The following is a 72089-nucleotide window of genomic DNA, read 5'->3' as shown; positions in this document are numbered from 1 at the left end:
AGGATGTATTGACTGTGAGATAGACAGTTGGGATTGCATCTTTGCTTTACTTCCATTGAGGCATTGTCGCAGTCTATGCCTATAGGATAGTGACAGGACAGTCAGAGACAGTACAGGTGCAGGACAGGTTTACCCACAGCTTACAGTGTTAGAGAGACAGTGATTTTTTGAGCTGTTCTTTGGTCTGTTTTTAGTACACCAGAGCCATTTTACAAAGGAGACTCTGCCAAAATTTTTGCAGAATCTGAAGCTTTCTTGGTTCATTTGACAGGTTGATATTGGTTCAGAGGTCAGTTTACAGGGAAACTCTGCCGAATTTTTCCCAGAAAAGTAAACTACTGTGAAGCGTAGCTATGGGTGGATCACAGGACACTGCTCTTTACAATATCATAAGGCTGGATGGAACCAATTTCTCATTGTGGAAGAAGCAGATTTTGCACGTGTTGGTACAAAAGAAGCAGATAAAACCTATAAAGCTCAAGGGGATAAAACCAGAAGATATGGACGAAGATGAATGGAGCGAAATGGATGAATTGGCACTTTCTACCATTATGCTGACTTTGGCAGAAAGCGTTTACTTCAATGTAGCAGACGAGATGTTGGCTTATCAAGCATGGTTAAAGCTGAGTGATCTTTATGAGAAGCAGAGTGCAGCTTCACAGGTATACTGGCTTAAGAAGCTTGTTGACTTGAAGATGAAAGAAGGGACACCTATGCCCAATCATCTAAATGAATTCAACACAATCTATAGTCAGTTGTCAGCTCAAGGTGTCAAGTTTGATGAACTTGTTAGAGCTATGTTCCTGTTGATCACATTGCCGGAAAGTTGGGACACTTTTCGCACAGCTTTGAGTAATTATGCACCTCCAGATGGTTTGAACATAGCAGGTGTAGAAGGAAGTCTGCTTACTGAAGAAACCAATAGAAAGACAATGGACAAAGGCAAAGGAACAGCCTTAGTTGTCAGGGGAAGGACCAAAGAAAAGTACAAAGGTGGAAAGAGGAATCAGTCCCGTAGCAAGTCCCGCAGTGCTAAAGGCAAGAGTGACATAGAATGCTACCATTGTGGCAAGCAGGGTCACATGAAAAGAGAGTGCAGAGAATGGAAAGCAGAAAAAGGCAAGGAGAAAGCTGAAGACCATGGTGAGAAGAACAAGTCGTCAGTGAAGATTCAAGAAATAAATGTGACAAACACTGTTGCAGAGGATGACAGTCTAGTGTCAGGAGACATCTACTTCTTGAAGAATACAATGGACTCAGCTCTTCTTACAGCATCTGATGGAAATGCACTGAGTGATTGGATTATAGACTCAGGGGCATCACTTCATGTGTCTCCAAACAAGGAGTGGTTTACCTCTTATGTGACCACTAAAGATCATGTTCGGCTAGGCAATGGGCAGACATGTGAGATCTTAGGTGTTGGAGATGTTCAATTGAAGTTTCAGAATGGCTCTTCTTTCACGCTGAAGAATGTGAGACATGTTCCCGCAATTACAAAGAGCTTGATCAGCACAGGTTTACTTGATGATGCTGGCTACGTCACCACTTTTGGACAGAACATGTGGAAGATATCCAAGGGTTCTATGACAGTAGCACATGGAGTAAAGTCTAGAGGACTTTACATGATTTATGTATCAAATGTCTCTAAAAATGTAATCAATGTAACCGAGCAGCCGAACGTTTCTTTGTGGCATAGCCGGTTAGGACATATGTCCAAGAAGGGAATGGAAATCTTGTCTCGTTTTGGTTATTTGCCTAGCTTTTCATTTAATGATTTCGAATTCTGTGAACATTGTCTGTATGGTAAGCAAACACAGCAGCCACATAAGCATAGAAGCAGTAGAAGAGATACACAGTTGGCACTTGTTCATAGTGATTTGTGTGGACCTATGCCTAAGCTATCTCTAGGGGGAGCTTCTTACTTTATGACATTTATAGATGATTACTCGAGGAAAGTATGGGTTTACTTTCTCAAGCACAAGGATGAAGCGTTTAGTGTTTTCAAAACGTTTGTGACACTTGTGGAGAATGAGAGTGGCAAGAAGCTTAAATGCTTATGCACTGGCAATGGTGGAGAGTATGTTTCAAAGGCCTTTCAGGACTTTTGTGAGTCAAAAGGTATAAAACGTGAACTTACTGCTCCTTACAATCCTCCTCAAAATGGTGTTGCTGAGAGGATGAATAGGACCATACAAGAGAAGGTCAGAAGTATGTTGTCTAATGCACAGCTGCCAAATGGGTTTTGGGCTGAAGCTGTATCAACAGCTGTTCATCTTGTAAATAGATCTCCTAGCAAGGTTTTGCAGAAGGATTCAGTGCCAGAGATGGTATGGTCAGGCAAAATGCCCTCATACAAGCATCTCAGAGTCTTTGGCTGTGAGGCATATACTCACGTTCCAAAGGAATTTAGGAACAAACTTGAGCCAAAGAGTAGAAAGTGCATCTTTCTAGGCTATGGTAATTCTGGTGAGATGGGGTACAGACTTTGGGATCCCGAATCCAGAAAGGTTGTCTGCAGCAATGATGTTCACTTTAATGAATCCAAATATCATTCTAAACCAGAGAGGGTTGAGGAGATTAGAAGAGTTGTCTTCCAAGAAGATGGACCCGCACGTGCAAGACAAAATGTCAGGGCTCAAGAGGAGCAAGGACAGGATAGAGTGGAACCACAAGTTGTGGCTGAGCCTAAGCCACCTATTGTGCGTAGATCTGGACGTGTCACGCGACCTCCTGATAGGTTTGTTCCATCTATGAACTATGTCATGTTGACTGATTGCAATGAGCCTTCATGTTACAAGGAAGCAATGCAAATGAAGGACTCTGGGAATTGGCAATTGGCCATGCAGTCAGAGATGACAGCTCTGCATAAAAACAAGACATGGAAGCTAGTTAAATTACCACAGGGCAAAAAGGCTCTACCTTGTAAATGGGTTTACAGGTATAAGATCACCGCTCATGATAGTCAGCCAAAGTACAAAGCAAGGCTTGTTGCCAAGGGCTTTAAGCAAGAACAAGGCATTGACTTTGATGAAGTCTTCTCTCCGGTGGTCAAGATGACTACATTGAGATGCTTTCTTGCATTGGTTGCCATATTAGATTTGGTGTTGCACCAAATGGATGTCAAGACAGCGTTCTTGCATGGTGATTTAGATGTGGAAATTTACATGCAGCAGCCAGAAGGGTTTGTTGAGAAAGGCAAGGAAGATTGGGTATGCCAGTTGTTAAAGAGTCTTTATGGCTTAAACAATCACCGAGGGCATGGTACCATAAATTCCACAAGTTTATGCTTTCTCAAGGCTACAAACGTAGTGAGTGCGATCACTGTCTATATACAAAGAAGGCTAAGGATGGTAGTTGGTTGATCCTTATTTTGTATGTGGATGACATGTTGATTGCTGGCAAGCACTTGGAAGAAATTTCAGCTTTGAAGTCAAAGATGGCAAAATCGTTTGACATGAAAGACATGGGTGAGGCAAGTCATATACTTGGTATGCGCATTGAGAGAGACAGATCAAAGAAGTTGATTTGTTTATCTCAAACAGAGAATATTGACAAGGTTTTGCAACGTTTCAATATGGAGAAGGGAAAGGCACTGTGTGTTCCATTGCCACCATATGTGAAACTTAGCAAACAAGATTGTCCTGTGTCTGAGGAAGAACAGGCTGAAATGTATAAGATTCCATATGCGTCTACAATGGGTAGTTTGATGTATGCAATGATTGCTACTCGCCCAGACATTGCATTTGCAGTGGGAGTAGTAAGTCGATACATGTCAAACCCAGGCAAGAAACATTGGGAGGCAGTGAAAGGAATATTGAGATACCTGAAAGCTACAAAGAGTTTGCGTATATGCTATGGGAGTCAGGAGCTAAGTGTAAAGGGTTTTACAGATTCAGATTATGCAGGTGACTTAGACAACCGAAGGTCTACGTCAGGTTATGTCTTTACATTGGCTGGTGGAGCAGTATCATGGCGTTCTAGATTACAAGATTATGTTACTCAGTCTACTACAGAGGCTGAATATGTTGCAGCATCAGAGGCATGCAAAGAATCAATTTGGCTTAATCGACTAGTAACAGATTTGGGAATCAAAGAAGAGATGCATGTGTTATATTGTGATAGTCAAAGTGCTATACAATTGGCTCGCAATCCAGTTTATCACTCAAAGACAAAGCATGTGGATGTGAAGTATCATTTCATCAGGAAAATGCTCGAGGATAAGCAACTTCAGCTTGTCAAAGTTCACACCACAGAAAATCCTGCTGATCTACTTACAAAAGGACTTCCCTCAGAGAGCTTTGCGCATTTTCGCAAGCAGTTAGGTGTAGGGTAGTACATCACTTCTCTACATCTCTTGTATATTAGCTTGTATAGTAGCTTCTCTCACACTTAAAGTACCACATTGGACTTTAAGTGGGAGGTTGTTGGGGTATAAAGCCCAATGTGGTCGCCCAGGTAAGTGGGCGAGCCACCAGGTATGTACACATATTCTTTTATAAAAACCTAATAAGAACTCACTATGCTCTACACATTACAGTAGAGCGAGTTCACCATATCGTCGTGCTCTTCTTCTCGCACTCTCTCTCGCGTCGCACTTCCGCTCGTACTCCTTCAGAGCTATCATAAAGTTGGTTGTGAGTTCTTTTATTACTCCATTTATAAAATGAGTACCATTGTCACGCATCGGCCTTACGTGTCACCCTGGCTTCCGCCCACTTTGTCACATAGTCAGTGGCAACGATAATATATTGAGATTGAGTGCTACGAGTTGCCAGACTAATTGGGCCTACAAAGTCCAAACCCCATTTTTCAAATGGTTGAGTCACTTTAACAGAATGTAAGGGCATCTCATCCTTTCATTGTGTGATCTTCTAACGTTGGCATTCATCACATCCTTCTGCAAAACGTGATGCATCCTTGAATAAGGTAGGCCACCAATAGCCTGATTGTAACACCTTTCTAGCTGTTAGTTCCCGTGAGAAATGTCCTTCGGCTATACCCATGTGGGCTTCTTGAAGTATGTATAAATACTCATCCTCACGGGCACAACGTCTAAGAATATCATCCTTCCCTAGCCTGTAGAGAGTTCCTGCAATGATAGAGTAAGGTTCGCATTCTTTTAATAGTTTTTGAGCTATGTCCTTACAAAGCTCTTTGGGTGGAAAACCATTACCTAGAAAGTTCACAATCTTCTCACTCCATTCAGGTTTGATTTCGACTAGGAATAGAGAAGTATCGGGCAACTCATCATTGACTCCAGAAGGGGCTTCACCATTGGGTATGCGAGACAAATGATCCTCCATGACATGTCTTTTACCAGGTCTCACCACAACAGTAAAATCAAACTCAAGGAGAATTAACAATCATCATGTAATTCTTCCCATGGAACAAGGTTTATTTACTAGATACAACAAGGCTTGATGATCAACATAGAAAACAAACTTGTTGGCTAGAAGGTAGTAGCAAAATTTCTTCAGTGCATAAATCATACCTAAACCTTCTCGCTCTGTAGTGGTGTAGTTTCTCTCGACATCATTCAATTGACGACTTGCAAAGCTAATGGGGTAGTCCAGTTTATGTTCTCCTCATTGAGCTAGTACACACCCAATAACAAAGTTCGATGCATCAATATGCACATGGAAAATTACATTCCAATCAAGCACTCGTAGAGGAGCGCTAGTCAAGGTCTTCTTATGACTCATAATCATGGTCACACTCCGCGGTCCATTTGAACTCAATAAGAAGCTTGTACAAAGGACGAGCTATCTCGGCAAAGTTTAAAATAAACCGTCGGTAATAACCAACATGGCCCATGAACCTTTGAACTCCTTTATATTTTGTAGGTGGTGTCAATTCAGCAATGGCTTTAATTTTTCTCTCATCTGTGGAAATCCCATTTTTGGATACTATATGCCCTAAAATGACTCCATGTTTAACCCAAAATTGGCATTTGAAAGGGTTTAAGGAGATGCGATACAATCTACACTTCTCAAACACTTTTCGTAAGCATGATAGATGTTGTTTCCAAGAGGAATAAACGCAAAGGTCATCTAAGAAAGCTTCACAAAACTCCCTCAAATATTCTCTAAAAGCAGTGTTTATTAATCTTTGAAAGGTAGCAGGGGCATTGCTTAAGCCAAAAGCCATAACACGAAATGTGAACACTCCAAATTCGGTTATAAAGGTTGTTTTAGTTTGGTCCTCCAACACAATTGTGATTTGATTGTAGCCAGAGTACCCATCTAAAAAGCTTTAAGCTTCCTTCCCTGCAACTCTTTCAAGCCCATGTTCTGAATATGGCAAGGGGTAATGGTCCCTCCTAGTGGCGGCATTGACCTTCTTGAGATCCACGCACACTCTGAGTTTCCCATTCTTTTTTGGCACAATCACTATTGGAGACACCCATTCTATGTGCTCAATAGGGTATATAAATCCACATTTCACAAGCTTTTCAATCTCTTCTTGAACGATTTTTGCATATTTAGGATTCATTGGGTAGGGTCGTTGCTGAACCGGTTTAGCCATGCTATTCATGGGGATTGTGTGTTGCACCACGGAAGGTGTAACACCTTTCATATCATGATATGTCCAGGCAAATATATCCTTGAATTCCTTGAGAAGTTCTTTAAGTACACACTCCTCAGTCTCTGTCAGATCTTGGGCAATGAAAACAAGTTTGGACTCTTCTCCTGGGTCTGCTAACTCTATTTCCTTAACTATCGTTGGACCATCATAGACTCAATTGCTCCCATTGATAGGTTTTCTTTGAGCCTTTGTATACACAACCTTACGTTCCTCTGTGGTATAGGATTTGAAATTTTCAGGTGCAGGGTGTAAGTTTGTGAGGTCCTGTTGTTCTATGGACTGTGATTTCACTTCCAATTCCTTTTGTTGTTGAGCTAACACTCGATTTTGTCGTCTCCTTATGGTACGGCTCAACTTTGGCTTCTCTATAGCCTCTAGTTGTGCAATGTCAATGGGTTGTGGACTACACCACATAACGCTTTGAAGGTATTCACCCCAGTTATCTACCAACTTCCAATGAGCATCACATGCCCCTATATAATTAAGCCATTCTGCATTAGATTTCTTTTCATTTATTCTAGCACGCTCATTTGCTCGATATCGTCGCCTCTTATGTCTCTTACTCTTCTTGTCTAATTTTCGATTACAATCGATCTCTAGTGAAGAGTCACTAGATGAATCACTTCTTGTGTCTTCTGCTCCCTTGGATAGATTAGCATCTGGGGTACCACTGGGCCCTGAATGGTTGGTCCCCACATTTGCACTAAGATTTAACTCAGATTCTTCGTCCTCAGAGTCAATTTCAATTGATGATTCCAACCCCAAATCGTGTGGGCTATAATCTTGTGAGGCGCTACTGGTTCCAATGCCAGTCAAACCTTCATCTTTAGGTCATCAAAAGCTATATGCATTGCTTCTAGCATATTTAAGGGTACGAGTGGTGGCATTTGATCCCCCTCAGGTGATACCCAGGTCGTCCCCCTATTTCCCCAAGTGTCTATGGTTGCTGCTAGGTGGACCCAATCCACATTGTCCGACTCAGTCATCCCAGGTAGTACATCCATATAAGGAGAATCTTCCCCAACATCAGTGTCCGCTTTACATGTGTAACAATACTGCAATGGGGCCGAGTGAACTGTGGTGTCAGATCTATGGTCAATTATAAACCTATTTCCTAGGGGATGCGCTTGACTAGTTACAAGATCCACTCGAATGACAGAATCTTGGAACTGCAGGTAGACATGGTTTACCTGTCATGCACCATTTTTGCTTCCCTCATGAAAGGACATCGTAAGATCATCTCTGATGCCATAGTGTGCTTGGACAAATCCATAACAATGAAGGTAATTCTTATTTTATGTTCAAAGACCTTGATCTTGAGATCTTCTAGCATCGTAATAGGTTTAACAATAGACCCATTGGCCATTTTCACTACTATGGTTGTGGTCGCAAGGTGAGGTCTTCCCATAGTTTCCCAGCAATCTTTAGTCACAATGCTAACCCCAGCGCCACCATCAAGGATTCCCTTCACAGTTAATCCCTTAGTAGTGATTGGTATGGTTGCATTGGATTCATCACCCTCAAAGTATTGTCCCAACTTGTTAACACATATTTCTATAACAAGGTTCTCATCTAGGTTGGGTTGTGGATCTAAGTGTTCCTCCTCTATTGGCATCAACCCAGCTCCATCCATCTATGCAAATTGTGGTAGCCCAAACTTCATTTCTCCATTGAGGAAGGCTCGAAGAGCTGAGACTAGCTCAGGGTCTTCATATAGTTTGGACATGATGGTGGTTCTAAGTTCTGAAGACATGAAATCCATCAATTTGGCAATGTTTAATGGCACCTTTTGGGCTTCAGCCCCTTGACGTGGGGAAGATGGGATCTCCATTTTTTCGATAGGATCAGGTAGTTCCTCTATAAACATTCTTCCATCAAGAAGTGAGTACGCCCACTTTCCCATGACTTTAAGTCACTTCCTTCTTGGATGACACTAGGTATGGCTAAGGGTCTATGGACTTGGTGAGGTTGTTGTTGTGTAGGGAACACTGTGTCTGTAATCTGGATCTGCTTAGGTACTGGTTCTAGATCCCTTTGGGTATCTTCTACCAAACTCCTTAATTGCTTGCCTCGCTCGATCTCCTCTGTAGTGTTTGGATAAGTTCCTATCTTCTTCTTGGATCCTGGCCATTGTGGCTCATGAAGATCTTCCTTGTTGGTTTCTATCTTAGTGGTCATTTTGGTCTCCATTGTTTCACCTGAATCAAAATCCTCTTCAGCATCGTTCATATATACGGGGTCGTCACCAGTCCCTATGTTGGTCTTTGAACTAGTGTGACTTCGCAGCTTTTTGCAATCTCTTCCTTCGTGTTTTCTTCTTTTTCTGAGATTGGGCAAATGATGCCGTGTCTCTTTCCTCAAGAATATAGTTTTGTTTTTGGAGCATCGATCATGTGAGTACGTTTACTGGTACCACAAGTAACTTTGCGATGGCTCCTCGGTAACCTCAATCAAGTTTAATGGCGTGATCTTTGGTGCATTTGGATTATTTGGACATTGGGCAATCAAATGATCTATGCCACATCGATTACACATGAGTATCGGCATTGTAGACGTGCTCGCTTGATTGGTTTGCATTAGTGTGGTGTTCTTTTGTAGCCTAATAGGACACTCGGCCACACGATGTGGACCTCCACACTCATAGCATTGAAGAGGTGGTCTCTTGGCACTGTAATTGATATTTTGGCCTCTTGCAGTAAGAGCAGCGACTTCATAAACAGGTTTGACTTGTCCCCAATAGTCTTCCATGTAGTATTGTGGACTTTCTTCAAGCGCATCCATCCCATAGGCAATATTAGGGTCTATATCTTCCTCACAACCTTCCAAACAAGCAATGGATGACTCACAACCCACTTGATTCACTGAAGTGATTCTCGGATGTGGTGGTTGCGGTCCTAGCACTGGAGGTGGTAAAGGTGTTGTTTGAACAACATTCAGGGCCCTAGGGACCATGTGTTGTGACATTTGTTCAAGAGGTGGGTCCGGCATCAATGCAGGCACTCGAGGTGTGTCTGTCCATGCTAAGGTCGGTCTATTGGCCATCGCGCACTTAAATACTATGCAATCCTTAGCTTGATGACCATACCTTCCACAAGCATTGCAGTTCCCATTGAATTTTACTCTAAAAGTAGGGCATTCACTGGTACTATGCGGTCCATAGCATACTGAGCACCATTGTTGCTCCCTTCTTGGATACATATGATTGTTTTGCGGAGCACGATTGTCTTTAAGACTCTCTTGAATGGCCTTGGTGAGATCTGCTAAAGTCATCTCAGATTTCTTTGGCTCCTTAGCAATAGGCTTTAGGGTCATTGGGTGATGCCGCGATGCTTGCGAGCTAATAGATTGCATTGGTGGTGACTGCTTCCCAAGTGGTGATCCTCTAATGACTAGGCCATTGTAGATATCCTCATGTCGTAATCCCCTGATGAATCTATCAAGCAATTGATTATTATTAAGGTGCTCATTTGGATTACAACAAGAATTCAAATGCTTCAAGCGACTAATAAAGTCTCTCACCAACTCTCCTTCCTCTCGTTGGGCTTTCTGGAGCTCAGAGGCAACACCCCAAAGCACTCCCTCTCGTATGTATTCTTTCAAGAACAGTCTCCTAAGAGTAGGGTAAATCGTTATTTATTCCAGCCTTAGGGTTCTATACCAATCCCCAGCCTTCCCACTTAAGGTTAGGCTTAAAGCATTACTCTTATGCAGGTCATTGTGTTCTCCTAGAGAATCGCATATTTGTTCAAACACTTCGATATGCTTTCTCACATCCCTGTCTCCACTAAATTTTTGTGTGAGCTTGGCTATTTGTACTGTCTTACTTCTAGATTCTCTATCAGGCGTGTTACGCATATTCTCAGCAATAGATCAACCGATAGCTTGAGCAAATGTTGCAAAGTCACCTAAGTGAGTAGGAACCATGGGTGGAGGTGCTCCAGAGACTACATGTGGAGTTGGTATTGGCATTGTACTTGGCACATAGGAAGACCTTGGATTCCATGTTTGGTACGGTGTTGTGCCATGTGGCGGTCCAAAGTTCATATGTGCGGCCCTAGGCATAGCAGAAGTCGAATGTGACATGTTAATGCTAGCCGGTATGGTCCCATGGAAATAAGAACTTGGGTGTTGTGGTTGTGGAGCATAGGTAGTTGAAACAATGGGAGGGGTAGGGACTACATGAGTACGAGGACCTATAGGTATATACGATTGGTACACACTTGTAGGTACTATTGCAGGCATTGAGCTACCATGTAGTGGTGCTTTACTAACAAATGAGGTCCATAGCGTGTTTCTTGGCATACCCATCATTGGGGTAGGCATGGTAGCCATGGTGTCATCAAGAGAAAGATGAGCTAGACTTGGAAAAGTAAAGCTATCACTTGTAGGCTTAGATTGCACTGAGACCCTTGGCGAAACAACATATGGGGGATCCATCGGACTTACCGAGGGAGTCTCCATTTGTGATAAGGTTGGTTGTTTAGCCTTCCCTGTATCCAAGAATCTCATGAAACCCATTGAAGGCATGTGGATCCCCTTGTTCTGTCTCTCTAGCTCAATGACTCTATGGATGACCACACAAACTCTTTGTTGTTGATCCTCCACACTAGTAGCACCCGTTGTGGATTGTAGGACATCTAACCAACCCACATGATAGGTGTGACCTATGTATAGGTCGGTTAGAGTTTCCATTTGTAGTTCGTACTCCCAGTTCTCATTTAAGAACGCTCCATTTAGGCTTGAGGTGCTAGGGGTGTCCTTTGAACTAGATGCAATGTTGCTCTCTATGGGTTGGCCCTTGGTGGTTGCTAAGTCAAGCGCACTCGATTACTCTCCTAGCAAGGATATTGACATAGGGGCTTTCTCTTTAACTCCCTTCGTTGCTCCGCCTTGTGTAAGCTCTCAATTTCCTTTTCCCTAGCCGCGATGATATATCGCTCAATCTCTTGCACTTCGGCAAGGCTTCTACCATCAGGTTATATGACCTCAGAGTGGAATAGCTCTGAATAGTCAAGGGGTGCAACGAATGAAGTATTCACGTGCACACTCTCTAAGGGCATAGGGTCTACGTTGGTCATGAATGGTGAATTTACTTCCCCACCCCCCTCATTTACATCATTAGCTCCATGTTCGGAGTGAGTGGCTCTACTAAAGGTTTCCTTCAAGCAGCTAAGCATGCTCGACCCAGACTGTGGGCCCATGGCATGCATGTCTTGGCTTGAGCTATCGGGATTAGGCAATGGGAAACCATCCATGACATTGTAGTCAGAGGAAAAGTCACTAACCGGTATGTTTGGGTCTTGGTTTGTACTACCTTGGGTCTCCGCCGAGGGCCCGAAACCTAAGGTAGGTGGATAATGAGAACTCGCGTAAGTCGAAACTCTCCCTACTTGCTCCGTCTCTAGCACACGACCAAAGTGCAGATGCATGTGCCTTTGGCACCCTACAAGCGTTGGCGAATAACCTCGAAGGTTAACCGCTTACTTTTTTAGGCATCCACTTTCACTCGTTTTTTGATATTTTTTAATGTTTTTTAATGATCGGTTTTTTTATTAAAGTGTGTGATAGCTCGAAACAAGCGTATCTCTCAGAGGGTCGCGGTGTGTTTTACAACACAACGTTTGGTCACCTGAAGCTCCGTTGGTCCTCAAAAAGGTCGATTTTTAGCTACATGTGAGGCTAAAATACATAGTTTTAAAGGGCGACTGAGGCCTGAGCCTGAGCGTGAGCTTGGGCTTGGGTCTAGGGGATATTCCCTATCCGGTCCTACCTTTAAAATTTAAAAAAGAAAATAAAAATAATATCTTTTTTTTTTTGGGGACTAGATGCAATGTTGACATTGAACTAGATGCAATGTGGCTCTCTATGGTTTGACCCTTAATGGTTGCTAATTCAGGAGCACTCAATTGCTTGACTAGCATGGATGTTGACATAAGGGCCTTCACCTTTAGCTCTCTTCGTTTCTCTGCCTTGCGTAAGCTTACGATTTCCTTTCGCCTAGCTGCAAGGATATATCGCTCAACCTCTTGCACTTCGGCAAGGCTTCTACCATCATGTAATATAACCTCGGAGGGGAATAGCTCTGAAGAGTCAGGGAGTGTAGTGAATGGAGTATTCACATGCACACTCTCCAGGAGCATGGGGTCTACATTGGTCATGAATGGTAAATTTACTTATCCACCCTCTCATTTACATCGCTAGCTCCATGTTCGGAGCGAGTGGCTCTATTAAAAGTCTCTTTAAAGCAACTAAACACGCTTGTCCCGGGCCGTGGACCCATGGCATGCATATCTTGGCTTGAACTATCGGGATTGGGTGTCAGGTAACCTTCCATGACGTCGTGGTCGAGGAAGAGTCACTAGATGCAATATGTGGATCTCGAGTGATACTACCTTGGGTTTTCGCTGAGGGCCTAGAGCCTAATGTGGGTGCTCGTGTAAACGAAGACACTCTCTATATGATCGTCCTCTAGCACACAACAAGAGCGTAGGTGCATGTGACCTCAACACCCTAGAAGTGTTGGTGAGTGCCCTTGAAGGCCGCTCACCTAGTTTTTTGGGTGTTTTGCAACCCAAATTTACTCTCAATTTTTTTGGTTTTTTTTTTTTACCAAGCCACTTAATATGATGTGTGATAGCTCAAAACGAGCGTCTTGGTTAGAGGGATGTGCAACGCTTCACAGTCCCTGATTCGGCTACTTAAGGCCCTCAAAATCCTAAAAACGGTCTTTTTCTAGTCAAGAAGAAGGCTAAAATTAGTAAGTCCAAGGGTATAAGTGTGAAGGGAAGGGTGGAGGACTTGAAGGACTTGTCCCACATGCCATCCCTTCCTCTTGAGGGGGTAGTCTATATATATAGTAGTGCCTATACTATATCATAAGACTGAGAAGTGAGGCCTAGGCTTGGGCTTGGGGAATGATCTCGATTCCTTCTTTTAATATAAGCTTTTTCTTTTTTCCTTTTCTTTTCGATTTCAAATTGGGCGTTTTTTCCTTTTTTGATTTTTTTCTTTAAAAAATTTAAAGATTTTTTTAAATTGTTATTTTTTTCAAAAAAACGTTTTGTAGATAAGATTGTGCTGCATGGCATCAAGCTCACGCACACAGAGCCTGCCTAACACGCAAAGTTGCACCTTGCAGCTATGTCAGCACTAGCTACACTGCACACTGCAACACTAATTAACACGCCTAGCAGGACTAATTAACATTGCACACTACAACACTAACAGAACTAACAACCTGCTCACTACCCACTGCTAAAAAACTTGTACATTATAAAGCTACTAACACTAACATACATGTTTAAACCTGCACATTATATAGCTTAAACAGATCTAATAAAACTTGCACAAAGCTACACCTTGTAGCACTAACAAATCTAATCAAAACTCAAAAAAACCAAAAAGGACAGAAATGAATGGCTTCACGAGGTAGCATTGAGTGCTCCTCAAGCTTGGTGCAGGGCAATCCCTGGCAGCGGTGCCAAAAATGTGCGCCTCTATCGCACATGTCGAAGGCTGGGGACTTGTTGAAACACTTTGTGCGAGCCACAAATGGCTGCAAGCACACAACCAGACTATCCTAGTAAGCTCAAAGGGGGCAATGGTGTGTCACTCACCGCTTTATGCTTACCATCGTGAATAATTCCGTGCCGCAAAGAAGAGGAAGCCGTCGATGCCGCCACAATGCTCGATCACACACATACTCTCTCTCTCTCTCTCTCTCTCTCTCTCTCTCTCTCTCTCTCTCTCTCTCAAGCGCACACACACACACACACACACACGTGAGCACACAATGGAGAAGAAGGTAGAGGTAGACCAAGAGCACTTCTTTAGCATGCACCTCAAGAATGAGGATTTTAGGTCAAAATGGACCTTTTATATGAATCTGACCCTTTCACACATGAGCGCCCACAGTGGCCGATCATAGCAAAAATATTGTAAAACTGAGATAAGTGGTGCACCTCTCATTGATGATCACCTACGCACCTATAGGACTGACAAGCCCGGTCCATGACTCAAATAAAGTGATAAGGCGTCCGTCAAAGGTGATAGGGTGTCTATAAGTGGTTAACTCTTGCAGGCAATAGGGATACAAGCATCTCGAGCAGATTTGAATAATCAAGGTCGAAGATTCTTGAAGCAGGAAATTTTCAATAGCGCTGAGCATTGCAAAGGGGGGGGAATATCAAAGGCCTATAATAGGGCAATAGTGTAATCAAATCGACTTGTACGGGCATGAAGTGTAGAGCATGATCGAGCAAATTTGAAGGGTTGTAAGAAAGCTTGAGCGCAAGCTTGTGGAATTTGGGGGAAAATTGAAGGCAACGCTATTAAAAGGAAAACAATGAGCACCAATGCTGGAAAGTAAGCAAGGAAATCGAGCTTGAAGCGGGCAGTCACAGCAGGAGTGTTGTGTATGATGCGCGCGCACACACACACACACACACTCTGAGAGCCCACAGAGTGGAAGATAGAGAAGAAGAAGAATTTTTTCTCTAAGAGTGTGTTTGCGCTTGACACACTCGCTATCAAGAAAGGAAGTGAAGATTTAGCATTGGAAGCGCAAAGATAGAGATTGAGAGAGCTCGGGAAGAGAAGAAAAGAGTGTGGCGCATCCTCGGCCTCGAGCGAGATTAGAGAGAAGGTGTGTACATTCTCGACGCACGCACACACACGCACCCACAGACAAGGGAGTAAGCCCGAGACTTCCTCGGAATCGACCCTACATTTCTAGTATTGACGGTTCTCTTTTTGGCATTCTTCTATGGCTCGGTATCGACTCAGTTTTTGGTGTTCTTCAACAGCTCCGCATCAGCTTTGAGCATCGGTGGCTATGACATCGGTGATCACTTTCGTTCGACGGAGGAAGGTGGCATCGACTAGGTTTTCTTTACTTCAACATAGGGAGAGTGAGAGAGAGTAGTTGGGCTCTCCTCCGCTATAGCTTCACCATCGATTACACTCTCACATGCTCATCTAAAGCGGTTTTGGCTCAGACAATTCCCCCCGGAATCCTCGGCATTTTGGCTTCAATGATACTCCCCATTTTCTAGCTTTGGTGGCACACACCGACGCATAGAGACTCTGACTAACCATTCCGAAGAAATTTTTCTCGTGAGCGTGGATTTTGGACGGCAATTTCGACCACAACAGCTGGTTGATTGTGCTTTTTGTTTTGGTTTCCGGTCGACGTGTTTTTTGGCTGATATGGTAGTGTGCCAGATTCTCGATCATTTTGCTTGCAGTTTGCAATTTCTTGAAGTACAGACTATGTATGATTGTGTGGGGCATTCCAGAGTGTAGTTTTTAGCATGTTTTTTGTGCAGTCTTATGCAATGTATGCATTTGCTGATACAACTTAGCTAGGTACAGATTGCAGATAGCAGGTTCAAAGGTTTACAACTTTTTTGGAGAGGTACAGGTCCATAGAGCCACTCGTTCAGGAATGAGCCAGTTTGCCAGGGTTTTGGCAGTGCATGTATACCATTTGTGGATCAGCTTACTGAGACAGGGAGTGTCTATCAATGCTTTATGCGGTATTGATGAGATTTTTTGAGTTTTCACTTAGTTTTTAGGGGAAACTCTGTCGAATTTTTCCCGGATTCTTGCCATGTTTCATGCATATCTATAGCTATACTCTAATGGTTTAGTGGTCAAGTTTGACTCTCACTTTGATAGGTTTTGTCAACTTAGACACATTTTAGTGTTCTTGTACCCACTCTCGCAGGAGTGAGGGTTGCATATGCTTGCATGGCTATAGACTTTGCCAATCACAAGTTTCACAGGTTTTTTGCAAATTTTTGCAAGCAGTTTCTCTTGTGGGATGCATTTTGAGCTAGTTTGCTCACTACTTACATATGTAAATATGCACTTTATGCTCAGTTGAGCTGTTTGTCCCAGATTCTATGCTTGTAGATATAGCAAATTGTGGAGCTATTTTATGCATGTGTGAGCATCAATTTTGATGCATATGATCATGGGTTTCATGATTGTGTAGTGGTTGAGTTACCTCCCATTTTGTTGCCAGTTATGGCATGGTTTACGGTAGAGATTGTACTTGGGGTTTTTCTCAATTTATAGGGGAGACTCTATTAGATTTCTCCCAGGTTTTTTCGCCATAGTTTCTTGACATTCACTTATGGTTGCACACATGTGTGACAATTTAGAGTCTATAGTGATTGCTCATGAGAGACGGCGGTCTCATAGTTGCCGATACATGCGATGTTGGCATTGTGGTCACACATGGCACATTAGACGCCATTGTTTCAGATGTATGAGACAACATCAGAGATCTATGCGTGGTGCAGATGAGGTTTTCACACATGCTAGAGTGGTGGCTTCATATGCCAGTGGCGGTGATGTCACGTTTCCCTTTAGCGTTCCTTCCACTTACATGTCTTTGAGAGGTGACACTCTTCCACATTGGTTTCTAGATGAGGATACAATTTTCCTCGTCACACCACATCGTGACTGGTTTAGCACCTTCTCTAGTGGGAGCTTTGGTTGTGTGCACTTAGCCGATCGTTTGGAATTTGATATTGCAGGTGCAGGAGATGCTTGCTTCTCATTGCCCAATGGTGCATCATATACGCTACAAAATGTGAGCTATGTTCCTAAACTGAGATAGAGCTTGATCTCAGTGAGACGGTTAGCGGATTGTGGGTGTTAGATATTGCTTAGAGAGCAGTCTTTCCAAATGCATTACGGTTCATTAATGATTTCCAGAGGAGCCCGCAGCGGCTTGGTATATCCTATGCATGTGTCTAAGGTTCGAGATGGCATGGTCTTAGTTTTGTTGCTGGCATGCTTTGAGCGAGAGACGAGATGTGCCTCCTTCATGGGTGAGCTCCACCATGCTCATGAGATAGAGCATTTAGCTATGCAAGACATGCCAGTAGACTCTGTGCCATGTGGGTCTACTCCCTAGAGACACATGCAATTAGGTGTTGTTAGAGTATGTGCAGTCATAGGTAGAGTGGGTCTACTCCCTAGAGACACATGCAGAGATGACAGACATGGAGTTCTTTGATATGCTCATGCTAGAGGTTGATGAGTGGGTGCCAAGACGCACAGTTCCACCTATGGGTGAGAGGGATGTAGCCATCCCAGTGTCGGCGTTGACACATCCATATGCAATGGGTAGTCCTCAAATGATGTAGTACATGCAGATAGCGCAGGGGAGGCTAGGACGGCCAAGTTTGTGCAAATTTTGTCAGCGTTTGAGTGTCTCATGTATGCCCTACTAGTGTCAAGGCCTTACCTAGTAGCTGCAATGGAAGAATTTTCAATAGGGATTGTCAGTCGTTCAGTGAGACTGACACTAGCACGATGCATAGTGGAGTTTTGCAGACCATACAAAGTTGTTTGCGGGATTTACATGTAGGCTCTAGCATGGGTACGCATGCTCGCCTATCCCTAGAGCCGATACGTCTACATGCAGATCAACTGAGCGAGCCAGTGGGTGTAGGTTGAGAGAGTCTCTCACCCGTTTTCTTACACATACTAGTAGTTTTGCTAGCAGGACCCACTTATCGACACATTCGCCTTTAAGTGGGAGATGTTGGGGTAAAGATGTTTGTGCCTTGCCCAACCACCGAGGCTTATCACCTTATTCTTGTGCATATACCAAGAATAAGGATCTCCTCACTTTGAATTTTGCTCCACCCACACAATGGTATACTCTCTCCCTCACCCTCTCCCCTTCTCGCACACACACAACGCACCGCATCCACACCATGCACGCACGCATCTGCACACACACACTCTTCAAAATCATCCCAAAACATTCTCTTTTGGTTACCATGTAATTCTTCTCTATAGGTGTCAAGAACCCACTGACGTAACAAATTGGTTTAAGCCAACCTTTTTTTGCTTCCTCCATGAGTACTGCTCCCATTTCTTTATGTGATGCATCTACAAACAAACGGAATGGTAAATCCCAATTTGAGGGAATTAGTATTGGTGTAGTTACTTCTTTAGTAGGTTAGATGTAGTTTCCCATTTCTCTCTCCACGCAAATTCCACATCTTTTCTTGTCAGTTGTGTCAATGGAAAAGACACATGGGCTAGGTACCTCAAAAACCTACTATGCCACTTCACTTGACCAATGAATCTCATCAATTTCTTCACTATTTTTGGGGATAGGGCTTTTAGGATGGCCTCCACCTTCCTTGGGTCAATGACAATTTCTTGGAATTATTGAGAAGTCTTTTGAAGAATTGCTAACTGAATCAGGAACAAGTTCCAACAATTGACCCACTTTGATTAAAATTGGTGCCCCTATCAAGGTTTCAAAAAACTCATATGAATATCCAACCCAAATTTTGTTTCCTGCTTGTCTTCCCTTTCAACGAACTGCAAACTTGGGCTCCACGACATGTGTTTCCCCAAATTCAAGAACATCACCTTCATCTGTTTGGATATCCATGGACTTGTGGTCTTAGCATGACTTTGGCTTACTTGAATCTCCTTCAATACTCCCATCTTCACTATATCTTGGACTTCCCAATCAAGAGGCCCTTCAAATGTATCATGCTATAGTACCTACTTGTCTTTAACTTTCGCTTTGTCTCTAGTTACTACTAATGTCTCCACTTCTTATGGTTTTTTAGGGACCCTCTCTACTTCAATGCACTCGACAAAATAGCATTGAAACGTGTAAGTTATCCTTACTTAGTACTTGGTTTAAATTTCCTGGTCCAATGTCAAGGTAACGCTTCAAGTGTTCACCCTTGACTTGCATCTCTTGATCATCAGTATCAGAGGGTAATTCCTCCCAAAGCAATGCATTTAATTGGGCAGGTGGCTTCATCCTTCCCTCATTGGAGGAACTAACTCCTACATTGTTAGATATAATTTTATTTTATTTATTTTGTTTGGCCTCCAAGACTTATCCGAGTTATGGTCTCTTGGATTGACATTTTTATTGGTATAGGGTTGTGCCGTTGCCTATGACTCTATCCCCTCAACTCTTGTGGAAAGCATGTGACAGCTACTACTTTGAGAATCTCATCCTCTGATTCCCTACTTGATCTCTTATGCAATGATTCAAGCTAAGAATCCCACCTCCTTTTCTAAAATATGGTGTCATAAGTGATTATTAGTGGTTCCTCACGTGAATTACTCATACACCTTTTCTTCTCCTATGGAACCTCAAGTATTGGATGACTTATCTTCTATAGTAAAATGATAACGACAATTGGGCATTGCACATTACAAATGGTGTAGAACCAACCCTTTACTGATGTATCTCGAAAGCAATCTTTAACCTTAAATCACCAGGCACCAGGTCAAAATAGGTATCTAAGATCCTATTGTATTCTTCCCTCTCTTCTTCTACAATCACCCAATTAACAAACTCCTGCAAGAATTCATGTAGGAAAGGCTCCATCATTCCCAATTCTATCCATTGCCCAATACTACTGAACCAGTTCCAAAATCAGCAAGATTCCCATGTGTTATGGGAACCATAACAAGAGGATTATAATGAATAAAAGAAATCACTTCTTCCATTACAAACGGAAATAGGAAACTTTCAGGTGACTACATTGCTGAATTATAACTAAAAATTGATTATTGAGAAATAGAGTCTACAGACTCCACACGAGATACAACCTTCTTCTTCTACTTCATTCAGACGTTTTCAAAACATTACAAGCATCAAAGATCATACCCCATTTTTTGATATGAAGAGGTGTGTCCTTTTCAAATTACAGATTCTGACCATGTACTAAGAGGCTAAAAACACTAAGTTGAAAATAAGAACCTATTATATTTTAGGTTTAACAGAGTAGGAACAATAAGTTTTGCTCAGTTACAACATCTCGTTTGAGGCACACTCTTCTATTAGTCTGAAATCTAGGTAGAGGTTCCTTTTAGCCAAAGGGACACTAACTTCAAAGGCTATTTTGATTACAATTGTCCAATTTTGTGATGTTCCATCTTTGCTACGAGCAGATAATTCTATATAAAAATACAAGATTTGGTATTTGCCAAGTAGACCAATATAACTAACATAGGTTTGGATTAGGAAAACGCTAGTGCTCATAGGAAGAGATATTTCAGTAATGTTTTCAAGGATGAAAACTCTCCTTCAAGCGGTGAGCAATCGCAGGACAAGGGTAGGGACACAGCTGCTAAGCAAGGCTGGGGTGTGCTAGCTTAGGGGTCTCCTAAAAAGAGAGGCTAGATGGCTCTATAAAAGGGGGTGGTTGGGAGGAGAGTAGACACGTCAATCTCCCTTGTCCCTTTCAATCATGAACATTGGTTAAAGACAAAAGCACAAATCTCATCTTTACTCTATTCCAAGAACGACTTACCTATACTTACTTTGCATAGGTCTTTGATTTGCACTCCTTCATGGAGCTTACTCCTGGGAGGAGATCTATTTGTTGTACTAGTGGAAATGTGTGACTAAGAGAGGAGGCTGAAAAGAAAAGAGCAGGTTGATGAAAGCTGCTCAGTAGCTAAGGAGGATACTGGAGATGGACCAAGTGCAAAAGTCAAGAGACATTGAATGAAAAGCTCCTAAATGAAAAAGTCAAATTTTTTGCTCCTTTGAGATCGTTCTTAAAAAGTGGTCCAAAATAGAATTTATTTCAGCATGCATGACCATCAACAATGGGCATTTCTTTTTGTAACTACCAAAGATCTCAACTGATTAAAAAGCTTCTTTTTTTAATTAACCAAGTTGGACGTAAACAAGTTAACTATATAGAGGAGCCAACAATGTCACATTTGTGTACTTCCATTTGCTTATTTCCTTGGCAAAAGATCAACAAAAAGTCCTTTTTAAATCGTTTTTGGCAGTGATGATCTAGACTACAACTAGCATGCTCAACATTACAACAAGAATTAACTTCATGTGATGGTGTTACCATTCTACTATATATACTTATTACTTTCTTTACCCTAAACTTCATTGCAAAAGATTCACATAATATGTACATACATTTACGATAACAACACACGAAACTCCATTTCTTATTACTCAAACTTTCCAAAACCCCGACATCTCTTCTACCACACCCTTAATGTCATTTGCAGGCCGTCATTGCAAGCCGTCGTGATTGTTCACCTTGCTGAACATGACCAAGATTATTTGCTAGTTGGCTTTTGCTCAACACACTAAACATAGTGTGTGGAGAGTGTGTGGGAGGTCATGGGGTCAAATTACCAACCTGCTTTTATATGGAGAGCGGACTTGTGAAAGGTAGTATGTAATGGAAATGTCCTATGAACTTTGAGAATAGGGAATTAAGAGAATTAGAGTGAGCATTTTTGTGAGACTACTTTGAGAACATAGAGGGTGAACTTAATTAGCGGTAGCAACATAACCACAGTACTTTATTAGCTTGGCAAGAACCATAATTTTTCAAGAGAGAGAATTTAGAGAACTTGAAAACATTTGAGGACCGGAGTTATGTGGACCCGGTCCCCCTTCCAATAGGCTTTTGTATCATAGATTCTCCCATCAAGAGAGACTTGGTACAATACAATCTTTGTGTTCCTTGTGACCTAGGTGATGCAATGAAGATGGGAAGCTTCATGCATCACGAGCATAACATAGACTTTGTAGAAGCATTAACCATCCCCGACCTCAGTCCCAAGGTCTCAAACACCTTCAAAGGTGGAGAGAGCTAGCGGGGAATGAGGGTACGGAAGAGGAAGAAGAAACATTCATAGGAGAAATAAATAGTTCCTCACTTATTGTCATAAATTCTAATATCTAACCAACCCAAATGATTTTCTCATATTAAATTGATCGTTTAATGTGGGAGAATAAACGGGAACAAGGGTTAGGATATAGGCATGTGCTTACAGATCTATCTCAACATGGGGCCAATGGTAAAGGGGCCCAAATGAGAGATGGTCTATCAAAGGGCAAGGCTAACCAATGGAGCTTAAAGACCTTAGGGTTAACTTCATCGAAAACCTCCAAAGGTTAGTTAAAAGTCCTTTGACCTTAGGTAAGCTAGGGCTATGCTTGAGGTGGGAGCCCGGCCCAAGCTTGAGGTGCTATCGTGCCTGATGTGACTGAGATGCTTGAGATGCTTAAAGTGCTTGATGATTGAGATGCTTGAGGTGCTTGTCATGCTTGAGATGCTAGGGTTGTACTTGAGGTGGGAACCCAACCCAAGCTTGAGGGGCTTAAGGCCGAGCTTGTGGTCAGAACTGGGCCCAAGGTTGAGGGGCTTGAGGTGTCACAAAAGTCAACACAACCCTAAAAAGAGGGGGCGATCCATGCAAGTAGGGGGGTGGTTGCTTGACCACTCTCTCTCCCAAAGGGCACCCCTTGCTCAAGAGGAAAGTAGGACACATGTTAAGCCCCTAGCTAGGTTACCCTCAAGGAGTATCCAAAGCCTATTGGTTGGCCTCCCAAGGGGTCCAATGATAATTAAGTAGATATAATTAATTGTTTTTGCATTTATCAAGTCCTCTCTCTCAAAGGGGAAAGGCGGACACTCGTCCCAAGATTACCCTTGTTGCTTGTAATGCATCCTGCATGTGATTAGCCAGGCTTGCAGGGGTCCAATGAGCTTCAAGCAGCATGAGCTACAAGGGGGGGGGGGGGGGGGGGGGGGGGGGGGGGTCGACCAAAACAAGAAGGGGGCTAGCTTGGGGGGTATACTCTCCCACACACACACTCATTGTGTGAAGTGCAAAGTGCAAGAGCTCCATCTCCTTCTCCAAGCTAGTAGAGAAGTTGAGAGCCTACACCAACACTCTTGGCTATGGAATAGAAATCCAACCAAGAGCCATGATTCAATGCTTAAGATTGCCATCTTCTCGATCTTCATTACTATGGTATTATGTATGCTAGCAAGAAGAGTGATGATAAGTGAGGAATCAATTCTTTCTCCTATGAAATGTTTCTTCTTCCTCTTCCCTACCCTCATTCCCCGCTAGCTCTCTCCACCTTCGAAGGTGTTTGAGGCCTTGGGACTGAGGCTTGGGATAGTTAATGCTTTTTGCAAAGTTTATGTTATTCTCATGATGCATGAAACTTTCCATCTTCATTGCATCACCTAGGTCACAAGGAACACAAAGATTGTCTCATATCAAGTCTCTCTGATGGGAGAATCTATAATACAAATGCCTATTGGAGGGGGGACCGACTCCACATAAATCCAGTCCTCAACTGTTGTCGTGTTCTCTAAACTCTCTCTCTTGCAAAAGTATTGTTCATGCCAAGTTAACTAAATACTATGTTTATGTTGCTACCATCAATTAAGTTCACCCTCTAGGCTCGCAAAGTATTCTCACAAAAGTTCTTTCTTTTATTTCTAATTCCACTATTCTCAAAGTATATAGGCCATTTCCATTACATTGGTATCAGAGCATTTGGTTTCTGTTTTCTTGCTTAAGAAGAGAAGTCCTTAAGTAGCCTATTAATGGTTGATTTTGTTAACTATATTAGGGTAAGTGGGACTAGGATCTATTATCGGTTTTGTTGAGCCCACTATGTGGGATATGGTGCACACCTAGTGAGCTTTGGTTTTAATAATGGAGTCTTTTTAGACTTGTCTACGGCTTTACCACTATTGAGCCATAAGAAGTCTGAAAGGAGCTCTACCTCGACAACTCTACAATATTAGACCCAATCCACTACTCTCTATAATTAACCAATTCGAGCCGTGGGTGTAGATACTTAAGAGCTGATTTTCAAAGGCTAAGAGGAGTAGCAACTAAGGTTTGAATTGCCAAAGAATACACTAAGTGAGCACCCAAATTTTGTTAACATCTCTGACAATAACCAAGAGAGTAGAATGAACATTGGTAACTTTGATTTTGCACATGAAGGTGCTAATGATGATGCCCCCATGTTTGTTAATTATCTTGTTACTAGGTTGCGGCAAGCTATGGGCAACCCTGCTTTGCAAGATAAAGTTAACAACTTCGTGCTTATGGGATTTCCCTTCCTCTCTCTCTCCAAAAGGAGAGAGAGCTTAGGAGGCCTCTTGATGAGACCCCCAAAAGAAGACTCTCTCCCATACGAGAGGAGGAATCCAAAGAACGGGAAAGTGATAAATCTTTAAGTTCCTCTGAAGATGTGGCTCCACGAAGACGTCGGTCTAAACGATCGCCAACTCCTATGGCTAGTCTCCTAGAGAATACAAGAGGGGAGGACATCGCAGATCATACCCTGCATGGCAAAGGTCACAAAAGCTCAAGAAGTTCAAAGAGGGAGGAAAGAGTATCTCTTTTCTCACCTACAATGGCATCTTTGGTGCTACTAGCAAAGTGTTGGCCTTCATCCTGCAATTTGATGCGGCCTTTGGAGACGAGGGCTTCACGAAGTCCTCCAAGCTACATCATGTAGCTATGCACTTTCAGAAATCGTCTCATCAATGATGGGCTAGCCTTCGTACCAACAGCAAATCCCCAAAGACATGAAGAACTCTATGAGTTTCCATCATGAAGCAATTCCTTACAAGCGATGCAAAGGACAAAGTTCTTACCGAATGGAACAGTTTGAAGCTTCTCTCTCATGACTCTATCCACAAATATGTAGACAAGTTTTGGAATTTACATCTCAAGGCTTTTGTCTTCCAAAAGATAGACTTCGCCGAGCAAAAGCAACAATTTTGTGTAGTATTACCTGAAGAGATGGTCGAGTACGTCAACTCTCAACGGACTAGTTCTATCACCGAAGTAACGCACCACACCATGGTTGCTTCGCACATCAATTTCCAAAAAGGGGCTAGACGGAATATCAAGCCCATGGAAAATAAAGACCAAATTGATGCCAAGGGGAAAACCAATGCCAAAAATTCTTCCCAAGGCAATTTCAACAACAACAACAATCGGTCCAAGGAGAAGGGATTTTACAAAGGTAAAAACAAACTCTCTCCTGAAGAGCTTGAATCTTTTCGCAAGGACCATGAGTGTTTTAAGTGTGGGGAGCAAGGACATAGCTATTGTTCTTGCCCCAAGAGAAATGCTCGCAATGAGACTCCTAAAGCTTCCACCATCGAAGCTCCAAAAGAGGATGCTCATTGCAAAGTATATCACCTCTCTCCTATGCTTGGGGAAAGGTAAGGCAACATGATTCCTTCATCTTGTTTGACCCTAGCTTTACTCACAACTTCATATCAATGGAGTTTGCCACCAAATTGGGCATTCAAGCTTTTGAGATGGGAGATATTCTAACGGCCGACACTGCTTTCAAGGGACGTCATGTAATGGTCCTGCTATTTGAGAAAAAATTTCTATGAAGCATCTATAGTATGCACACATACCAATAAAGCTTCTTAGCTCATGTAGATCCTTTGGATTAGGCTATACTTTTATTACCTCTAACTTCGATGGATCGATACGGATACCATCTTGAGAGATAATATGGCTTAAGTATTGAATCTCTTGAAGGAAAAATTCGTTGTTCTTTTGGTTAAGAAAAAGCTTGTTCTCCCTTAGTGCTTGAAAAATCACTTGGAGATGTTGCTTGTGTTCCTCCAAGGACTTGGAGTAGATGATGATATCATCAAAGAACACTCCAGTGAATTTGCGGCAGGGTCTAAAAATTTTCTCCATTAGACGATTGAATGTGGTTGGTGCATTAGTCAAGCCAAAAGGCATGACTAGATATTCATAAAGACCAAACGTTGTACAAAACGCGGTCTTTAGGATATCTTCATCCACTATTCTTATTTGATGATAGGCACTTTTAAGATCAATCCCACTGAAGTAGGTAGAGCCTTGTAGCTTATCAACAAATAGATCTTCTACCCAAGGCACAAGAAATCTATTTTTGATAGTGATACGGTTTAGTGCTCGATATTCCACACACATACGGTATGTACCATCTTTCTTTTGCACTAAAAGAACTGGAGAACAAAAGGGAGAGAAGATAGGCCTCACCATCCCTTTGTCAACCAATTCTTGTACTTTCCTCATGATCTCCTCTTGTTGATTTTGAGAAACTCGATAAGGAGGCTTGTTAGGCGGTGAGCTTCCTTGTAGGAGCTCTATGCGATGGTCATCATCCCCTCTTTTTGGAGGTAATTCCATAGGGATATCATCGATGAACACATCTTGAAATTCTTTTAGAAAATTAGACAAGTCTAACTCTTCTTGATTCCTACCATTTACATTTGATGAAACATTAGGACCTTTTAGGGGTTCTTTGACAAAAATCATGTACACAAAAACTAAACTCTTTTGGCCATCCGTTTGTGGATGATAGGCCAAAGATAAATTCAATCTTGTACCTAGATTTTCAAAGAGACCTTTCCAAAAATTAGTGGTCATTCTAGGATCTCTATCTTATACGATGGATGTCGGAGCAATCCATGATGTTTGAAAATCTTAGATATGAAGAGAGTTTCCATTTGGTGTGCCTTAATAGGCTTTTTGACAAGAACAAAGTGTGCTTGCTTGCTAAACCTGTTGACTATTTTCCATATTTCCGTATTCCCATGGATAGACTTGGGTAATCTAAAGATAAAATCCATAATCTCCCATGGTGAATTAGGGATTGGCAATGACTGGAGTAATCTAGATTGCTTCCCTCTTTCATACTTAGTCTTTTGGCATACCACACATATTGAAACATACTCTTGTGTGTCTACTTTTATTGAAGGCCAATAGAAGTACGTCTCTACTCCTTGAAGAGTAGGTTGAATGCCTCTATGCTCCGCATAGGGAGGAGCATGGGACTCATACATAGCTTTCTCACGAAGGGGAGTGGGTAACACATACTTTATTGCCATGGAGAAGATAACCACCCTGCAAGGTGAATGGTTCCTCTTTCTTCTCCAAAGCAAGGGCTGACATTATGTCTCTAAAGTCAGGGTCACTAGCATACTCATCTATCATGGAAGATAGATCATTGTGAGTTGTTATAGACACCGCATTAACTTTTGGTCGTCGTGAGTGCATCGGCCACTTGATTGTGCTTACCAACAATGTGAGCAATATGAAAATAAAATTGCGAAAGAAAATTTTTCCACCTCATTTGTTTGTTGGAAAGCTTGGTTTGTGTCATGAAGTACTTGAGACTTTGATGGTGTGTTCGCAAAATAAATGGAGTCCCCAATAGATAGTGCTTCCATGTGTTTAGGGCATGTAGAACTGCTAAAAGCTCTTTTTTGTATATGCACAAGACTCGTTCATTTGGTATTGAGCCTTCAGCTCTCATATGCTATGGCATGCCCTTCTTGAAGCAACACTGCTCCAAGGCAATCACCACAAGCATCACATTGGACCTCAAATGGCTTTGAGAGATCTAGAAGAATAAGGACTGGTTGGGAGATAAGCTTCTCTTTGATCTTGTCAAAAGAATTTTGTTCCTTAGCAGTCCATGAGTACTTAACGTTCTTCTTTGTTAAGTCATTAATGGTCTCGAGAATTTGGCTATGAAGCATCTAGTATGCACACATACCAATAAAGCTTCTTAGCTCATGTAGATTCCTTGGATTAGGCCATGCTTTTATTACCTCCAACTTTGATGGATCCATACGGATACCATCTTGAGAGATAATATGACCTAAGTATTGAATCTCTTGAAGGAAAAATTCGCTCTTCTTTTAATTGATAAAAAGTTTGCTCTCCCTCAAAGCTTAAGAAATTACCTGGAGATGTTGCTTGTGTTCCTCGAAGGACTTGGAGTAGATGATGATATCATCAAAGAACACTCTAGGGAATTTGCGGTAGGGTCTAAAGATTTTGTCCATTAAACAATTGAACGTGGATGGTGCATAAGTTAAGACAAAAGACATGACTAGATATTCATAAAGACCAGATGTTGTACAAAACGCGGTCTTTAGGATATCTTCATTCACTATCCTTATTTCATGATAGGCATTTTTAAGGTCAATCCTACTTAAGTAGGTACAGTCTTGTAGCTTATCAAATTAGACCTTCTACCCGCGGTATGAGAAATCTGTTTTTGATAGTGATATGGTTTAGTGCTCGATAGTTCACACACATGCAATATGTACCATCTTTATTTTGCACAAAAAAGACTGGAGAGAAAAAGGGAGAAGAGCTAGGCCTCACCATCCCTTTGTCTACCTATTCTTGTACTTGCCTCATGATCTCCTCTTGTTGAGTTTGGGAAACTCGATAAGGAGGCTTGTTAGGTGGTGAGCTGCCTTGTAGGAGCTCAATTTGATGGTCATTATCCCCTCATTTTGGAGGTAAGTCCATAGGGATGTCATCGATGAACACATCTTGGAATCATTTTAGAAATTAGATAATTCTAACTCTTCTTGATTCCTACCATTTACATTTGATGAAACATTAGGACGTTTTAGGGACTCTTTGACAATTCTAAAATGATTCCAAGATGTGTTCATCGATGATATCCCTATGGACTTACCTCCAAAATGAGGGGATAATTCTAACTCTTCTTGATTCCTACCATTTACATTTGATGAAACATTAGGACGTTTTAGGGACTCTTTGACAAGAAATCATGTAGGCAGAAACTGAGCTTTTCATTGATTTGTCAAAGCAGGAGAATTTACAAGTGGTATAGTACGACCAAACTCACTAGCATCTATATACATGCTCGTTTCCCTGTAGGTGAAGTAGATTCTCCTTTCAGGGAACTTCATGTTGGCAGCCATGCGGTTGAACCATGGTGACCCTAGGATAACATCCTCATGTTGGAGAGGAGAGATAATAAATTCTTCTTTGTCGACGTAGCTTTGGACATGAAGCCTCAACTTCCCAATCAAGGGAGTAACGGAGGCTTGCTGTCCCTTGAAAGTTGTATCGGATGTTATAGTATCTCCCATTTTGAAAGCTTGAATGCCCAACTTGGTGGCCAACTTTGTTGATGTGAAGTTGTGAGTAGATCCAGGGTCAAACAAGATGAAGGCATCATGCTCCCTTACCTTTCCCCAAGCATAGGAGAGAGGTGTTAACCCTCACGCACATTCCTATCACCTACGACGGACATTGTATTATTTATTTGGTAGAGTCAGGTACGAAGTTTGTCGGTCCAATAGAAAAAGGGTAAGAGTGATCGATGATGAGAGGCGCACTCTAACTGGAACATTCAAGGGATTAGTTGGCTAAGCATGGGCACCCAAGTGTGAATGGGGCAAGCTCATATAAAAGTCAACTAAACCTAAAATTCACTCATTCTCTCATTTGTGCAATTGAAGAGTGCTCTCGCTCCATCTCCATCTTCTTCTTCTTCATCTCCTTGTGTGTGTGTGTGTGTGTGTATGCGTGAGAGACAGAGAGAGAGAGTGTGTGCGATCGAGCATTGCGGCGGCACGACGGCGGCGAGGCGGTTGAGCACGGCGTAGCGGCGTCTCCCTCTTCTTCGCGGCGAGGAATCCTCCACGATAGGAAGTGTAGAGCGGTGAGTGACGCCATCTTTGAGCTTACTAGTTTAGGCTTGTTGTGTAATTGGAGCCATTTGTGGCTCGCACATAGTGTATCGGCAAGTTCCTTGTATTGACACATGCGACATACGCGCACATTTTTGGCACTGTTGCAGGGAAATGCCATACACTAAGCTTGAATGGCACTATGTGCTTCTTTTGTGGTGCAATTTCAATTGTAGGAAAGGTAAGGAAGGAGGGTGTGTGTGTTGAGAAGAAAGATTTTGTGTTATACTGTGTATTTTTTTTTGTTAATGGAGTTTTCAAAGGTACTGTGTTTTTTCTCTGTGTAAGGTGTTAGTATTAAGGTTGTTAGTTCTGTGTAATGTAATGTACAGTAAGTAGGAAGTAGATCTGTGAGAGCTAATAGAGTGTGTTAGTGTATAACAGTAGGTGTATTAGTTAGAAGTAGGTAGGTAGAGTGTGTGTGTGTGTGTTCTCGCGGAGGCCGCAACGACCTTATACTTTTAAAAAAATAAAAAAAAATTAAAAAGGTAGGACTGGGATTGAGGATATCTCCCAGATCCCAGCCCAAGCTCACGCTCAAGCTTAGACATCTATTGCTCTTTAAAATTACGAATTTTAGCTTCACACGTAGCTAAAAATCGACTTTTTTGAGGACCAACGGAGCTTCAGGTGACCGAATGTTGTGTTGTAAAGCACACCGCGACCCTCTGAGTGATACGCTCATTTTGAGCTATCACACACTTTAATAAGAAAAAAAAATCAAACATTAAAAAACATTAAAAAAACATTAAAAACATAAAAAACACGAGTGAAAACGGACGCTTAAAAAAGTAAGCGGTTAACCTTCGAGGTTATTAGCCGACGCTTGTAGGGTGTCAAAGGCACATGCATCTGCGCTCTGGTCGTGTGCTAGAGACGGAGCAACTAGAGAGGATTTCGACTTATGCGAGTTCTCAATATCCACCTACTTTAGGTTCTCAAGACCCGAACATAGCGGCTAGTGACTCTTCCTCTGACTACGACGTCATGGAGGGTTTCCCAATGCCTAATCCCGATAGCTCAATCCAAGACATGCATGCCATGGGCCCGCGGTCCGGGCCGAGCGTGCTTAGCCGCTTGAAGGAAACCTTTAGTAGAGCCACTCGCTCCCAACATGGAGCTAATGATGTAAATGAGGGAGGTGAGGAAGTAAATTCTCCATTCGTGACCAACGTACACCCTATGTCCTTAGAAAATGTGCATGTGAATACTTTATTCATTGCACCTCCTAACTCTTCAGAGTTATTTCCCTCCGAGGTCATATTACCCGATGGTAGAAGCCTTGCTGAAGTGCAAGAGGTTGAGCGATATATCATTGCGGCTAGGGAAAAGGAAGTCGAGAGCTTACGCAAGGCGGAGCAACGAAGAGAGTTAAAAGCGAAAGCCCCTATGTCAATATCCTTGATAAGAGAGCAATCGACTGCTCCTGACTTAGCAACCGCTAAGGGCCAACCCCTAGAAAGCAACATTGCATCTAGCTTAAAGGACACCCCTAGCACCTTAATCCTAGATGGAGTGTTCTTAAATGAGAACTAGGAGTACGAACTACAAATAGAAACTCTAACCGACCTATACACAGGTCACACCTATCACGTGGGTTGGTTAGATGTCCTACAATCCACAATGGGTGCTACTAGTGTGGAGGATCAACAACAAAGAGTTTGTGAGGTCATCCATAGGGTTATCGAGTTAGAGAGACAGAACAAGGGGATCAACATGCCTTCAACGGGTCTCATGAGATTCTTGGATACAAGAAAGGCTAACCGACCTTATCACAAATGGAGACTCCCTCGGTAAGTCCGATGGATCTTCCATATGTTGTTTCTCCAGGGGTCTCAGTGCAATCTGAGCCCACAAGTGATAGCTTCACCTTTCCAAGTCTAGCTCATCTTTCCCTTGATGACACCACGGATACCATGCCTACCCCAATGATGGGCATGACGAGAAACACGCCATGGACCTCATTTGTTAGTAAAGCACTGCTACATGGTAGCTCAATGCGTGCAACAGTACCTACAAGTGTGTACCAATTGTATGCACCTAGGGGTCATCGCACTCATGTAGTCCCTACCCCTCCCATTGTTTCAACTACCTATGCTCCCCAACCACAACACCCAAGTTCTTATTTCCATGGGACTATACCGGCTAGCATTAGCATGTCACATCCGACGTCTGCTATGCCTAGGTCCACACATATGAACTATGGACCACCACATGGCACAACATCGTGCCCAACGTGGAACCCAAGGGCTTCCTATGCGCCAAGCCCAATGCCAATACCTACTCCACATGTAGTCTCTGGAGCACCTCCACCCATGGTGCCTGCTCACTTAGGTGACTTGGCAACATTTGCTCAAGCTATTGGTCGATCTATTGCTAAGAATATGCATAACACGCCTGATAGAGAGACTAGAAGTAAGGCAGTACAAATAGCCAAGCTCACACAAAAATTTAGTGGAGACAGGGATGTGAGAAAGCATATCGAAGTGTTTGAACAAATATGCGATTCTCTAGGAGAACACAATGACCTGCATAAGAGTAATGCTTTAAGCCTAACCTTAAGTGGAAAGGTTGGGGATTGGTATAGAACCCTAAGGGTGGAAGAAAAAACGATTTACCATACTTTGAGGAGACTGTTCTTGACAGAATACACATGAGAGGGAGTGCTTTGGGGTGTAGCCTCTCAGCTCCAGAAAGCCCAACGAGAGGAAGGAGAGTCGGTGAGAGACTTTATAAGTCGCTTGAAGCATTTGAATTCTCATTGTAATCCAAATGAGCGCTTCAACAATAATCAATTGCTTGATAGATTCATTAGGGGGTTACGACATGAGGATATCTACAATGGCCTAGTCATTAGAGGTATCGCCACTTGGGAAGCAGTCACCACCAATGAGATCCAATTGGAAGATAATTTAATGATTCAAGGAGAAAGAGTGTCTGTCGAGCCTAAATCTATTAGCTCGCAAGCATTAGGGCATCAGTCAATGACCCTAAACCCTATTGCTAAGGAGCCAAAGATATCTTAGATGACTTTAGTAGATCTCACCAAGGCTATTCAAGAGAGTCTTAGAGACAATCGTGCTCCGCAAAACAATCATATGTATCCAAGAAGGGAGAAACAATAGTGCTCAGTATGCTATGGACCGCATAGTACCAATGAATGTCCTACTGAAAATTCAATGGGAACTGCAATGCTTGTGGGAGGTATGGTCATCAAGCTAAGGATTGCATAGTATTTAAGCGCGCGATGGCCAATAGACCAACCTTAGCATGGACAGACACACCTCGAGTGCCTGCATTGATGTCGGCCCCACCTCTTGAACAAACAGCACAACACATGGTCCCTAGGACCCAAAATGCTATTCAAACAACACCCTTACCACCTCCAATGCTAGGACCGCAACCACCACATCCGAGAATCACTTTAGTGAATCAAGTGGGTTGTGAGTCATCTATTTCTTGTTTGGAAGGCTGTGAGGAAGATATGGATCCTAATATTGCCTATGGGATGGATGTGCTTGAAGAAATTCCACAATACTACATGGAGGACTATTGGCGACAAGTCAAACATGTATATCAAGTAGCTGCTCTTGCGGCAAGAGGCCAAAATATCAATTACACTGCTAAGAGACCACCTCTTCAATGCTATGAGTGTGGAGGTCCACATCGTGTAGCCGAGTGTCCTATTAGGCAACAAAATAACGCCACACTAATGCAAACCAATCAAGCGAGCACGTCTACAATGCCAATACTCATGTGTAATCAATGTGGCATAGATCATTTGATTGCACAATGTCCAAATAATCCAAATGCACCGAAGATCACGCCATTAAACTTGATTGAAGTTACCGAGGAGCCATCACAAAGTACACCTGTGGTACCAGTAAACGTACTCACATGATCGATGCTCCAAAAACAAAACTATATTCTTGAGGAAAGAGACACGGCATCAATTGCCCAATCTCAGAAAACACGAAGGAAGAGATCACAAAAAGGAGCGAAGTCAGACCACAGTTCAAAGACCAACATAGGGACTGGTGACGACCCCGTATATATGAATGACGATGAAGAGGATTCTGATTCAGGTGAAACCATGGAGACCAAAACAACCACTAAGATAGAAACCAACAAAGAAGATCTTCATGAACCACAATGGCAGGGATCTACGCAACATCAACCTCACCAAGTCCATAGACCCTTAGCCATACCTAGTGTCATCCAAGAAGAAAGTGACTTAAAGTCATGGGAAAGTGGGCATACTCACTTCTTGATGGAAAGAATGTTTACAGATGGACTACTTGATCCTATCGAAGAAATGGAGATCCCATCTTCCCCACGTCAAGGGACTCAAGGCCAAAAGGTGCCGTTAAACATTGCCAAATTGATGGATTTCATGTCTTCAGAAGTTAGAACCACCGTCATGTCCAAACTATATAAAGACCCTAAGCTAGTCTCAGCTCTTCGAGCCTTCCTCAATGGAGAACTGAAGTTTGGGCTACCACAATTTGCACAGATGGATGGAGCTGGGGAGATGCCAACAGAGGAGGAACACTTAGATCCACAACCCAACCTAGATGAGAACCTTGTTATAGAAAAACCTGTTAACAAGTTGGGACAATGGTGATGAATCCAATGCGACCATACCAATCACTACTAAGGGATTAACTATGAAGGGAATCCTTGATGGTGGCGTTGGGGTTAGCATTGTGACTAAAAATTGTTGGGAAATTATGGGAAGACCTCACCTTGCAACCACAACCATAGTAGTGAAGATGGCCAATGGGTCTATTGTTAAACCTATTGGGATGCTAGAAGATCTCAAGATCAAGGTCTTTGGACATAAAAATAAGGATTACCTTCATTGTTATGGGTTTCTCCAAAAACACTATGGCATCGGAGATGATCTTAGGACGTCCTTTCATGAGGGAAGCAAAAATGGTGCATGACTGGTCTAAAAACCATGTCTACTTGCAGTTCCAAGATTCTGTCATTTGAGTGGATCTTGTTACTGGTCGAGCACATCCTCTAGGAAACAGGTTTATAATTGATCATAGATCTGACACCACAGTTCACTCGGCCCCCTTGCAGTATTGTTACACGTGTAAAGCGGACACCGATGTTGGGGAAGATTCTCCTTATTTGGATGTACTACCTGGGATGACTGAGTCGGACAATGTGGATTGGGTCCACCTAGCAGCAACCATAGACACTTGGGGAAATAGGGGGACGACCTGGGTAACACCTGAGGGGGATGAAATGTCCGTACCCTTAAATATGCTACAAGAAATGCATATAGCTTCGGACAAGATCATCCTAATGTAACGAAGAAACCATACAAGTGGGTCCCTAAAGCTTCTTTAGCGACCATAGCTAGTGCTAAAAAACAGAAGCCTTGTAAGAAACATCCCACTCGCTCCAAGAAATGTAAGGAAATGTGGCGATGGATTCCTAAACGACTATTGGAAGCCCCAGGCTAATATGAAACAAAAATAATAAAGAGCAAGAGCAATTAGCAAACGAGTATGCACAATAAAAGTCAAAACATTGACCCATACCTACACATTCACATCCGGTACACTGAAACAGAAACCTATGTCATCAAACACCTTTGATCCTCATCACTCGAGTGATGGAGGGTAGGTAGGATTATTACAATAGGAGTGTTTCTGTTTTAAAGTTGAGTGATTAGCAAAGTTCCTTCTTCCCACTGATGTGCCTCCTAAAGGTATTCTTTGTGTGTTTCCTCATGTGTACAAGAACGTGTTGCTGTGGTTAGGATTTGGACCTTCATGGAATCTTTCTCTCGTTCACACTTCAAATCAAGCGCGACCATCAACACAAACAGGTGTTTCTTGTCCATTAGCATTGCCCCTTATCTTTTTGCATCCATGTTTGTCTACTTTGATTGTGATTGGTAGCATAATATTCAGCGCATTTGCTTAGTACCAAACATTTAATTCAATGTAATTTTTTATCATAATCACTTGTCTAGATTTAAAAATCAAGCAGTCCGACTAAGCTAGTTTGACCAAGCTAGGTGTTAGAGATCTTCTCTTAATACCATGGGGAATGCCTTCCTAATAATTAATGGTTACTTAGGTTCTTAATCCGATGTAAGCAGCATTGTGTGAAATGTACTAGGGCTTTCTAGTGGGCTTAGTCCCTCTTGACCTTTAGCTTAAGTATTATAAAGGGAGTTTACTAGTGTGATGAGCCTGGGGAGGGTAACGGTGTTATATGACCCCCCAAAGTGACAAAATTAAAATGTTGAAAACGAAAAAAAAAATCAAAGTGCCACAATGTAAAATCTTAAGTTGGAAGAGAAACCTCAGCTTGATTTGGTACTTCACTCACATGCATCGCCTATGGTACTAGAGCCCTAGAGGTTCCCAGTGTGGGCGCTTTTCCTTGAAAAGCAAAAAACCCAAGGCATACAAAATAAGCACACACATCAAAATTGAATCACTATGAAAAGACTTTGGGGGGTGAAAGAAAAGGAAATAAGTCAGGCGATGATTTCATGAGCAATTCCTTTTATCGTAGCTTAACTACAAGGTCTTCTAGGTATAGCCTCTAGTCAGCCCTCGAACATGAAATACTTGGCTCTCGCAATTAAACAACTTAATTGACCAGAGAAAATTAAGAAGCTTACCCATGGTATTAATAGTCAATCTTTAGTGCCTTTCGACCGTTAAATTAGCGACCCCGGACTTGTTTAATTTTTTATCTTTACAATTGTTTATGCGTTTGATTATATTGCAATTTAATGTTTATTGCTGACAAATGGTTTAAAATTCTGTTACCGGTCAAATTGTCTGCCTACAACTGCATATGCTTTTTAATTGCTTATGAGAATGCAATTACTGTGCCAATGTTGTTTGATTTTGTAGTGACTGAAGGAGGCTAAGGACATTCATCTCAAAAGCTCTTCCACCTTGCCGAACGAGCTTCAACTCAATAGCTTCCGAGGATGGAATCTACATCAGGAAGGGGGGCATGTTAACCCTCACGCACATTCCTATCACCTACGACGGACATTGTATTATTTATTTGGTAGAGTAAGGTACCGGGCTTGTCGGTCCAATAGGAAAAGGGTAAGAGTGATCGCCAATGGGAGGCACACTCTAACTGGAACATTCAAGGGATTAGTTGGCTAAGCATGGGCGCCCAAGTGTGAATGGGGCAAGCTCATATAAAAGTCAACTAAACCTAAAATTCACTCATTCTCTCATTTGTGCAATTGAAGAGTGCTCTTGTTCCATCTCCATCTTCTTCTTCATCATCTCCTTGTGTGTGTGTGTGTATGGGTGAGAGAGAGAGAGAGTGTGTGTGTGCATCGAGCATTGCAGCGGCACGACGGCGGTGAGGCGGTTGAGTGTGGCATAGCGGCGTCTCCCTCTTCTTCGCCCGAGGAATCCTCCACGACAGGAAGCGTAGAGCGGTGAGTGACACATCTTCAGAGGAACTTAGGGATTTGTTTCTTTCTCATTCTTTGGATTCCTCCTCTCTTATGGGAGAGAGTTCTCTTTTAGGAGTCTCATCAAGAGGCCTCCTAAGATCTCTCTCCTCTTGGAGAGGAAGGGAAGTCCCATAAGCACAAAGTTGTTGTGAGTAATTTTGGCTTGCAAAGCAAGTTTGCCCATAGCTTGCTGCAACCTAGTAACAAGATAATTGACAAACATGGGGGCATTATCATTAGCACCTTCATGTGCAAAATCAAAGTTATCAACGTTCACTCTACTCTCTTGGTTATGTTATCCATGCTAATTAAACTTATGTATAGATTACTTTGTGCTTTGGTACCCTCAAAAACCTTAGTCGCCACTCCTCTTTACCTTTGAAAATTAGCTCTCAAGTAGTTTAGACACTATTGATTGCAAAGACTAGTGGAGAGGGTCTAACATTGCTCAATTGATTATGGTTCTTGTTGAGCTTGCTCGTAGCTCAATAATGGTTAAAGCCAAAGGAAAACCCCAAGAGGCTCCATTATTATGACTATAGTTCCCAAAACGATGTACCTCGAACTAAGTCCTTCTCAACCAAGATAATAGATCCCTGTCCCACTTACCCTATTGCAATAAATAGACCCAACCTTTCATGGACAACTTAAGGACCTCTCTTCTTAAGCAAGAAAAGAGAAACCAATAGCTCTGATACCAATGTAATGGAAATGGCCTGTGAATTTAATGAATAGCGGAAGTAAGAGAATTAGAGTGAGCATTTTTGTGAGAGTACTTTGAGAACGTAGAGGGTGATCTTAATTAGCGGTAGCAACATAACCATAGTACTTAATTAACTTGGCATGAACAATACTTTTGCAAGAGAGAGAGTTTAGAGAACTTGACAACAGTTGAGGAACAGATTTATGTGGACCCGGTCCCCCCTCCAATAGGCTTTTGTATTATAGATTCTCTCATCAAGGAGACTTGGTACAATACAATCTTTGTGTTCCTTGTGACCTAGGTGATGCAATGAAGATGGGAAGCTTCATGCATCCATGAACATAACATAGACTTTGTAGAAAGCATTAACCATCCCCGGCCTCAGTCCCAATGCCTCAAACACCTTCAAAGGTGGAGAGAGCTAGCGGGGAATGAGGGTAGGGAAGAGGAAGAAGAAATGTTTATAGGAAAAGGAAATAGTTCCTCACTTATCATCACTCTTCTTGCTTAGCATACATAATAGTATAGTAATGAAGATGGAGAAGATGGCAAGCTTAAGCATTGGAGCATGGCTCTTGGTTGGATTTGCATTCCATAGCCAAGAGTGTTGATGTAGGCTCTTAACTTCTCAACAAAGCTTCGAGAAGGAGATGGAGCTCTTGCACTTTGCACTTCACACAATTGTGAGTGCGCAAAAGTGGTGCGTGTGCGGAGAGTGAGAAGGGGAGAGAGAGAGAGAGAGAGAGAGAGAGAGAGAGTACACAGTGTGTGGAGTGGAGCTCCCAAATCTCACTGTATGAGCACAATGTGAGAATGAGTAAGAGCTCCTTATTCTTTGTATGTATAAAGAATAAGGAGATAAATGTGGACGGTCGGACACTGGCCGACGGACACATGCAAAGCACGATGAGGCACACCGTCTTTACCTAACATTCTCCCACTAAAGGCTGTGTGCCGATAAGTGGCGAGAAGACTAGTCAACAACTAGTATATACAAGAGGTGAGAGAAGACGGCTCTCAACCTATGCCCACTGGCTCACTCTGTAACTGCTCTAGTGTAGATGCAACATGCATACCACTAGGGCTAGAGCTACGATGACACTCCTGATGCAGGGATCGAGTGACGACCTACATGGCTCCACAATTCCATCGCACGACTGACAACTCCCACTACAAATGCACCAACCGCATAAGCAATATCAGGTCATCTCGAGACCAAAAGGTCAGACATGAGAGACCCAAAAGCCGACAAAACATGCACTATGTGTGCCAACCTATCCCTGTCGGCAACCTCAGTGCCATATGCATCCTCATCATGAACCACCTGACTATGCATCACCATGTCAGCATCGTCTGGCAAAGGCATATCTGTTGAGAATGACTGCAAATCCAAAATATCAGCACCATTGTAATCACACACAGCTGTCTGAAGGACACTGTTGCCCTCAAACGTATCAGATGCATCATAGAACAATGCATCGATCTCTGGATCAACTAATGTCACCTCAATTGATGACTGACCAATTGTGCATCCCCAGAGATTTCACTGTCTGCGTGAACGTCACCGCAAGACAAACGCACAACCTGCTCTCCATGCAGCACATCCGTAAAAGAGACACGCCTCGTCTCTCAATCCAAACATGGCTACAAATACACAGAGACTACACCGCCTCGTGTGTCAAAAATATGCAAAGGGTATACCAAACCGCTTCTAGCACCTCTGGCTATCACCAGTATCCCCTATGCATATGAAATGACAACTCTCCAAGCAGTACACAATGTCCACTACTCTACAACTGACGCACTGAAATGAGACTTTGGCTAAGTCCTAGTACATACCATACATCTCGTCACGTAAGTGATGCACTGCTAGGTAAAGACATGCATACATCTCGAGCACCCTCTATGTCATATGTTGAGCCATCAGTAAACTACACACAACTAAGTCTCCCACTAGAGAAAGAGCAAAAGAAATCACGACGTGGTGTACATGAAAAACTGCATGCTCGTCTAGTAGAAAAAACATAGACAATGTGCTATCCCAAGACACAAAGTAGTCTGAAGGCAAGATAGACTCAAAAGTGACATGCCTGTCACATGCATACTCTCTAGCATCTGTCCTCATAGTAGCACCATGCATCTGCATCTTCTGCTGCCTCATACGCATGAAGCAACGATGCCTAATATGCCCATTGTGACCGCAGTGCCAACATATCAATCGGTGATCGTGAGCGAGAACCGCCTCTAACCTGAAGCGTCTCCATATCCATGCCAAAACTATGGCAAACAATGCTCGAGATAAAAAAACTCTCCCACCCGAGAGCAAACCTCTATCTCAAGCAAAGAAGGTGAACAAACTGTCAAGCTCACTAGCCTCTGCAATAGCCTCTCCTCACTCCTACGAGAGTGGGTACAAGAACACCAAAATCGTGTCCAAATTGACAAAACTTATCAATGTGAGAGCTAAGCTTGATCACAAACTATGGCGAGTAAACTCCATCTACTATCCCACAACTGTAAAAATATGAGGATGCAAGAGAGCTACACAAGACAAGCACAAAGCACACAGAGATGGAAAGCTTCTTCTTCTTCTTCACAGAAAAGAGAGTACAAAATGACTAAGTGCTAAAGCTGAAAAGTAGCACATATGTACATGCGTTCACTAAGTGTGAACTCGCTAGAAGCGTACTAGGCTGGCACTATAAGTGTAGTCCAGCTGTAGAATCAATGGCAGAGATCCTCCGTGTCGGTCACCTAACGCGCCAGTGAGTAAATGCCATAAGCGGCCAAGACCCGTAGTGGATGCCAGCTCAAGGTGTAGAGCTCGACATCTCAACACTCCCCCTCGAGCTCTGCATGTCACAGAGTCCAAGCATAGTCCGGAAACGTCGAAGCTTCTCATCTCCGAGGGCCTTGGTAAAGATATCCGCTATCTGCTCCTCTATGCTGACGTAGACCAAGTCGATGTCGCCCGCCAACACTCGCTCTCGAACGTAGTGGTAATGGACCTCTATGTGTTTGGTCCTGGCATGGAACACTGGGTTCCTAGCCAACTGCATGCTGCTGAGGTTGTCACAATGAATGACAATTTGCTGGTCCACCTGCACTCCCAAGTCCTCAAGTAATGTGCGTAGCCAAGCTACCTCGCACGCCGCAACTGCTGCACCTCTGTACTTGGCCTCTATGCTCGATAAAGCAACCGTAGGCTGCTTTTTTGCTGCTCCAAGTAACAACAGCACTCCCAAAAGAGAACATGAAGCCACTCGTAGATCTCCTATCAACAATGCTACCTGCCCAATCTGCATCTGTATACCCATACAATGCTAATGGTGCATCTGCTGTATAGAACAATGCGTAGTCAAGAGTACCTTGCACATACCTAAGTGTGCGTCGTACTCCATCCAAATGTGGCTTCCTCGGAAGCTGCATGAATTGACTCTCCAAGCCTACTGTGTAGCTCAAGTCTGGCCTCGTGATAGTCAAGTAGATTAGACTACCCACCATCTTCCTGTACATGTTGACATCCTCAACAACATCACCCTTCTCTGCACTCAACTTTGCATTCACATCCAAGGGAATAGAAATTGGCTTACAATCAACCATACCATACTTTGACAACATGTCCAAAGCATACTGTCTCTGTGATAGCCATACACCCTCTGGAGTCTTGATCACCTCAATGCCAAGAAAGTAGCGCAACTCGCCTAAATCTTTCATTTCAAACTCCTGTTTGAGAAGACCCTTCACATGGTCAATCTCCATAGCATTGTCACCAACAATACTAAGGTCATCTACATATATGGTAATGACCACAATCCCCACATCACTCTCACGTACATAGAGTGAATGATCAACATGAGCTCTCCTAAAACCAATACTAACAAGATACTTGGCAATCCTGTCATACCATGCTCTAGAGCCCTGCTTCAAACCATACAAAGCTTTGAGAAGTCTGCATACATAATCTGGGTAACCTGGATCGACATAACCAGGTGGCTGATCCATATACACTTCCTCTTGCAACTCACCATTCAAGAAGGCATTCTTTACATCCATTTGATGCATAATCCATCCTCTAGATGCAGCCACTGCTATGACAGCTCTCACAGTCGTCATCTTTGCCACTGGAGCAAAGGTCTCCTCATAGTCTATGCCATACGTCTGTGCATAACCCTTTGCGACCAGCCTTGCCTTGTGACGCTCAATGTTACCATCAGCCTTATGCTTGGTTTTATACACCCATTTACAGCCAATAGCTTTCTTGCCACTTGGCAATGGCACCAACTCCCATGTGTCGTTTGCTTCCAATGCAGCCATCTCTTCATTCATTGCATCATCCCAATGCACATTTCCAACTGCATCCTCAAAACATGTGGGCTCCACATCCTGTATCACCTTAGCCATGTAGGCTTGGTGATGCGCTAGATACCCATCATAAGTCAATTTCTGAAATGGATTTCTGACTCTATTAGATCTGCGCGGTCCTGGGTCACTCCTTTGCCCTCTAGCATCTTCTTGTACTTTCCTTACACCAGGTGTCCTGGCAACCGGAATTCCAAATTCCTCATCAAGACTTTGTTCAGAACCATCTGAATCCATGTCTACATGTAAAAAACCTGATGATGCATCAGCCATAAAGGGAGGTTCATCAACCTTTTCCTTTCCTTTTCGTGATACATTCCCTGTACCTGTTGGTGGAGTAACCTGCGTACGTAGTCTACCATTCCATGGTTTCTCAACAGAGCCACGAGAAGAGGACTCTTGTGGTCCACTCAAAACCTGTGACTGTGGCCTCACATTTTGTACAACCACATCATCTTTTACATCAGCCCCAATAGTGCCATGTGCATTAATGTACCAGCTGCTCATCTCATCAAAGACTACATCTCTGTTCACTCGTAATTCTCATGTAGTAGGATTGTAGCACCTGTACCCCTTTTGTTCAAGGGAATATCCCACAAGAATACATTTCTCTGCTTTAGAATCCAATTTCCTACGCAACTCATCTGGTACATGCACGTAAGCTATGCAGCCAAACACTTTCAAGTGTGCCAAATCAGGCTTTGTACCTGTAAACTTTTCCTCAGGTGTTACATCATGCACCGCAGCTGTAGGTGTCCTGTTCATAATGTACACAGCTGTATTTACGGCTTCAGCCCAGAAATGATGAGGCATGTTCTTCTCATTCATCAATGCACGTGCAACCTCTGCAATGTGCCTGTTTTTCCTTTCCGCGACCCCATTCTGTTGTGGAGTATATCTGCATGTAAACTACCTGCGTATACCATGCATTCGCAGAAAATCTGAAAAATCATTGGAGAAGTACTCTCCCCCTCCATCTGACCTCAATGTCTTGATTTGCATATCTGTCTCCTTCTCAATCATGACTTTGAAGTCTTGAAAGTGACCAAACACTTCACTTTTGTTACGCATGAAGTAGACCCATACTTTCCTTGTATGGTCATCAATGAAAGAGACATAATACCTGCAACCATGTATACTTGCAGTATCGGTTGGACCCCAAACATCTGTGTACACCACCTCAAGTGGCTTTTTACATACATTGCGCTCATGTGGAAATGAGCCCTTTGACTATTTTCCAAACTGGCATGCTGCACACACTTTATGCATACCATCCACCTTGAATTTGGGCAAACCTTTTACAATCTGTTTTGATTGCATGCTGCGCAATCTTTGCTCATTGACATGGCCAATGCGTTTGTGCCAAATGTCAACATCAGCCACAACACCTGTGCCCTGTGCAAATAATGCAGCTTTTACCTCAGGCATGTCTACATTCAGCGTAAACATTCTGCCCACACATTTGCCCTCTGTGATCAGCTTACAGCCATTCTGGAAATCTTCTACATAACAGCCATTTGGATTGAAGCGAACCTGCAAACCCTGCTCAACCATTTGTCCAACAGAAACAAGATTCTTTGTAATGTTTGGGACATGAAGTACATCTGCTAAGTACTTTGATTTCCCACTCTTCGTATTTAGAGGTATGTCCCCTACATGAGCATTGGGGTGAGCTGTGTCATCTCCTGTCTACACATAGCCTGACACATCTGGTTTGCGCATATCTCTAAACCACTCTCCACGAGACGTCATGTGATTAGAGGCATCTGAATCCACATACCAAACATCATCTTGGGTGGAATTCTCTGTAGTCATTGTATTCATTACATACTGCATAACAAACATGCGCTCATTTTTGCTGTCATCTGCATCTCTGCTAGTAGATGCATAGTTGCCCTGTTCTCTCTTTCCACTTGCTTTTCCCTTTGGATAGTCACGTGACATGTGACCTCTTTCACCACAAGTCCAACATTCTCTGCTATCTGGAGTATGTTGCTGCCTGCTTGATCCTGCACCACGACCTCTTTGACTCCCCCTGCCTTGAGACTGGTTTCCCCTGCCACCTGTATTGTTTTGATTTGATTGATCTTCCAGAAATTGACCCCTGCAACCCCTTGGGCCTCGACCACGACCTCTATCTCTACCTCTGTTGGAGTTAGAATAGAAGGCCTGTTCAGAATTATTTCTGCCATGAGAAGAAGATGTGTCAAGGTTCTTCTCCTCAAGAATAAGCATAGAAATCAAATCTTGGAACACGGGGATGTCGTCTCTTGTATTCATGGAAAACCTAAAATGTACATACTCATCTCCTAAACCATCCAAGCATGCACGGACAATGTCATCGTCTTCCACTGAGACTTTAATAGATCCAAGAGCCTCAATGATACTCTTGATCTTCAAGGAATACTCATTGATTGAGAGGTTGTTCCTCTTAACCTGATTTAGCTCCGACTTTAGTTGAAGCTTCCTGGCCTTGGTGTTCACCTCGAACACTCTGCCTAAGTTTCTCCATGCAATGGCGGGGGTTTCAGCATCCTGTAGATAGCCCATCATGCCATCTGTGATGCTCATAGAAAGCCAATACATCACTTTGCTCTGGCCTTGTTGCCAGTCCCTCAAAGCTTTCCTTTGTTCTGCTGTAGCATTTGCCTCGGGAATCTCTGGTTCCTTTTCATTGTCTCCTTCTACATAGTCCCAATAACCTTTTCCTTTTAGGAAATTTGTTGTTCTGAACTTCCATGCAGGGTAGTTATTTTTCTCAAGCTTCTCAGTAACAATCTGACTGAAACTGTCAGACATCTTGAAGCACTAAGACAAAATAGCTGCAATCTCAAAAACCTGCTATCGTGGTACCTGTAACGCTTTCTACACTCAACGAGTGTCCACAATCAAGCGTACATACAACCACTGTACTTGTACAATAGATCTCTCTTAGCCTCTCTTGCCTGCACCAGGCTTTGATACCATGTAAAGAATGAGGATGCAAGAGAGCTACACAAGACAAGCACAAAGCACACAGAGATGGAAAGCTTCTTCTTCTTCTTCATAGAAAAGAGAGTACAAAATGAATAAGTGCCAAAGGTGAAAAGTAGCACATATGTACATGCGGTCACTAAGTGTGAACTCGCTAGAAGCGTACTAGGCTGGCACTATAAGTGTAGTCCAGCTGTAGAATCACTGGCAGAGATCCTCCGTGTCGGTCACCTAACGCGCCAGTGAGTAAATGTCGTAAGCGGCCAAGACCCATAGTGGATGCCAGCTCGGTAGCCAAGTTCAAAAGCGGACTTGCCTTCTCAAGGGCAGCCACACATGGGCAGATTGGAGGGTCCGATTTAGACTTATCTACACAAGGGCGGCTACACATGGCTGCCTCTCATGAGATTAAGTAATCTACTCAATTATCTACTTAGCTACGTCATATTTCCTAACAACTGGTATCAGAGCAAGGTTTGCTCGTAGTTAAATTATCTCAAGGAAAGGATTCCTTGAATTGAGTGGGAGTAATGGCGGAGGAAGGGAAGCTCAAGATCGAGAAGTTCAATGGCAAAAACTACCAACATTGGAAGATGTAAATTGAAGACTATCTCTACCAGAAGGACCTCTATTTGCCACTAGGTCTGTAAATCGACGCCCTTCCAAGCGGGTATGGCATTTCCTAGGGGCAAATCGTCGGGTTTCAAAGGCAGTTTAGTGAGGTGAGCGATAAGTTACCTAGAGGAGGCAACTCCAAAGGGAAGACCGAAGCAAGTCCTGCAGTACCTGGGCCTCTGAACGGAGGTACTTGGTCTGTGTCACGCCCAAATCCAAGTGGTGAGTGGGTCTCTCAAGGGATTAGTCATGGCCCTAAGAATGTAGATAATTCTGGACTCTTGTAGTCCAGAGGAAACTAGTGACAAAAGCGTCTGCCTTTGGTTTCTGGGTGCATAGTCCTGGTCGTTCTTCTTGTATACTTTTTTGGTGTATGAGGGGAGCGGCCGAGCGTGCCCTACCCGACTCCGAAAACAAAACAAAAAATTTGCCACTAGGTGGTCTTGCAATGAAGCCCACAACGATGGCAGATGAAGCATGGATTGTCCTTGATCAAAAGGCACTCGGAACAATCCGGTTAAGCTTGGCGTCAACGGTGGCCTTCAACATTTCGGAGATGAAGACCACGGAGGACTTGATGAAGTCACTTGATGACTTCTTCGAGAAACCATCGGCATCCAATAAGGTATTTCTCATAAAGCGCTTGTTCAATCTAAAGATGGTAGAGAATGGTTCAGTTTCAGAACACCTAAATGACTTTAACACCAACATAAGTCAACTTCGATCGGTGAAAATAAATTTTGATGATGAAGTGCGAGCTCTCCTTATACTATCGTCTCTATCGGATAGTTGGGACAGCCTTGTGATGGCTGTAAGTAATTCTATTTCTAGCACAAATACTCTTAAGTTTGATGATGTTGTGGGTGTTCTCCTAAGCGAGGAAATGCGAAGGAGAAGCACATGAGAATCATCAAGTGCTGCACTATCAGGGGAAACAAGAGGAAGGCCTAAGGAGAGGTTCAAAAACCAAAAGGGTCGTGATCGCTCAAGACGGAGCAAGTCACGCACAAAGTCAGTTCTTGAATGTTGGAATTGTGGCAAGAAGGGCCACGTCAAGAAAGATTGTTGGTCCAAGAAGAAGAAGGAGTCGGAGTCTCAAGACAACAAGCCAACATCGGAGGCCAATGTGGCAGGTAAAGTAGAGCAAGATGCTCTAATTCTCTCATTAGACAATGTGTCTAATTCCTGAATAGTAGATTCCGGGGCTTCATTCCATGCGACACCACACAAACAACATTTCCAAGATTACACCAAAGGTAATTTTGGGTATGTATACTTGGGAGATGATGAAGCTTGTGAAATTGTCGGCAAAGGTACAGTTTGTGCCAAAACTGCTAACGGAAATGAATGGAAGCTTAAAGATGTTAGGCATGTTCCTCTTCGCAAAAATTTGATCTCTACAGGACAATTGGACGATGAAGATCACAACATTGCATTCGGAAGCAAACGGTGGAAGATCTCAAAGGGACCTTTGGTGGTTGCCAAGGGAGAAAAGGTTGGTACACTTTACTTGTGTACTGTTAGGACACAACCTTCAACTTATGCAACAACTGCAGAAGTCAACAGTGTGGTGTGACACTACCGGCTTGGGCATATGAGTGCCAAAGGAATGCAAATCCTTCAAACAAAGAAGCTTCTACCAGGTTTGAAAGAAGTGGACTTAGAGTTCTATGAAGATTGTGTTTATGGTAAACCAAAGAGGGTAAAATTTCAAAAATCTGGAAATGAAAGAAAAATTAAAAAACTTGAGTTGGTTCGTTCTGACGTTTGGGGTCCTACAAGTACACCATCACTTGGTGGCTCATTGTACTATGTAACATTCATAGACGATGCGACTAGAAAAACATGGGTTTATGTAATGAAGAATAAATTCGATATGTTTTCCATATTTCAAAGGTGGAAAGCCTTTGTGGAAAATGAAACAGGTACTAAGGTTAAATGCCTCAGATCCGACAATGGAGGCAAATATTGCAGCCAAGCTTTTAAAAGCTTTTGTGCTAGCAATGGCATTCGGAGGCAAAGAACAACCCCAAGGACACCTCAACAAAATAGCATTTCCGAAAGGATGAACATAACAATCATGGACCAAGCACGAAGCATGCGGCTACATGCAGGCTTACTGCTTGAGCTTTGGGCGGAAGCTGTAAGTACGTCTGTGTACTTAATCAATCGGTCACCCTCAACGACATTGGATGGGGAAGTTCCAGAAGAGGCATGGACAAGTAAACCAGTGAATTATGCATTTCTCAAAGTGTTTGGGTGTGAGGCTTTCATGCACATAGATAGAAGCCTAAGATCAAAGCTAGATCCAAAGTCCAAAAAGTGTTTCTTGATTGGCTATGGAGAAGGTGACTTTGGATATCGCCTATGGAATCGTGAAGATGGTAAAATCTTTAGGAGTAGGGATGTAATTTTTAACGAACAAATATGTACAAAGATTACTTGGAAGGAAAACAAACAAAAGAAACAGGTGACGAGTACATGGAGCTTGAGGATGATGAAGACTCAAGGACAACAAACGGTAACAATGTGTAACAACGTCAACCAAATGAGGAACCTCAAACTATTCTCCGAAGATCTACAAGAGCAAGTAGACCTCCAGAAAGGCTCGTTCCATCCTTCAACCATCTCTTGATCTCAGATTCTGGAGAGCCAGAATCATACGAAGAAGCTATGCGTCACGAATCCAAAGAAGAATGGATGAAGAGCATGCAAGTGGAGATGGACTCACTACATCACAACCAAACATGGGAGTTGGTTGAGTTGCCTAAAGGTAAGCGGGCACTTTAAATTAAATGGGTGTACAAGCTGAAGGAAGAAGAAGGTGGGAAGAAAAGGTACAAGTTTAGGCTTGTGGTAAAAGGGTTTTCTCAAAAGAAAGGTTAGGCTTGTCTTAAGCCTTGTAGCTGCTCATGATCTATATCTTGAGCAAATGGATGTAAATACGGCATTCCCTCACGGTGACTTAGAGGAGGAAATTTACATGCTTCAACCAAAGGGGTATGAAGTAAAAGGTAAGGAGAAAATGGTTTGCAGATTAAAGAAGAGCTTGTATAGTTTAAAGCAAGCATCAAGACAATGGTACTTGAAGTTCGATCGATGGATGTTGGATCATAGATTCACAAGATGCAACTCGGATCACTGTGTCTACATGAAGAATTTGGGAGATGGGAAGTTCATCATCCTAATGTTGTATGTTGATGACATGCTGATTGTAAGTGCTAACATGCAAGACATCAAAGACCTAAAAGAAGAACTGCCTAAATCTTTTTCAATGAAAGATTTAGGTGTTGCAAAGAGGATACTTGGTATGAAGATATCAAGCGACAGGATGAAGAAGACAATAAAGCTATCTCAAGAGGATTACATCAAGAAGGTACTAGAAAGGTTTGCAATGCAAAATGCAAAAACGGTTTCTACAACTTTGGCTGGTCACTTTAAACTAACCAAGGATATGTGTCCAAAGACACAAGAGGAGATAGCCTATATGTCTAAAGTTCCATATGCTGCAGCGGTAGGTTCTCTTATGTATGCTATGGTTTGGACAAGGCCAGACATCGCAGATGCAGTGGGAGTTGTAAGTAGGTTCATGGACAACCCAGGTAAAGAGCAGTGACAAGCTGTGAAGTGGGTACTTAGGTATCTAAAAGGGACAACAACAAATGCTTTGTATTTTGGAGGAACTTATATTTTTCTTCAAGGTTATGCTGATGCAGATATGGTAGGTGACAAAGATACTCGAAGGAGCACTACTGGCTATGTCTTCACAGTTGGAGGCATAACAGTAAGTTGGGTTTCAAAGCTGCAGAAAGGGGTCTCACTTTCTACCACGGAAGCAGAGTATGTAGCAATGACGGAGGCAAGCAAAGAAATTCTGTGGCTTCACAGATTCTTAGAAGAGCTTGGATTTAAACAAGACAATTGTGTCTTGTACAGTGATAGCCAAAGCGCTATCCATCTTGCGAAGAACTCAGTCTTTCATTCAAGGACAAAGCACATTGAGGTGAGATATCACTTCATACGCACTCTTTTGGAAGAGGGACAACTAAAGCTAGGAAAGGTGCATACAAGTGAAAATCTTGCAAACATGTTTATAAAGGTGGTCAACAAGGAGAAGTTGAGTTTTTGTTCATCTTCAATCGGTAATCAAGGATAAGAAGCTAGGATGGAAAGCAGTCACAGGTTTGGTTTGGAGATCAGTCTCCAAGTGAGAGATTGTTAAGTATGGAGCCTGATTTACCCCTTGTAATTTTCTGTGTTAAAAACGCACATTTGTAAGGCCCCCATTATGAGGAGAAGCCGTCGTGTGTGAAGAAAAATCACTCACCGGAAACCAAAATTTTCACGCCCAGTCTCGAGCGGAATATTATGGCCATAATATTATAACCGGACGGCGATCGAAAAGTGGTCGAAAAACGACCGGTCGGTTGGCCGGTGGCCGGTGGTCGGAGGTCAATGGCCGGTGGTGGCCGAATTCAAAAGCGGACTTGTCTTCTCAAGGGCGGCCACACATGGGCGGATTGGAGGGTGCGATTTGGATTTATCTACACAAGGGTGGCTACACATGGCTGCCTCTCATGAGAGAAGGCAGCCCTTTTGGCCTATAAAAGGAGGCCATTTCTACACACATTTCACAAGTGTGAAGTTGATGTAACAAGGTGGGTGTGAGGTGGTGAGAGTGAAGCAAGGCGGGAGCTCCAAAAGGGTATAATCCCTTTGTAACCTAATTCTTGTTTTGAAGTACTAAAGCCATTGAGTGGTTGCTTTCCCGTGGACGTAGCCCACATTGGGTGAACCACGTATATCGTGTGTACTCTCTCTCTCTCTCTCTCTCTCTCTCTCTCTCTCTCTCTCTCTCTCTCTACTCTATGATCTCTTGTGTGTGAAAATTATCTCTCTCTCCATTAAGTAATCTACTCAATTATCTACTTAGCTACGTCATATTTCCTAACATGTGGGAGTACTAGACTCAACCTGTAGGTAGTCGGAGTCAAAACTAGAAGCTCCAAATGGTTGAGCACTCACAGCTCAAGACTAAAAATGTATAGCGAAACATGCTCGCGATGCACCGCCCAAAAGGGAAAACACTGCACGCAAATCTTGAGTACTACAAGCAATTGCAATTTCGATCGCACCAACGATAAACATAAAACTACTGGAAAAATTTCGCCAGAGTTTTGTCAGCAAAATAGCTACAAAACCAGTAACCAAAGTGACTGCACGCTCAAAACCATGAGCAACCAAAGCGCATCAAACCGCACTCCAAATGCATGCACCAATCTCCACACTTTGCATACATTATTGCAAACACTTGCAAAACTAGTACACAAATACTTGCTCCACCTGTGACTGCCAAAAAACATGCTCGAAACATACATTGCCGAGCTCAAACTGCAATCACATGACTCTCCATAAGCATCAAAACCACATAAGGCATATTTCGTATCCTCAACTTTTCGAACACCCTACAGCTGGTCAGTCCATATCTCCCAAACCTTTCAGAATTTGCAGAAACTTCCTTCTGTAAAGTTGTAGACCACATGAAAGTAGTTGAGAGCAACTGGAATGGACCTGAAATGTGTAGTTTTTACAGGTCAAAACAGATCTGTAAAAATCTGCAGCTATGTACCCTAGATGTGCAGGCAGTCTGAGTGACGTATCTCAAAACTGGTAAAGATTTTGAGAAAGCTTTCTTCTTCAAAGTTGAAGAGGATGAAAAACCGATCAGGGGGGGGGGGGGGGGGGGGGGATCCGCTTGAATGAAGACGTTTTGATAGGCCAAAACAAATCTGCAAAAACGTGCTACAGTTTTTGATGCTTCTCCGCCTGCTTGCCCGCTGAGCTCCAATGGTGCTCCCAATCTTTGAACTCTGATACCAATTGTGAGTGTGCGTGTGCGGAGAGTGAGAAGGGGGGAGAGAGAGAGAGTACACAGTGTGTGGGGTGGAGCTCCCAAATCTCACTGTATGAGCACAATGTGAAAATGAGTGAGAGCTCCTTATTCTTTGTATATTGTATAAAGAATAAGGAGATAAATGTGGGTAGTCGGACATTGGCCGACGGACAGGGGCAAAGCACGGTAAGGCACATCGCCTTTACACACACACACACACACACACACACACACACACACACACACACACACACACACACACACACACACACACACACACACACACACACACAGAGTATATGGACAAGCACACCCCCTACTTGCTTGGGTCGACCCCCTCGTCTAGCACTAGCCTGCATTTGATTGGGCCTCCTCAAGCCTGACCAATCACATGCTTAGTGCATATCAAGCAACAAGGGTAGCATTAGGACAAGTGTTCTTCTTACCCCTTTGAGAGAGAGGGCTTGAATAATGCTTTAAAAATTAACTAAATAAACTGATTTCTCATTGGACCCCTTGAGAGGCCAACCAATAGGCTTTATGCACCTTGTGAGGGTTACATGGAGAGGAGCTTGACATGTGTCCTTGTTGCCTCCTTGGTCTAGGCTTGCCTTGTGTGTGTGTGTGTGTGTGTGTGTGTGTGTGTGTGTGTGTGTGTGTGTTCTCTCTCATGTCCCCACCTTGTAGGGCTCGCCCCCTCCTTGTCAACCTTGGGCCCGGTTCCCACCATAAGCTCGGCCCTTAAGCCCTTCAAGCTTGGGTCGGGTTCCTACCTCAAGCAACCCTAACATCTCAAGCACAGCAAGCACCTCCAGCATCTCAATCATCGAGCACCTCAAGCATCTCAATCATCAAGCACCTCACTCATCAAGCACGACAAGCACCTCAAGCTTGGGCTAGGTTCCAACCCCAAGCACAATCTGTGAGGTCCCCACCCCGTCGTATCAAACAACAGATCTGATGGTAAACCTGGTGGCCACTAGATCTATAGCGGAAGCAAACAAAATGGTTCAGGGTTCAACTAGCGGACGATCTCTCATCACAAAGTGAGTTGAGTTCGAGCCTACTAACAACGAGATCTAGCTCCACCTCGCAGGGAAAGCGTACTTAACTATCTAGCGATTCTAAGACCCACCTTGCAAGAGGAGAGAAACCCCGAGTGCCTTTTTCCCCATGTTTCAGAGGCACGTACTCTCGAGATTTCACCGCTCTAGGGGCAATGAGTATTACTAATATCGAATTAAACACTATGGGGACAGAGAGTTCCCGACCAATCGGGACCACCCATCTCATAGGCATTGGCAACCTGAGCCAAGCCCCCACTTTCCACCCTCACACTCACACTTCCTTGTGTGTCCTAATTACTACCACATTGGTTGTTCAACATAAAGATTCCTTGATTATATTCCGAATCACAGTGTTTGTTAAGACAACCCTTCAAACAGTATTGCAAATCGGCACCAAGACAGTATTCTAGTAAAAATTCTACTCAAACTTATTCATTAAAATTCCAATGTTCTAGAGGTACAACATCCCCCCTCCAGCGAGAGTTACTCCTCCCGTTGTCGCCTAGCTGCCCATACAACTAGGTATGTCCACCGCATAGAAAGCACGACATGGACATTCCCACCGCTTAACCAGCAGACGTGGGTTCCCACCGCTTAACCAACAGACGTGGGTATCCACCGCTTAACCAGAAGATGTGGATTCAAGAGCCCTTAACCAGGAACTCTGCCCCCTGTGATCAGTAGGGGGGTCAGGACTGATTCAACATTGGAAATAAAATGAACATGTCGAGCTAAATTTTCCCTAGCAAACATTCTTTCCTCTTGCAAACAGCATACCCATCAATCATTTCTTTCCTACTTTATACTTAAATGTACTATGCATTCAATGCCGAGGTTTTTGTCGGATTTCTCCAACATGTTCGGGGATATGTTCATTCCTAACTAATCGTATGCAATGTTAATTAAACAACTTGAATAGAAATTGGGACCTACCTCTTCCATTTCTTTGTCAATAGCCCGTGAGATGGCCGGTATTTGCTCGTCCATGGGAGCCTTTCCTTTTCCGTTGACATTGCTTGTTCCCGCCTCGCGGTCGTGGGCTCCACCGAAGCGAGTTCTCTTAACCGGGGCCATTTTTCTCACTACCTAAATGATAGACTTGAACAAAAGAGCTAAGGTCCGAGAGTAACATGACAAACCAATCGGCAGATTAGATTTATTAAAGACTCCTCCTTATGCACGAGGTTAGATTCCTCCCTTTTTGCCCTAGCAATTTTAAGGGTAATTCTGTATCCACCCTATGGGAAACGACTCTAAGGTTAATTATTTGGCTTAGATGATTAAGAAATTCAGAGTTTTTTTAATTGATTCACGAAAGATATGAAGTAAGCAAGCTCATTCATTTTCCTAGAGCAATATGAAGGTGCAGAGTGACCGCATGCATGTGTGATGGAAAAACCTTCTTCTTATTGGACTAATGACGGATTAATTTTCAGCCTTAATCGCATCTAAATGTGGGAGAAGATTAAGTATAATTTAATTACAACTCTATTGAGTAGTGAAAGATTGAATTCTGACAAATCTACACTATTACTAGCTGACAATTTATTGACTATATCGCCTAGAGAGAGAATCTTTCCTAATCATGCATTAATCCTTGATTAAGGATGATGAATGGCTGAATAAATTAACTAAATGAATGATAATTATGTAATGAAGTATAGCTATGAAAACTTAGAGAGCAGCTATAGAGAATTATAACTAAAAGTAGGCATAGTAGACAAGAATTATGTAATGATGAGATTAAGAAGAGCAGTAATTAAACCATAATTACCGTGATTAGGGGCTGAGAATCCTCTTAAATTTTTGATGCAATGAATCCTCGAGATTGGAATTTCGACAGCACCTCCCTCCTTGCTTCTCCTTCAAAAGCTGTGTGTGTGCCGGCAGCACCTTTCCAGAGTGTGTGTGTGCACTGTGTGTGTGAGCATATGTGTGTGTGTGTGTGTGTGTGTGTGTGTGTGTGTGTGTGTGTGTGTGTGCAGGTTTTTAAATAGGCCTCCTCAAGCTGAAAATTGATCTGAGTTGCTAATTGCATTTGGGAGCTTCTCCAGTTAAGCATGGCAAGTCCAGTTTCCTGCCCACCAAGTGTCAGGTTGGCTTGGTTAACTGGTTCTGAGACTGAGTTGCAGGCTTGGCAGCTTCCCCAAGACTCCCACAAAGCAAGAGGGCGCCCCCTAGCTGCTAAAGCAGATCTGGAGTGGGCTGGGACCTGTTCCCACACAGTCCCGGGCCCCCGGTGCCTCCCCGGACAATTTTTAGGAAATTTGGTTCTAAGCTAAAACGGGTCATACGAATCGGATTTTGATGCCGTAAATTGCCATACGAAGCTCTAACTAAGGCGTACTGGCCCGAGTACCTCCCATATTTAATAGCCCCCGGGGTCCGAAAATGCATTTTTTTTCAAATTCGGGGTACAGGTGTAGATTTTCGAGACGGTCAAAACTAAACGGGTCGGGTGACCAAAAACTTACTATATTTGGAAAATTTTCACAAAAATTATTTTAATTCACATTTCGAAGCTTTATGACATTTTAAACATCATGGCACTGACGGAATTCGAAAAACTGCTAAAAATAGTAACTTTTTTCCATTATGATCATTTCATGGTACAAGGGTGCTCTTTTTGGTTGGGGTCAGAGACCTTACACAATCCTAGCTTACCTAAGGCTTTTCACACTAACTATTGGATGAAGCTAACCCCAAGGTATTTTAAGCTCCATTAGCATTGCTCTTTGATATACCATCTCCCGTTTGGGCCCATTACCTTTGGCCCCGTGCTGAGATGCATCTTAATCACATATCTATATTCTAACTCTTGTTCCTGTTTATTCTCTCACGTTAAGTGATCAATTTAATATGAGAAAATCATTTGGGTATAGTTAGATATTATATTTTATGACACAGTAAGTGCCACTATGGTAAAATGTTGCGTCCATTGGGTCACAAGCCAGGTTTGTTCAACAGAGATGCCAACCATAGCTAAGGGTGCAGTCCCATAGGGAACAAGAGACTCATCCTAAGAAGGAGTTATTCATACCTAAAGTGTAGCCAAGGTCCAAACTTTCAAGGAGCTTTGCTTCAACAAAATGTTTCTACCACCTTACTCTCTCCGATCTTTATCTTTATGCAAAATCATAAGCACTTTTTCTTTTGCTTCTATTATCATCACTAGTGTGCAATGGTAGGCAAACAATTATGTCACGGAGGTGAGAAGAGTCATAGGCCCATAACACAATGGTAATGGTGGACAGCTACTTATATTCTTTGCTTTTGTAGTTTATTATCTATTATGCTCTAATACAAAGGTCCTCTCCTCTCACACACACGCACACATTCTCTCTCTCTCTCTCTCCTCCCTCTCTCTCTATCGAGCACACACACGCCCTTGATGCCAGATGGTGAGTAGACAAATTATGATGCGCATATACCACCTCCGTGAGTGTCTAGGAAGCCTTGTGGGTATAAATTAGGAGGGCTGAAATGTCGTCCACAACAAAGCTGGGACACCGGGCTATGGCAAACTGCTGCTCACGCACTCAAGAAACTCTCTTCTTTTATCTGTGTATTGTGCTTTATCCCTCTACCGCCTTCAAGACGGCAAAGCCTTCGCCCCCTTGCCCGCAAGATCTTTTTGATCTGGCCTGTGCTGCGACCTCTCGCAGTAGTAATTGTCGAGTTCACTAACCTTTCAGGTGAGCCAACTTTGCTTTGCTGTGTGTGTGTGTGTGTGTGTTCCCGCTTGCAAACCATATGTATTTCTGTGTGCGTGAAAAGTCGAGGGTTTTACGAACTGGTCAGGGCGGAGTGCTCTAGAAAGATTGCTTTGCAGAGAATTCTGTGTGTAGAATCCTGGCTTGCTGCTGAAGGACTATGTGTGTTTGTCTGTACGTCTTGGCTGTGCTTATCCATCCTCAGCTACCTTCTTGCTTTCGACAATGTTTTCACGCTGTTTGATTTGTATGAACACCCTTATTGATTCTATGGGAGTTTTGGAAAGTGTGAAGGATCGTTGTATGCTGGCTATCATGAATCTTTGCAGGGGTGCTAATATGGAAGAGCTGGATTTATCTGGTGATGGAGGGGTGATGAAGAAAGTGCTGAAGATGGCAAAACCTGATGCCCTTGCCCCATCTGATGAACTGCCCCTCGTTGATTGTATGTCTTTGAACCTCTAGGTATATTTTTTCCTTGTTGTACCAGCCGCTGCTATCACAAATTTGTTTAATTTACAGTGCAGTATGAGGGGATTCTTGCGGACACCAAAGAGGTGTTTGATTCTACTCGGGAAGATAACACATTGTTTAGCTTTGAGCTGGGTCAAGGAAGTGTGATCAAGGCTTGGGAAATTGCAGTAAAAACTATGAAGGTAATTTGAACAAAGTGCTTGGAGTGTCTTGATAATGATGTTGGGAGCATTTCTTTCACATAAAATGTGCTGTTTTAAGGTTGGGGAAGTTGCAAGAATCACCTGCCAACCTGACTATGCATATGGACCTTCTGGATCGCCTCCGGAAATTCCTGAAAAGTATGCTTTTTTAGCTCGTGGTTTTCACTGCAGATGCTCCTTTTTAGAACTACATTCAAAGATTTGGATCTTCCCTCTTATTTGCAGTGCCATACTGATATTTGAGGTCGAACTTTTGGCGTGCAAACCTAGAAAGGGCTCTACATTGGACAGTGTAGCTGCTGAGAAAGCAAAGCTAGAGTAAGTATCTTTGGAGCACTTTCTTAGGAGCATAGTTATGAAGGCATTCATGAATATTTGCTTGCAGGCAATTGAGAAAGCAAAGAGAAGAAGCTGGAGCTAAAAAGGAGGAGGAAAAGAAAAAAAGAGAGGAGGCCAAAGCCGCTGCAGCGGCTCGTATGCAGGCCAAACTAGAGTCTAAGAAGGGTGGAGGAAAAGGGAAGGGGAAGGGCAACAAATGATGTATGAGGAGGTTTTTGTGTTTTAAGTAGCTATAGACTAATGACATTTATGTATGCTAGCCCTATCTGTCTTGTGGGTGACGAACATGTACTTGCATTAGCAAGTAACTTTTTGTGTATGGAGTTTGTGGTTGGTTTTTACTGTTTGCGCGGTACTTGCATTAGCAAGTAACTTCTTGTGTATGGAGCTTGTGGTTGATCTTTACTGTGTGCGAGCTCGTTTAGTATGTATAGGGGCTTTTGACTTTTGGCTTTGCTTATTCTAGTCCTATTTGTTGAGAATTTATATGAAAGGTAAAAGATTAGGTCTACGGAAGAATGGGTAGAGGAGAGAGACATGGTGCTCACTAGCAGAGAGAGAGAGAGAGAGAGAGAGAGAGAGAGAGAGAGATTTGTGTAGGTTTCCTTCAGCAGCTAGAGCTTCTTTACCACTTATAACTTATCCTTTGATGTATCCTGTGGTTGTATGGGTATTTTAATTTTTTCCCCATCGTCTTAGGCTGGGTACACACAAGGCAGAGGCAGAGGAAGTGGCAGGGGTGTGCATCCCTGATGGACTGCAGCCAATGGGCAAAAGAAAACCCAGCCTCTGCTGCACCCGCACCCACCATAATGTGTGGCAATACTTCCACCTCGGACATTGCAGAGTGCTCCCTTCCTTTGTCATTGGAATTTGTGGGCTGTGCAGGGGGAGAGCACCAGCACTCTTCATTGGCCAAATTCCGTCATCTTCAAACTCGGTGAGCATTACCGCTTCTTGTTTTGATCAGAGGAGACAGAGGAGGAGAAGAAGGTTGCCTTTGCTGTCACCTCGTCTGAACCCAGCTGTATTGTATATCTTCAGGGTTTTTTTTCCAAATGGACCTTTGGTCGAGTTAATGTAATGCAAAGGGTCACAAGACCCACCTTTTGCTCTGTGTGTGTGTGTGTGTGTGTGTGTGTATGTGAGGGAGAGCTTAACTGCCTTTGAGACGCATAGCTCAGGGCGCATACAGACTGCGCAAAGCAGCTACCGAAAATTCTGTAGTTCCCTGCACAGTCCATTACTGCACATAAATTGAAAATGTATGGATCCTGAGCACAAGATCGTCTTCGTCCTGCTGGTTAAGGGTATTACTTCCCAACGACATGGTAGTGAGATCAACACCTGTCATTTTGTGCTGAAAAGGCTGTGGACGTCCCCCTGTTCCAAGGGTTGAGGCCGCCCATGGAGATGGTGGGTCCGGATGTTACTCCTGCTTTTCGCTGGCAATTATCTTTTGCCTCGCCTGCACATGCCCCTGTACTTTTCCGTAGGTGTATGCAGTCTGAACCTGCCCTTAGGCCTCGCATGGCAGGCCAAAAACAGGCTTTTGACAAGGATGGCTGTAAGGTGGTAATGCCCAATATTGTGGTTTATAATTTCTCCCGTCTTCTCAGGAAGTGAGGTCTTTTTAGAGGTAAATGGTTTGTGCCTGAAGGCTTTACTTTTCTTCTTGTTGGTTTGAAACATTTATGGTGTAGAGAAAGGTCTTTTATAGACCTTTTCCTGTAATCACTGCGACTGCATGACAACTGATGGGCGTATAGGAGCAGTGATTATAGAGGGAAAGGGGTCAGTAAAGGACCTTTCCAACTCGTGAAGGTCTGGGGGAGGGGGGACCGATAACTGGTCTCTGACCAGTTACACAAAGCTCCTTCTGGAGAAAACAGTCCTTTCTGCAGCCCAAGTACAGTCAGGCACAGCTGCGTGTGCAGTATAAATTCCTCATGTCGAAATGTCATACAACTATTGGGAATGATTGCCGGGTATTGATCTGTCATTCATCTGACGGTTATGGGCAGAAATTACGGGATTCAATGTACACTAGATGCAGGATCTTGTGCCCCCCTGACCCTCGAGTCTGGACCTCGAGGGAAGAAGAGTGTACTGCAATGTTTGTCTTTCCCTTTGTGGAATTTATTTGAGAAAAAAAAAAAAACCGGTTTAAGCCAACAGAACATTACTATATATTGGCTTTTATTAGAGACAGGTTAGAAGTTAGGGTGTTCACTCTTTCTGTTCCTCTTATGTAGGCAATCGTGGCTTTTCACCTCGTCCAACTTGTTTTATATGCCCTACAGGTGGTGAGTGAACATACCTTGTCACAATGGGGAGCATGCAAGAAATACAAGAGATTGGAAGACTACCATTAAAGCCCTAAATCCTAGGATCTTCTGGTCTTTTCTTTGCTGTAGAAAGTTGTATTTTGTGTATCTGTATCTAGTGCTCTTCACATCTCTACATCAAGCCTGTTAGACTATGGGTGATGTTGAAACTACAATGGGCAGTAGGCCAAAAGATTGTGGACACTAGTATCTTAGTGGATCTCGGGTTAATGGATAAACCAAATGGAGATTTCAAACACGAGAAGTGCTATGGGGTGGAGATGTTCTAAAAATGCTGAAGAAGTGATCTTTTCAGAAAATTTATTGAATTTTAGACTTTTGAAAAACTCACAAAGCTGGGTGATTGTGGTGCTATGGGATAAGGTATTTATTACTAATATAAATAAATAAATAAAGAAATATATTTAGATGGATGCTGCTGCGGACGATCACAGCCTTCTAAGAAAGCATCGAATCACTCAAGCATCAAGGGGGAGTTTATCACCTGTCGCCTGCCTGTCTTCATGTGCTGCATCTCTGCCGGTGTGTTCATCTATGTAGCCTGGTTGGCAGCATCGTCTCAGTTTGCCTCGGCTGTTACTGCCCCTCGTCCGGCCTGTCTTCAAGCGTAGTATACCTGCCAGCGAGTTCATCTATATACAGCATCGTCTCAATTTACCTCGGCTGTTGCTGCTCCACATGCAGGCTTAGCCGCCTGCCTGTCTTCAAGCATCACATCCCTGCCAGCCCGTTCATCTATGTAGCCTGGTTGACTGCATTGTCTCAATGTGCCTCTGTTACTGTCTCAGGTGCAGCCTTTTAACCCTATTGCTGAAGCCTAGTGCAGTGTTTGCATTCTATCAAAGGATTATTTTTAGAGCGGTCTTTGGCAGTCCATCATCCCCCTTCAGCCTTTTCGCTTGGCTGCCTTCTCCCCTGCTATGGTATCCGCACTGGTTCTTGCCACCCAATTGAGGCTGCTATGCCCACGGCCTGTTGTGGCTGTCGTCAGTATTCAGACCGGTGTTCTTGCTAGTGCTTGGCCAAGCCAAGTGCCTTGTGCCATTGTATTGTGGTATGTTCCGTTTCTGCTGCTTTTTTGAACACTTCAGCTAGAGATAGTGAGGAGGTGCGCGCAGTTTTCATGTAACTGTGCTCAATTACAACTGGCACTATCAATTCCGTCGGTGCCGTGGGTGAGGCTGTGGTCGAGGTTCGACTATGCTGCCCCCATCGCCGAAGCTCTCTTGTCATCCTTGGCATGGTGATCATTGTGCCCTTCCCTTTCCTATTTTCCCTTTTTCTTTTGTTGTTGGTTTTGTTTTATATGTAGTTGTATTTTTTATGTGCTTTCAAAGTTGTTCTCTGGTGTGTGTGGTGTGGTGTCTCAGTTGTGTAGCTTATTTTTTCGCGGCATTTGTTTTTACTTTTAATTCCATGCTTCGAATGTTGCTTTTGGTGTGGGCACTGGGGGTGGGTGAGTGAGTGAAGTTTGGCTTGGATTGTTTTCTTTTTGGTCTCTATTTTTGGTTTCTCGTGTTTTATTTTCGTCTTTTCTTTTCAGTGGTTTTTTTGTTTTAATCTTGGTTGGTGGTTCTCTCTTCATCTTTTACCTTTTTTTGGTGGTGCGTGCTATAGTTGGAGCTCTATTCTCTCTGTGGGTCTTTTGTGCATGGACATCTTCTGGCTGGCCTTGGAGGTACGCGTAATATGCGTCCTTGGTGTTAGCCTCCATAGCTCTGGATTACAGGGGCCACCTTCAGCAAGTGGAATGTCGATTTTAGTTCATTGAGATGTACTTAGCAGCTCCTTTTTGGTGTCCCTGATGGTCTGTCCTTTGTGTTTCCCTCATCAACTTTCTTGGTATTGCCTGTTGTTTCTTCTCTATCATCTTTGGCATTGACTGCTATCCTTCTTTGTCAGCTACATAGCTGTAGATGGCAGGACCGTTTGCATAAGCAGCATGTTCCTTTCTCGTTGATATCATGTTCCTTATATGTTGATACTGCTAGTGCTCTTTTTGTATTTTCTTAGGAGGCATAGATCACTAGTGGTCTACCTAAAAAGTGTTCGAGTTAACCATGATTCCCAAAAAGCTACGTACCCCTTGAATGAGTACTTGGTAAGCCTAAGGTGCTTATCTCAAATGAGGCCAACAGATTGAGCCGTGTGGCTCAATCCCGACCATCGAATATTAATTGATCCAACCGTAGAGAACTCTTTCTTACGATGACTGTGGACGGGATAAAAAGCTGTTCGCCCTTCTTTTCTCATGGCTTGCATTCGCTTCTAGTAACATAAAAAGCTCTCTTGCATCACTTTTTTGGCATGCGTAAGGGTGGTGATAATGATAGCTTTAGGGGACTTTTGTCCCATAATATGAAGGTTTGCATAGAGCTGGAAGCCAACTTGGGTATTGGGAAGCGAAAGTGGTACGTTCATTGCAGACATCTTAAATTTCATTCTACGGGAAGCTCTCCTTGCACACTGGTTTCTTAAACCCTCCGTCGTTACAGCTTGCTATTCTTGGGCATGGAGGCTATTGTTATGTGTCAACTTTCCATGTAAACCTACTTCTACAGTGTCCATGAAAAATCAATTTCACAAACACACAAAATTCCCTTTAGGGTAGATCCAAAGAGGAAGTTTTTCAATTTTGCAAAGTTACTCTTTTAATAAATTTCCAAACCAATTTTTCCCTTCTCCACTGATTTTCCAATTGGCTCAAGACTAAGTTGAGGCACACTTCTCGCTTTTGCAGGTAACAAAGTTGCATAAAAAACGAGCATAAAAGTTTTCCAAGATGCATTGATTGTGGCCAAGAAATTTGAGGAAAACCCCTCTCAAAAGCAAGAAGGGTGATGTTTGCCATTGTTGATCTAATAGCCTCATGCTCCTGAAAGGCGGGTATGGCAAAGAAATTACCAAGATCTAGAGGTCAGAAGGTGTTGAAGTTGCTGAAGTTGATGGAGGTATTCCAAGGTGGGAGTTTCCCGTCGAGATCACTTGTAGCGCATAGGTTGCAAGGTTCCCATACTTAAGGTCAATGCGGACATGTATAAGGGTAGTTGTATTCCAAGCTGAACAAGCTTCAACACTAGTTGCAAAAGGCAACATGGAGATCGTGGTAGACATGATGATGGAGATCGTAGTAGACATGATTGACATTGGAGAAAGTGTGAAAGAGGAACAGACCATGACAGACGGGATGAACATAGAGGGGATCATAGCCATAGAGATCGAAGGACCCTTAAGAGAGCATGATGATCATTCGAATCGATCAATGGATATGCTGGAGGTGACAACAATGATGGACACAAGAGACCTGAGCAAGAGGAATCGAGATGATAGGAACCCTAGCTCTTCAAAACGGCATGAACATTGGGACCAACATATGGTTTCACGTGTCATGGATCATGGCAGTTTTAGCAGCTTGCGGGGTGTAATTGAAATGTCGCAAATATGCATGTCGCAAATTACCACACGCAGGATTGCTTATACAAAATATGTTGTGAAGAGATCATCTCAAGAGGGATGGGTTAAGATTGTGTCACGATACACATTATGTACACTCAGGTAATGTTTCTAGCTCGTAACTCCTTTCGTAATTGTTTGCTAACCTTGACCTCTTGAATTGTGTGCCACAACAAACTTTATCTACATTCATCACAAGGTGTACAAATTGAGAGCAAGAGCATTTACACAAACTCTAATTTGTCAACAAGTCATCCAGGTTCATCATCTACATCCAAATCTCCATGTGCGGTTGTTTGGGCACCACAACTAAGCTATGAGACAGGGCACAACTTCGTTCCTTAAAATTTTTGGGGAGACAATGCCGATTCTCCACCATACTTTTATATGGTACTTTTTATGATGTGTATTGTATGATTTGCAGATTGTGTCATCTCCTCAAAAAGCATGGTACTTTTGTATGACTTGTATTGTATGGTTTGCAGATCATCTCCTCATTGCATGACAAAAAGTTTAATTAATCCCATGTTTGTTTTGTAGCTTGACAAAACAACGTTCATTGCCTTGCACACTCAGACGAGAAACTACTTGCTTACCATGTCAATAGTCTTATACTTGGACTATATTCTCGTTAATTTGTATGTCTTCTCAATTGTTTCTCTTCATAGAAATGATTGATTTCATATATGTTAAATCATTTCATGCTTCATCAATGGCCACTTGAGGAGAATTTCTATACACTACGCTCTACTATATGTAGACATACTTTTTTTGATACACGACTTGATAAATATCATGACTAACAACATCAACTATTTTCTATAACAATGCCAACCAAGCAAGAATAGTTTCTCCTATGAGAAGGAGAACGACCCCTATAAAAACAAATCCAAAACCCCTAGCTGGTTTGCTATCTTGCTCACTCTTCCAGCTTTTGAGCAAAGTGGTATACGTGATTTCTCCTTCTCATACTCCAAGGATGAGGAAGCCAACTCTTCTAAGCTCAAGCAATATGTTAATTATTAACTTGATGAGCAAGTGTTGATTGATCTTAATCAATCCTTTCCTCCCCTTAACGAACTCTTTCCTATTATAAACAAATGCATGTTGGAAGTTACCTTCCATTTTTGGTCAATTATTCTTTTTCTGATTCTTACTCACTCCTTACGTATGTAATGCTAACTTATAAAAAAACTTAAACTATTTAAAGGCTTAATTGAATAATAGAAAATCCACCTGGGATTGATCGGCCATCTGCTATTACGCTGGCGTCTGAAGACTCCTCTGTAAGCCTACTACTAGGCCCCACTTCATCGTCGTGCAACGCTCTAGTTCTTTTAGAGCTCTGCCCTCATCATCATATGTAGGGTTGGCTCGGGTCCTTTTAGGTACCATAACTTCTTATCCTTATAAAAAAGGACGTCTAATCATTAAATAAATTATTCAAAATCTGTCTCCCATGTACTGTGGCAAAGTTCTTAACGATACAGGTCTACTGTCTTCGGAGGCTATCGATCCTACGTCACCATAATATGACCTCGCATCAACACTCATTTGTGGTCTATCTAATGTGATTTCAGGAAATGGTGCTGGTCCAGCATCCTCTTCTCTTTTTAGGGCATCTCGGACAGCCTTCCATAACTCCTCTGGCCACTGCTCCTCAACTATAGGAACATAAGGTGAGAAATCCCTCATTGATTCATCTGCTGTATTTTGGACTACCCTCGAGTCTTGCGACCTTGGCAGTGGTTCTTCCCTATGATGTACCTCTTCTCTAGGCAATTCGTCTAATTTAATGCTCTCATCTTTGTGCACTGGGGTGACTATCCTATCCTTCAATTCTGGTGGAGGTGGTTCTAGCGATGCTTGAGCATTTTAATGAGTTGCTTACACATTTCTAGCCTCTGCTTCTCTAGTTCAGGGACTTCACCTTTGTATTTAATCGTAACTCATCCAAAGTTAAATTTATAGTCTTAATTGGTAAACTCTTGACTAAGTAAGTTTCTTATTTGTCTATATAAGCATGATAACTTTTTCCACAGCTTCGCTAAGTGTTTTCTAAGCTCTTCTAATTTTTTTATAATTTTCTATATATATTTTTTAATTTCTCCATCAAATTTTAAGCTTGGAATCTGCTTAATTTGAGCTTAATATTTATTCTTTTTTTTTTAATGATTTCATTTCTTCAACTTTATATCACACGATTATACTTACTATAAATTTCTTAATAACTTTTAACCGCAAAGTCTATTTGTTTTAATTAATCTTTTGTTAAAAATAGGACTTTTGATCAATTATAACTTTCTAAACTCACTAATTAACTATGGTATAATTATCACAAGTAGATAAAGATGTTTGTGACCTCTGGTAGTTATTGGGTAATTATATAAATTCAATTACTAGTTTTCTTTTTTTGATTTATATGTAAAATTGGTTACTATTAGTTAAAATAATTAGTTACACTAATTATTTGAAGTTAAGATAATTATGACGAGTTTCTTAAGATGAGTTTTATCTTTGATAATTATCTCAAAGCTTTTTGGGTTAATTTATTATTTTTTATCTTTTATTTTTTCTTTTAAAAAGTGTTTTTTTATTGAGATAATTTGTTAAACTAGCTATCTGAAGTTAAGATAATTATCACAAGTATTTTAACATGTGGTTTACCTCTGATAATTATCTCAAAATTTTTTGGATTAGTTTGCTATTTTTCTACTTGTATTTTTTCTCAAAAACAGTGTTTTTTTGATGAGATAACTAGTTAAACTAATTATCTCAGGTTAAGATAATTATCACGAGTTCTTTAATATGATTTTTACCTCTGATAATTATCTCAAAGCATTTTGGATTAGTTTGCTATTTTCCCTCTTGTATTTTTCCTAAAAAATAGTGTTTCTCTGATGAGATAATTAGTTAAACTAAATTATCTGAGATTAAGATAATTATCACGGGTTCCTTAAGATGTGTTTTACCTCTGCCAATTATCTCAAAGCTTTTTGGATTAGTTTTTTATTTTCTTTTTTTTTATTTTCTCTTAAAAACAGTGTAATTCTGTTGACATAATTAGTTAAACTAATTATTTGTTAATTAAACTAATTATCTGTTAATTAAACTAATTATCTCAGATTAAGATAATTATCACGAGTTTATTAAGATGTGTTTTACCTCTGATAATTATCTCAAAGCATTTTGGATTAATTTGATCATTTTCTCTTTTACTTTTCTCTTAAAAACAGTGTAATTCTGCTTAAATAATTATAAAAATTACTCAAAAAATCAAAAGATAAAATTTTAAAGCATAATGACAGTTTAACACAGCTCTGATAAGTATCTCATCTTAATCTAAATTTAATTAGTATAAATATCATTAATTTATGGTTGAAATGAGTAATTTCAATCCTAATATAATATAATAATTAATTAGCTTAGTGATCCTAAAATTAATCTCAATAATCAGCACATAATTTTGAATTAGGAGAGATTTTTAGAGTATACATAGATTTAATCTTTAATTAATTAAGAAAAATATAAATAGGTTAACATAGTTCTACTAATTAAAAAATATTAGTGCTAATTACCATTGATTAACCAACTGGAGCTTTGCTCTTTAGTGATTTCTGCGTAGAGGTCCCTCGAGATGAGACATAATTTACCAAGGCTCCGAGCCTGTCTGAAATTGTGAAGCAAGGGGTCCTATTTATAGGTTTCTGGCACTCACAAGCTCTCATAGGTTGAAAAAGGTAGTTTCTTGCAGCTCAAGTAGCCCCCAGGCTCAAGATGGCGCCCCCTGCTACTAATTCTATCTTGGGCAGGTTCATTACTACCCCACACAAACCCCCCCTGCTTCCAAAATCGATTTCTGCTATTTTTCCTAACTTTTAATGATTAAACTTGGAAATATCTGCAATTTCTAGAACCTTAGGATAAAAAGTCTTTAGCAATAATAATTATTGAAACCACTCAATTTTACTTAACCAATTAAACATAGTGTAACCTTTCAGAGCCTGTAACTTTCTCAGATTTTATCGAAATTTGGTTATGAAAAATTCTAACCCTAGTAAAGCTCTGGTTACGGTTCCAAAAATACAAATATTTGCCATAGTTGGATCATTCTATCGTGTTTTCTTAACAACCAAGTTAATTTGATCAAGCTTTTTATAATTTCTAAGGTTTCAGGAATTGGAAACCTTACAATCACCCCAACTTAAGAATTTGAGAGGTTCTCATCTCAACCGAAACTGGGAAAGTCTTTGAGAAAAACAGGTTTCATTTTTCCAAGGGGCATCTTTAGTGGGATAATCTTTCCATTTTTCCAAGAGTTACTGATTACTCTAAGAGTTCTTTCTAGTTTCAAGGAGTCAATCTGGTTGGAGTTACTTGCTAGTCAATTTTTCCCCAAGGAATTCTTAGTGTTGAGCCCATCTTAAAAACCTTTACAAACTACTTGTATCATCTCAAAAACCAGGTTCAATCAATTCCATAAAAGATCCATATATCCACCTTGTCAGCGCTTGGTCTAACTGACCATTCAGAGCAATTAGCGTTCGACAAGTCTCATGTATTTCAGCTTTGCCAATCTGAACGCGCTCGGTGTGTTCTTGCCATTCTGAGCAATCTGCGTTCGGCACAAGCTTCCACCATTGCACCAAAGGTACCCCCTCTGTGCTCTAACCTGGTTACAATATGTAAAGGGTTTTAAGAAGTATCATACCAAGAGTTCTTTTTGGGTTCCTATTAGTCTAATACATTAATATTTTCATATCTAGGTCATTTTTCAAGGAAGGCTATCGTGTGCATAAAGAATGTGATTTGGTTTCTTAATAATTATCTCAATCTCAAGATTCAAATTCTTTTCATACTATCGAGAACCTTTGTCTCATTTGCTAGATCAACCCTTAATTTCTTGATTGAATGCTAATTTAACTTTAAATTCCTTAAGTAATTTGAGAAAGAAAATAATGTATACCATTATATAAGTAACAAAGTTTTACATTTTCGACTTATAGTGGTTTACAAAGCTCTAGGATTGCTAACTATGGCCAAGCGAGTGGCTCTTTTATCTTCCTCCTTCATAAGGTTGGTTCTCCCATGATTGCATAAGATCTGGCTCCTCTTGCTCTTCTCTACCTCGTCCTCCATTTCTACCTCCTCTTAGATTATCTCCTTGATTTTGAGGAATGGCTCTAGTAGTAGTTCAAGGGTTTTGCTCTTCTGGACAGTTATTTCTATAGTGCCCCATTTGATTGCATCCATAGCACTTAACGTTTGGGAAGGTATGCTCCAAGTTCACTACTGCAGCTACTCCACGTTGTTGATATCCTTGGTTGAAAGTTCCTTTGGCTCTTCCCCTAAAGTTATTAAATCCATTATAGTTCCTTGAGGTAGTATTCTCCCCATCCCTATGGATATTTTAATAAACTAGCTCAGGCTTCAATCACTCGCATCACGCCGAGTCTACAAAGAATTCAAAAAATGATGCTAGTCTCATGAAATTTAAAGGATTGCGAAGACTTTGCCAAATCCAAGAAGATGAAAGGATGGCTTATTCTTCTTTGAGCTACTATTTTCTTTGGGCCATTGAGTATCATACCTAAAGGATTTGACCTTAGATGTGTTTGGGTAGCTTGGAATAGGTATAAAGTGGGACTCGAACATTTCCTCTCCTATCTAAAGGATTTGACCTTAGATGTTTTTGGGTAGCTTGGAATAGGTATAAAGTCTTTCTAGTCACCAAGTGGGACTTGAACATTTCCTCTCCTATCCTTTAATATGGTTTGATATGGTGGCCTCTTAGGCCTTTTTGTCAAACTTTTGACTTCCAACAGTGAACAACCCTTAAAATTCATAACAAAAGCATCGGGTTCCGGACTAACTTATAGAAAAAAATTGAAGATAGATGGTGCTCAGATCACTAATTACTCTTTGTGAACCTTCTACATCCATGGCATAAGGAAAAGTTTGGACCCTGAAAGGTGGATTGGAGGTTGTGACTGGATGCTTAGGATACATTCTGTTGCTCTTCTCATCCAAAGATCCACATCTTTCCTGTCGTGTCGTGTGATCTAAAGGTTTGCTTTGAAGTTTCAAAAATAGTGTTTTGTTTGTTTTTCTTGCAAAGGGGCTCATAATTTCTTGAGAGCTCTATGTCATCTTCCCGATTCCTTGTAGAAGTTCTTTCTGAGGAAGCTACGAGCTTCGACTGAGACATGACTAATTGAAATTGCTACAGGAGAAGTGAGGCCAATGGAGCAAAGAACATTCAATATTCTTGCGCAAGAGGGAATGGGGAGAAGAATGAGTTGAGAAAGCAGAGGCTAATTTTCAAAAATTCAAAAGATTGAGATATTCGGTGTTGAATTCTTATCCGCCACATACAATGAAGTGTTATCATGACTTGATTACTTTTTAGGTTTTTATAAACGTACCTTGTAATGAAGAAGCTATTCGGATTTTTGAAAAACATGTACAAAAAAGGAGAAAATGAATTTTTCATTCTCTCTCTCTCTCTCTCTCTCTCTATGATGATATGGCATATAACATCTTTGGTCAACTATGTGGGAGATGCTCACAATGGCTGTATGGATACACCAAGAAGTTGGCTGCAAGAAATAATGTTCAACAAATAGAAAGAGACATTGCATGCAATGAGAATGTGCGCTTACACCAAAAACTTGTTCAATGTGTTGAAGACAACAAAGAGACCAAGGATCTTACGTAAACAAAAAGTGCTAGATTCTCGACAAAGAGAGTAGACGACAAGACATCGAGAACTTGAAGGTTGACTCGAAATAAATTAAGAAAAGAGTACAAGCCATCAAGTAAGTTTATGTATCCTTCTTAGGTTTAAGTCTCTCAGAAATATCTCTTACTTTTGACATGCATGTTTAGATGTTTTCTCTCCCCCCCCCGACAAGGAAGTGGAGTGTAGCACAACCACCTCGTTTGTCCCTTACAGACTCATATTGAATCAAAACAACGTTGATGGCCTCTTGGATGACAAGCACTATGATAAGGTCGTTGCCAAACAACTTGATAACCTTTTAAAGGAGAACCAACTCCATGCATAGGATGTTTAATCAATTTTGGATAAAATCGATATATCGAATAAAGGATATGCTAGCATTTACAAGTATGTAGCGTCATTTGCAGTGCTATTCCCTAAGAAAGGGTTTAGCTTTCTAACTCCTCCGACTTAGGTGTCTGTGCAAAATCAGGTAAAAAAGATTCACATCAGGCACATGCTACTTCCAAACCGTTTCTCTATTCATAAAACAAGAGGGAAGTGAAGAGGAGGTGTTTCAAACGTTGGGAAGTCCTTTCCAGATTGAATCGATATATAGATCACCAAAAGAGAAGGAGCCCTAAAGTTTGTCATCAAGCTAAAGAGTGAGAGTTTGTAAGAGAAACGAAAGTTGAGCGAGTCACAATCACACTCATGAACAGAGCCTTGGATGTAAGCATTGGACTGCATGGTCCAAAAAACTTTAGTGCAATCTCAACACAACATTTTTCCTCTTGCAATCTTCAAGGTGAGTTGGCGTTATGTGTAACTAAAGTATATGCTTTTGAATGTGCATTCTAAACATAATACATTTATTATTTAGGTTTCGATTGAGAAATTGGATGTGGAGGGCATTGGTTCCTACACAGGTGAGTGGCACATGGCTAGAGATCTATTTTTTTTGAAATGTATGTACAATGTTTCCAAAGGAGAAATAAGCTAAATCCCCTGCTTGTATTGCATGAAAGAAGTTCATATCTTGGACAAGCTATACTAGAGAAGGGCGCCGGATGGGATTCTTCATGACCCCAAGTTTTGACCCATTTTGGATATCCTACTATCCAGGGTACACATATGCACAATGCATGCTCTTTGTAGGATAATATAAAAACTAATGTTTCTGTACATCTGTTTCACATGGACTACTTGACCTGCCCCTGCAAAGCAAAGGACAATCTCAACTTGGGAGACAATGTTATCAGAGATGGGTTCACACAGAGGATATGTTAAGATAGAGCATAATGGAAAGAGATCTAAAAATGGTTGAGATGGTTCAAAGAATTGTCCATTGGTGGTGTGAAATCTTGAATCTTTATAAATGCCTATGATTGAACACACCGTAAAAGCCATAGTGCACAAAAAAACAATTCTTGAGGTATAATAGGTGGAAAAATCTGCACAATGCTGTAGTTGATCATGCAGATAATGGTGTAGCTAGGACTCGCAAAGCGAAGGTATAAAAACCCTTGGATGCGATATTCAATTTTTGTGAATTGAACTCATGAACTGATGCCGATTATGTGAATTTGCAAGAGGATGTAGAAACCTTCCACAAGACATTCACCAATGCTTGGACAAATCAACATAGCAGTCACTACATGGTAATGTAATTGGTTTAATATGCTAATATTTTGAATTGCAAATGTGTTTCCTTGTAATGTTTGTGTTTTCTTTGTGTGTAGAACATTATATATAATCACATGTCTCGGTTTGCCAGACAATATAGAAGCTTACACATGGCATGAAGAAATTCCACTACCAAGCTCGTACTGGTTA

The 72089-nt window shown here is 42.1% G+C and overlaps 1 protein-coding gene across 2 annotated transcripts; it reads left to right on the top strand.

The window, feature by feature from the left end:
* Nucleotides 1-56489: 56489 nt before the first annotated feature.
* On the top strand, nt 56490-63687 carry LOC147434546 (FKBP-like peptidyl-prolyl cis-trans isomerase family protein). 2 transcript variants are annotated; one of them, XM_086491011.1, is made up of 7 exons: nt 56490-56697; nt 57045-57160; nt 57238-57371; nt 57451-57530; nt 57618-57710; nt 57778-57932; nt 62820-63687. In XM_086491011.1, exons 2-6 carry the CDS (start codon nt 57055-57057, stop codon nt 57929-57931), a joined length of 567 nt encoding a protein of 188 aa, XP_086347137.1. In that variant the 5' UTR covers nt 56490-56697; nt 57045-57054; the 3' UTR covers nt 57932; nt 62820-63687. The 2 variants fall into 2 exon arrangements, with proteins under 2 accessions (XP_086347137.1, XP_086347136.1); XM_086491010.1 differs by lacking the exon at nt 62820-63687 and having other exon boundaries at nt 57778-58114.
* The last annotated feature ends 8402 nt before the right edge of the window (nt 63688-72089 follow it).

Source organism: Adiantum capillus-veneris, chromosome 19, assembly GCF_014529385.1.
Source record: "Adiantum capillus-veneris isolate H3 chromosome 19, ASM1452938v2, whole genome shotgun sequence".
Classification (NCBI taxonomy): domain Eukaryota; kingdom Viridiplantae; phylum Streptophyta; class Polypodiopsida; order Polypodiales; family Pteridaceae; genus Adiantum; species Adiantum capillus-veneris.
This window is presented reverse-complemented; position numbering and strand designations above follow the sequence as displayed.

What these genes read in the sequence shown, in the direction of transcription:
- LOC147434546 (XM_086491011.1), top strand. Translation starts at nt 57,055, where the DNA reads ATGGAAGAGCTGGATTTATCTGGTGATGGAGGGGTGATGAAGAAAGTG. An exon ending in TTGCAGTAAAAACTATGAAG is followed by an intron (nt 57,372 to 57,450) that starts GTAATTTGAACA and finishes TGCTGTTTTAAG; the next exon opens with GTTGGGGAAGTTGCAAGAAT. An exon ending in GCTGAGAAAGCAAAGCTAGA is followed by an intron (nt 57,711 to 57,777) that starts GTAAGTATCTTT and finishes ATTTGCTTGCAG; the next exon opens with GCAATTGAGAAAGCAAAGAG.